The sequence below is a fragment of the Diadema setosum genome, chromosome 15 (assembly GCF_964275005.1).
Source record: "Diadema setosum chromosome 15, eeDiaSeto1, whole genome shotgun sequence".
NCBI classification, from domain to species: Eukaryota; Metazoa; Echinodermata; class Echinoidea; order Diadematoida; family Diadematidae; genus Diadema; species Diadema setosum.
Genome location: NC_092699.1, coordinates 33,775,426 through 33,836,897, shown reverse-complemented (window position 1 = coordinate 33,836,897; position 61,472 = coordinate 33,775,426). Strand labels below are relative to the sequence as shown.

The following is a 61,472-nucleotide window of genomic DNA, read 5'->3' as shown; positions in this document are numbered from 1 at the left end:
ATGTGTCTTATGAGCGAAAAGATCCTCATTAGACTTTCACGAAACAGTTCTCAGTCGATCTTTTGTCATCATTTTTCTTAATCAGGACAACCTTTTTGTTGCCTCTGGCCCGAAGGTAGGGGAGACCGGGTCTAGTTGTTACACGGGCAAGTTGTTACACTGTCATTTTCTCTATTATGATCAAAAGATGGCGTTATACAAGTAATATCAAATCAAAACGTATAGCCAACGATCTCTGCATGCGAAATCTGGCGTTGCCTGGACGTCACATGTAGAAGGTAGGTCCAAAAAACACTTTTTTACCTCTCCGAGTAAAATTTTGAAAAATTCGATTTTTCTTTATCACACCAAATCCATTCTTCTCCAGTAAGTGATGAGTATGTGGTTGAAAGAAGCGTGTTTTGGCTGTCTTTTGGTGAAAGTAGCAACACGTGATGTTTGATTGTTTATTGGCCACACGTGTGAAAAGTTTTTGAAAACGCACTGGGTCAAGTTGTTACAACAACTTGACCCGTCTGGAGAATCGAGTGGTGTAACAACTTACCCCATTGCACTTTCAATTGAATTTATGGTTATATATATATATATATATATATATATATATATATATACACACACACACACAAACACACACACACGCACCCAACACACTCATACACCCCAGCATAGGCTAACATGCACACCCAGACAGGTTAATATTAAAGACACCCAGTCGCGAGGATACATGGACATATTTCAGCCGCGGGCGGCAGCACGTAAACTCGCTTCCGAAGTTGCTACGAAGCGAAATTGTGTGCGTGCGCAAGACATCCCTAAAGCAATGTATCGCGCTATAGTATCTCGATTGCTCGCTTGATTGATCTGAGCGCGGGACAGTACGTTTTGTGTAATGTGAATTGAATGTATGGTATACTGTATGTACTGCGTGGTGTTCGCATGAGCTAGCTAGCTGCCTATACTTCGTACGACTATGCCTTCTGTTCATCGCATCGTCGATCGTCGTCACTCGTCAACTATACTGTAATCTATTAATCGTCAGATCAGATCAGACTAGTGAGTGCAGACCACAGATAGGGTGGCCATCATGGACGATGACACATCGTAATGGGTAGCGGATATTACCGCCGAGTTGTCTATTTTGAACGCGGACGATTGGGTCGGAGACCCTGCTGTATCATGTATGGTAGCCCTACTACATATCGACCACCCTTATTGAAACCAACCGCGTATAATTCGCGCACTAAACACTTAGTACGCACTTCTCTGCGCGCAAAGCACATAAAAATGGATTGGCTTTGAATGTAGATGAGGATGGTGTGGGAAAATGCGATAATTCACTGTTCATTAATGGTTTTAATCAAGGACAAAATTTCGAATGAATATTTTCACCGAATCGTAATGACAGCACAATGTAATGTCTATGGAAGTTTCTAAAAGGCTTCTAAAAAGCTTCGTACAACGCGGTGTTCAATACAACTCGGTTTGCGTGCATTGTCAATTCAAAAACAGCGGTCGATCCTAATAACGTGATTTACCGCGGGGAGCTGAAACGAGGCCACGCAAGTTCGTCGGCGATATTTTTGCACTGAAACTTCGAATCAAAAAGAGAACAACGGCATTTGATAGAGCTGGATTTTCTCAGTCACGTAGGTCAAGTTTTTACGTGAATTTCAGTGTTAAATATTCTTATCAAGCAAATAAACATTAGGCGGTCGATTAGTAGTACACTTTTGGTAGGTCCAACCATACTTGCCCTGGCGTGTGTAAATTCAGGACGGGGAAGCGACTGTGCCCGTGCAGGGCCAACGGCCACAGTTGCACTGCACAGTGTACCTGTGGCCATGGAAGGGGGCCGTGCACCAACCGACATACCGTTTCATCATCTTCGGTAAATATGTCTAAAATCTATAAATCTAATCAATAGTAGGGCCTAAACTAGAATCTATTGTTAGATCTATCATCTAACCTAAGTTCCCCTGTTTAACGTTAGAGTTCTACCAGATCTATTGGGTTAGACTACATGTATGATGGAGCTTGCGATAGATCTATTCAATTATTTAAAATTTATTTCATAAATGAGAACTTAGAGAAGTTTTTCGCGGAATTATACACAGAAAAATAGGCCTACTTGTCGATCAAACGCAAAGCCAAAGGCCCTAAAGTTACTGATAGATTAGAAAAAGTCATTCCACTTCAATCATTGAATCATGTAGGTCTAATAGACTTCTAACGTTACTTACACATCATCTGGATCTGGATTCCTTGAAGTTGTTGACTTGGCCAGCTGGGGTTGCTTGATTGGCGTAAGCCGTGGCATTACAATTCCACCGTGCATGCCGTAATACGAATTTGCACATTCTAAATTCCTGCAAAACTGTTCATGCAACTCCATGTCCAGCAAGTGGAAAGCAAATTTTTCATCGGCACGCTGACGCTGAAGCTTCCCCCTCTGCCACTGGTCTCTTTGTACTTGTCCTAAGCATGCTAAGAACACGTCTCTCTGAGTTCTCCACTCGTCGATAGCGTCAAACAAGTAATTTAGATACGTTTCCTCGAGTTGGACGGCTGTTTGATCTCCATTGTGAGGTTTCATTACTAAACCAAAGCCAAGGCTAAGCCGAAACAGTACAGCACTTTTTATTGTAAACAGTACACGCATACCACACACATTATTGATATTGACATACCGGTACCGACGACTTTATATCAGCTTTGTTATGTTACGATCCGGCCCAACGTACTGTACGTATAACACAGCTGACGCAGCAGACTACAATGTGTATTGCACGATGAGATCAAAACAACCTGCCATATGGCCATATGCATTGCAACTTGCTATACATGAAGCTTAGAGTTTTAATATTTCTTCATCAAAGCATATTCATAAATACCAAATATTAAACAAGATAATATATGAATAATTTAGAATATTGTTATATGATATTTTCAGACATTTTAAAATACTATTGCTTAGATTGCTGAAATTGGCACCATAGTGCAAATAAACAGAGACTGGAGCCAGATACACGTACGTACGTACACCACACAGCTCTACTGTTGTGTCGCCGCGACCGGTAGGAGAGACTTTCATGCGCATGGCTGGTTGTGCGGTTTTGTGCGTGCACCCATTCGGCCCCATTCGGTAGGTATTCGGGCGTCCATGTTGAAATTACAGTGGACGGCTCGCACGGCTCTCGTGCCCCACTGGTTTTTCGCTGGTGCGCTGCGTAGCGTCGTGTTCGGCATTCGGTACATACGGGGGTACTATAACGGGGGGAGCAGCTTGTCGTGCTTTTCTACTGAGCTGCGAATCGCCTGCGACGACTGTATGCCTTTAAGAATTACCTAACACGTCAGATCTGCATTACCCGATTTGAGTTGACTTTCTACGGTGTAACAAAGTACCCCATGTGCTGTAACAACCTACCCCAAAATCGGGGAAAGTTGTTACAAAATTTTGTGTTTATTGATTACGTAATATCTTGTTTATATTATCTGGACTTCCAAAGTTTGTACTGTTTTTAAGTAAAGGAGGAAATAAGGTATCCTCAAAGCAAAAATGAAGCCGATTCCTCTTTTCGTTTTTTGTACAGACCTACAAATGTGAAAATTGTAACAACTAGACCCGGTCTCCCCTACTGCATTTACTTTGGCTACTGTCATGACTGTCCATCAACTTTCCACTTCCACTAGTCTGTCCAACATTCCATGTAAGGCCATCACGAAAAAAAAAAAAAAAACGGGGGGGGGGGGGACTCTATGGATTGCGTAGTTTCAGGCCCTGGTAAAGGGTGTATGTCAGGCTTGCTGGTCAAATTTCCTACCTTATATGTGACCCGCCATTCCCGAATAGCGTATAGCGAATAATGAATAGCGATTACCGTATACGTATACCGTATACTTCTATGTGAACCCAACCAAGAAGGGTCAAAGCTCTGCCTCGTTCTTGGTATAGACTCGGCCTACAGGTTTCCCCGTCCAAATTTGCACTTAGTGCATGAAAGACGATGTAGGTCATTCAATCTTGCCATAGTTTAACCAAAAATACAAACTAGTGAATAGTGAAATCACTTCTGAAATGCAGAGTATACCATTCTAAGAGGAATTCAAAGTTTATGAGATGAAAATTGGTTTTGGAATGGCTGAGACATCCAAAAACAAAGTAAAGAAAAAGCGGTCTAATAAAAGGTAGGTTACATCTTTTATTAGGATTGCTCCGTTTTGGATATCTCAGCCATTTCAGAACCAATTTTAACCAAATAAATGCTGAATCCCTTTTGGAATTACATGCTCTTTCACATTTCGAATAGTTTCTCAATATCTCAATATCTCACCTGGAAAATGTTGATAAATTGAAGTTAGGTCTCAACCAAAACTATGATCCCTTTAAATATAGTGATTTACAGCTACAAGTATCCATTTTCTTAGCAACGAATAGAAACTATGGTATATGTTTTTTCGGGGATTTAGAATAAAAAAGAGAAAGATATTTTGACATTGTTCATGACATCTTGTTAATGGGAAGAAACACCAAAATTGCTCTGTAGACAACACGTTTTGTATTGAAGATCTCCGTGGCTTCATACTAGTACTTGATTTTTTTTTTTTTTTTTTTTTTTTTTTTTTTTGCTCGAGACGCCAATGCGTCCAACTTTGGTACACGTGTATGCATGGATTATGCATTATACACAGAAAGTATCTTTTGTGTATTTATTTTGTGACACAATGAGATACTTTATGATATTATTTACACGAATCTAGTGCGAGTGAGCCCCACATAATCGCACACTTCGGCCATTTGTTGCAGTGAATACTAGCCACTTGCGCGCGCATGTGTGTGCGTGCGTGTGTTGTTACGACCAAAATCACTCTGAGAATGATCGCACAAAAGAAACAATCAACTAATGTTCAGGCGGTTTATTAACAGTGATATTGTGGGTACAGACTCGTAGTCGGCTTTCACATCAGTACAATAATGATCAATAGAAACAATTACAAATCGGTAATAGAATCACTTACATATTAGGTTATCAAGTAGTCCTTTGAAAATGTTCAGATACGATGTTCGATGCACCGATGAATGATCCTTGACGCACCGATGAATGATTCCTCCGACGTAACTCCGAAGGCACAGGTTGCATTAATCCACAGTATAAATCCGGGGTAAAATCCACGATAGGTCCACAGCGAAACATGCAAAATCCAAATGTTATGACGACCACGTCCAGTTGATGCGTTGAATGATGATTCACTTTATAATGTCCAGCAAGGAATCCAGCCCGTCACAGCTTTGCCGTAATAATGTCCGTTGACACTAAAATATGGAGTCTATCTCCAATGTAGGCAAATTAATTCTCTGCAGGCAAAATGTCTCCCAGGCCTTATCTCCACAAACACAGTTTGTATAGCAGGTCAGCAGGTAACACAGGACTGACTATAACAAGTCGCTTCAGAGCCAGAAGTGAGGTAACTCTCAGAGCAGAGGTGTTGGGTACTCTGCCTACCTCAGAATTTCTCCGGCTTATATACTATCCATTCACCCCTTTCTAGTACATTCTGTAATTTTCTCCAACCTGGGGCCACATACCTGAACATACTAGCAAGTCCAAGTTCCAGGAATCCTGGATGACTCACTGCCTAATATGTGCATAACTATCATTGCCAAAATTAACTACCAATCACATTGGGTTACAAGGGCAGTGCCTCACTCAACCAGCACTTCCTAGAATATTCTGGAATGGGTTAAATCATTCTAGATTGAGTGAGCTATAATGTATTTCCTGTCACATGCATACATGTACTGTAGCTACATTGTATACCACATAGAAAATTCTCCACTGATCTGGTCAGCCTGTATGTACTATATCTATATCATATAGAATGTTCTCCATTAATCTGGTCCACCTGTGTACATACCCATTAAAACAACCATGCACACAGCCTTGATACATGTACATAACTACTTGTGTGTACATTTGTGACAGTGTATGTGTGTGTGTGTTTGTTTTATGGGAAGTCAGTGGAGGAATGTATTTAAGAAAAACTTTTTTTTAATCTTTGATTCAGTTTTTATTTTCCACATATTAAAAAACAAACATACACATACAAATACAAGTCATATTGAGGAAAAAGCGCACTACTTGGGACAATCAAGGTAGTTTGTGTTCCCTGTATTTCATCTGATATCTACATCTCCGAATAAGAAACATGCCTTTCCTCATCCTCGTGTCCTCCACCTCCTATTATTCAACATAAAGCATAATCAATTTCAATACTCTCTGGATAGCTAACTACATTGTATGAGAGTGTTCTCCAGTAAACATATCTTTCCACTTTCTCTCAAACTTACTTGCCTATTCTGAATTGCAACTATTAGGGATCTTTTAGGTTTTTTTCTTTTTGGATGAAATTGGAAAGAGATATATTTTCATACAAGTGAAAAGTTGATTGCAATTCAGAAAACATAAGATAACTTACCGCACAATGTATAACTAAGTTGAAAAGGACGTATATGAAGAAGTGCAAGGATTTGAACATAATATGCATTTCACATGTACCTGATATGAGGTGAAGGTCTCAGAGAAACGAGCAGTACTATTTTGTATGACTATTGCTGGTCACGCTACCATGATCATTTTGCATAAGAGATATTACCTCTATTGTCGTATTGAGTGATTGAGTTACGATTCCAGAATGGCTTCTGATCATTGGAATGTGCAGTGGAATGTCTACTTTAGAAATTCAGTGCAGGAAAAGTGTAGAAAAAAATCTTATTGTTTATTGTTGGAGACATGTATCTCTTTGAAATTGTGAAGAATGAGATAGAGTTGAAAAGGTCAGGCATTAAAAAAGTCTAACATGCAGTCATCATAGCATGATGCTGTGGTGACGTAGTTATTCCCGCTCTCCTGCTTCCTCACATTATTTTGCCAATCATCATGAGTTCTTTGACAGCCCTTCACATCATTACTTTCAGTTCTCATTTAATCTGTGAATACTCTTTTTTTTTTTTGCCAGCTGCTGCCACACGACGGTTTTACTTCGAGAAAGGAGGTAAACATTGGTACTGCATAGGCAAACAACTAGATTGTAGGCTCAGGTTTGTTCGCTGGCAACAATCGAGCAGTGCAGCTGCTCAAGACCCAAGTATTCAACAAAGAAAAAAATGCAAGTAAACATGCGCGGTGCAAGTATATACTACTAAACAATGCTGTCTTAATCAGTTTTGTAAAGATGATATCAATAAACATTTCTAAGACATCGTTCTAGTATTTCGTCCCTATATATACACTAGGTGTTTTATGTCTCTTTCGAGTGGTGTCGGAGATGATGAGCGTCACGTTTTTTTTTTTGTTGTTGTTTTTTTTTTTTTTTTGGTTTGATTAGTTATGGACGGAGTCTGGAACATTTGTGGAAAACAAAGAACGCTCGTTAGATGAACATTTGTACATTAAAATGCCTATACTGTAATTTTACAGTTACATTTACCACAGATGATAAAAAAGTAATGATCTTGGACTGTAACCATGCCGAAAACAAAACAATGTTTGTTTGTTTTATGTAAGTTAGACAGTCTGAATTCCAACGCAGTGCTTTAGGGTGTTTCAGACATTTGGCTTCTTTTGTTGTGAGGTTTATTATTGCATATGATTATTACACCATACTTTAGAATGATGTATAACTCAATTCAAACGGACTCCCCTAACCTATCTAAATACTGGAAAGAAAGCACACACTCTGGAAAAGTGTGAACTGAGAAAAGAGGCTCTGAAGTACAGGGTCTATTCAAGCGCTTAATCCTTACCAAGCCGTGCTAGCTGTGCGGTGAAAGGGACAAAACACAGGATGTAAACCTCCGGAGCAATAACAATGAAGAGATTATTAGATCAAGCTGAAATTGAGTATGTTCTATCAACACATTATGTTCATGATTAATACCAACTTTCAAAGCAGTAGCTTTATCCTTTCACAAGTTATTAGACTTGAAAGTAAAGAGTGTGCAAAGGATTTTAAGAAATGAAAAGGGGCCTCTAAGACATACCTGATCATTCTACTCTCCCTCAAAAAAGGGTTGTAGAAAATCTGCTGAAAACACACTTTCCCATTCGTGTTATTATCCCAAACTAAAAAATAGTGTAGAAGAAGGATAGTTCTTCCAGAAAATATGAAAAACTCAAGATTGACTCTGTTGACCCATTTGACCTTTTTTGAGTCCTGACGTAAAATCAGTGGGTGCGACTTTTTGTTCGTTTTGTGATGCACGGTCACATATTAGAAATCAGTAAAAATCATATCATTTCTTTTAACCACTATAAATGCAATAATGCTATCCAGAATCATGGTAAAATCTAATGGAGATTTTTATGTCATATCATATATAATTGAATTGACTGATTAACTGATGGATGATTGATTTTATTTCAGATTCCAGCAGAATAAGTTTCGATTTGACTACAAGGTATTCATTCAATACATTAAGAACATTAAGAATAACTTAATCGCAACTGTCAACATAAATCCAGCATGCATACAGTGTTTAAAGAACATGAATAAAAGAAGAGCTCAAAGATATTATGTACCATTTGAAGATGAAATAAAAACCCAAATTTAGTGCTTCAAAAAAAAAAATCTAAAATGTTAGGGATAGAAATGACCGATGTAAAAAATAATGTTAATCAGTATAATCAATGTTAAATGTCGTTAAATATACAAAATGTGAACAAGTATTACATAATAAAGTAGAATCAACCATCTACCAGTTGTCTACAGTATGGTTTATTGAGAAAATAGTGATATTTTCTTACATTTTTAGGCTTTATTGCGAAATTTTAACATTGTAGGATGTTTTGTGATACAACTGACCTACACATAATTATGCATAAAATGTGATAACTCAAACATCTTTAAATCACTGCTACAAATGGCAAACAGTATACCTTTAAAAGCAAATGAGTTTAGCAGTGAGTCATCTTTATAATCATGTCATCGTAATGTCAAAATAATAGAAAATAAAATTTCGCAACAAGGGAAATCTTTACTCATGTATATGTAGCTACATTTTCTATTACATTCAAGTCACATTCTTCATGCTCAATGTATAGGTGAGGCTATAAAAAGTGCCGAAATATCACTATACAACAACGTGTCATCGGGGCTCTTGAAAGTTCCAACGGTAAAGTACTTCCGCCCTTCAACCCTTTCTAGCTTGATTTCAATGATGATTGTGGAGCTCAGAGGAATAGGTCTGCATTGCATTAAAAAGAAGAAAAGAGAAACACTTTCAGAATGAACAGCTTTCCTGGATGACAGCTTTGTTGCTAAATGGATCTTATTTTAAAGAGTTAATCTGTTCAGAACAATCTTATAACAGGGAGACATGATGAAAATGGGATCAGAAGTTGTCACCATGTTGTCGTTTTTTTTTTTTGTATTCATATTCCATATTTCATATTCATTTCTCATATTCCATTTGATTTCGAAATAAAATATGTTTAACACAACAGTCAATTTGAGATATAATCTCTAAAAATAATGTATAAGAACTAACATAAAGATGTGTAATATGGGGAACCACCTGTAAAGCAGAGCTTGTAGGATGTATACTATAGGTTCCAAAGTAATAATATAAGCGTTTAATACAACATGCTAATTACGAAAGATGACGAAACACACGCAAAATTCAATATGTCGATATTATCATAAAATCTACGGAGTGTGCAAAATAGCATATACGTAATATTCATGATAAAACTCAATTTATCAATGCTAAATAAAGTAGCAATTTTGATCAAGCAAATGTAGTCACCAGAGCGAGGAGACATCATTGCGAATAAGCACAGATAGAGTGATCACGGCAAGTAATTAAACAGAGAATCAAAAAAAGTATAATGGCTTTGGGATTTTGATTAAAGGAACTTAGAACTTGATGGCAACCGAACAGAATTTAACTCATTCCAGAAAGAGGGGCCTGTAGAAGTTTACCAAGAAATTAATCACAATTATCAGAGATTTTGTACGCCACTGTTGCTTTAACGGTGAACTTCATGAACTGCGACGTTCAGCAAAATTATTATTCACATCCACTAATGTCTGCTTAAATAACCGTTTGTTTGTTAGAAACACAAGTCATGGAGACCTTTCCATATTTGCATCGAATGTGTTTCATAAAATGGTGTATTCTTGGGATACGCCTGTTACTTGAAAACTGTTTCGAAAGAAGTGTGAAATAGAAATCAATATTTATATATTCACCATGTAAAAAGGAGGGGCTACTTATTGTTGTTGTTGTTTTTTGCACATGTGATTTTGCGTACAAGGATCTTTTCATGGACAACATTTTTCTTGTTCTCTTGATTGAAATTTTTTAAAAAAAAAGTATTCTCCAACTTTGCTAATGTATACAAATAATATTATGATTGTAAGTATGAGAGTTTAAGTAATTTCAATACTAAACATTAAAAGTATTATAAGGCTTACCGCCTGTAATTGATATTAATATTGGCTGCCAAACAGGGGATATTTAGGCCCTTTTGGAGCAGACACGCCACACAAATCTCCCCTCCTGTTCCTATTGCTCCTCCGTGGACAAATCTGCATAAGATAGAAAACGAAATAAAAAGGAATCAACAAAATAACTGAAGGAGAGTACACTGTGTAGTTTCATTAAACAAATACATTGCGGTCAGGCATTACAAAAAGATGTTGAAAATGATTCATATAGCCCGAAAAGAGAGTTTTTGAAAATGTGACAGTATCACGATCGAGAAGTTGAAATGTAATAAATATTGTTCCATATGGACTCCTAATTACAGTTAGTCGCATTGTCCATGAGAAGACTTTATTTGTATATATATATATATATATATATATATATTCCAGTCACTCCTCAACTACAAGGTAAGGCCTACATGAGTGACACTGACACTTCAAATCTATCCAATCAACCGCAAAGTAGCACTGTGGCATAGCGAAGAGTGCTCTGGATTTTATTTGAATCAAATATCTCCAAAGCTTCTCGATTGAATACATATCAGTACACCCTATAATACTGACGATGACATTTTGATAGGTTATCATTTGTTTTCCTCCTCCATTTATCTCCCTCTTAGCAGACATCTGGTAAACCTAATGTAAATGTGTAATGAAAGTGACAGGGTCGTCATGAAAAAGCATCGTCAACACAGTCGAGGCTATACCTTGTAATTAAAGGATCACCATAATCAATCAATGTCAATCGTCCCATATAATATATACTCACCCCTGCGGTCCCTCTGTTCTTTTTCCAAACTGCATTATAGTTATAGATTTCTGTTCCTCTTCGCTAAAGAAAACGACATATTCCAGGACTGCACCAACTTCCGGGTGGTTGAAAATGAACGGAGCCCCGCCCCTCTTCACTCCCACTGTGCTCCTAATCTCCGTCCATCCTTTCTGGCCCACTAGCTCCACAGTGTACTGTCCATACAAGTCTCTAGAAGCCTTTGTCCAGCCAGGCAGATCTTTTTCGGTGAAACCACGAACTTTGACTTCTCCTTGGGGCGGGGAGTTCTACAGGAAAGGAAGAAAGGACGGAAAAGGTCAGAGTTGAATGATGGACAAGAAAAAAACAAAGAAACAAACAAAGAAACAAACAAAAAAAAAACCACACACACAAACCAAATACAGACGGCCTAAAACACACTCACGGTATATCAAAGAAGTGGAGTGTGTCTCGGAGCTCCTCTTCAGACCAAGCAAATTTGAACAGGTCATTATGGTGCTTCCCCAACACCACCTTCCTGTCACTGCCAACAGGCCTCATGAAACGCCATTACCATTAATTTTTCTTTTATAATAGAATGGGCAAGGAACGTTTTCTCCACGTTTGGAATCATCTTCGGCTCTCAAGAGCCCCCTCCGACGGTGTGATGCCACTACTGAAGTGCTTTGCTAATAAGCCAGTTCGGAGTTAGCTCATGGGCACATTGGTACGAATGACCTTTCTTTTTTCTCAGTTGGTTAGGGGCACTTCACTCGTTTTCAGAGCGACATAATGCATAAGCTTTACGTAACAATTTATGGGATTCATCAATCCCGTTTAAACAAAGAATAAACTTGCGTCGACCAGATGAGCAGAATGATCTGTCAATTCACACTTGAGAAAGCATCCATTTCGTTATTTTGCATTGGATGTATTGACAATCTCTTTCTATTGATATTGCCAAATACCACTTTTGCTGTCAGGTGGATGTGCTGGCAAGCGGCATTTATAAGGATTACATGAATAATCATTACATGACAGATGCTTATCCCAGTAAATTTAAAAACCAACATGCCTGTTGGTCCGAATGACCTTGTTTCTGTTCATGCGCAAAGTGGAACTCCGAACTGGCTTATTGGTACCACCAGCCTAGCCCCCTGGAGCTTCTTCTTATACAGTCTTCCTCCACCTTGCTCGGCCCTCCCGATGATCTTCGTCACAATCAGGTGATCAGGGACCATTCTCACCTCCACAATGCCTGAAGCTGATGGTGTCGGGATTGATATCCCCAGCAACTTAGGGAAGCGCACCAGGGAAAGCCTGACACCTTGTATCCTTGTATTTTGCTTGTTTTGTTTGTTTGTCTGTATCACGTGTATTGTCTTGCAAATGCCGGATAAATAAATAATAACAACAACCTCCAATGTGGTTTCTGTCCTATCTGCCTATAGTATATACCGTCGGAAGGTTGAGTCAATTCTGGCACCTCGTTACGTTGTGATGCCGACTATATGGAAACCCTGATGGGACATTGCAAAACCCTTTTCTCACACATTTAAGTCTCACAAACAATCCCCAATCATTGTTTCATAATGTATTCACAGATAATTTACAATTATAATTTCATACACATTTCTCAATCCTTCGCTAATTTGAGCATATCATATGCATTGCAAATTATTCGGCTAGATTGCTACAGCGCATCCAGTCCCCATTGTTGACTTTGAATGGCCGACATCACTTTCCCCATAGTGAGAAACGGTTACAGTTCGTTATTCCGAAAGTTCGTCATTCCAAAGGTTCGTTATTTTTAAGGCTCGTTAGTCTGAAAATGAAATAAAGTTCCTTACTCCGAGGGTTTGATTGACCGAAAACGAAATAAGGTTCATATCATTCCGAAAGTATAGTCGTTTTAGTACGCATGCACTTTTTTTTTCTAAATTGTCAAAATAACAGACCTTTAATTTTCGGACTAACGAACATCTAGGTAGTGGGAATTAGCGTGTTTCAGAGCAAACAAACATTCAGAATTAAACGTTCGGAACGACGAACATCACCCCTGAGTTAAAGCCCTCCTGCACCCATTACACGCGTCGTGTCCGTCTCGAACAAACACAAAATGAGAATAGTTCGAAGGTAACTGGAAATAAACAGCATTATCTGAATTCCTGATGTACAGAGTGTTAATACTTGACTCTCTTGATTTCTGGTCTATTCAGATTCAGTTGATCTAAAACGTGACATTGAAGGCGGGTTAGACTGTAAAGTGGAGCATGGTTGAGTGAGTGCACAACACCGTATGTCTGTTCAGATCCACTGAACCTGAACATGAAAAATATGGCTATTTTCACACTGTACGATGTTGCACAGTTCAGTGCAAAGCATAGAAACACAGGACGGGTGCATTTCACAAATCAAAGTGGATTTGCATTTTCGAGGTCAAACAACACACACACACACACAAAAAAAAAAAAAAAAAAACCCTGAACAAGAACGACGGTAAGACAAAAGCACCAAAATGGAATTAGGCAGCTCCAGAAAACGCACCACAATTTTCAAAATTCAAAGGATGGCAATGATTATAAGGAAAAAAAGTAAGATGTACAAACGATGTACAAGCGAAGGTGGTAAAGGTTTTCGGGAAGATGGGAAATAGGACGACAAACACCCTGGAAAAAAATAGAGCAAAATATTTACGGTTACGGGTCTTTATTATTCATTATTCTCATCATTATTCTCTGGTAGGACTCGTGCATATCGCAAAAACGTAAAACCGCATGTAAGACCAATAGCAAGATTGAAGAAGGTATTAAAACCTGGTTAAATTCAAGATCCACTCCTATTGACTTGAAACTTTAGGATAGTACCATCATAACAATAAAAGTTTCGTTAAAATCGTAGTGGAATTGAGAAAGTCATTGACATTTTTATGAACACTGATCTGGTATAAGTTTCGTAATATACACCCTCGCGTTCAAATAAAATTCATTAAGCAGTCATAACGAGAAAAAAAAATCGTCATCTTATATTTCCAAGGAAATTTAAAGGTAGGGAATCCCATTTGCATGCCTTAAATGAAGAGTTGTATAAACACCGTGGTATGTTGAAGAGAGTATCATTTTAGAAACTCCCATAAAGTATTGAAAGTGGAAGGTAACATTTAGTACATTTTTATTGACCGTTAGATTTTGAATTGAATTTTTTTCGGGGCTCACCGTAAATTCCAGTACATTACTAGGCTACCTTTGCAGACCCATGCACTGCATGTGTGTCCATCATGTATATTTTGTGAATAAAGTTCATCAAAACTTACAAACATTTCTATATACATTCTTGCCACGCACTCTATATGTTATTACATCAGCTCTTATACTTTTAGATTTGTGTTTATAGATAAAAAAATACAGAAGACTGCAACAAAAAGGCTTAAGTGTGGCTGACACACAGAACTACTGAGTAGTTGAGTTTTGTGCATTATTCAAATTGTAGATAACTGTTGACTTCCAAATTTCTAAGCAGTGGCCTAAACAAGTCCACTGAGGTTCATATTTAATGTTTTGCTGCATTTTAGGAGTTCTGTAAAAGGTATCCCCTACCTTTAACTAACGAAATAGCTATGAGACATGGTGGCATCTCCGTTTCGTCCAACTGGCATAAATACAATTATGTGATTTTAAACTTTATCGCCATTTTAGCGAAGTTACGTTAAATTTCAAAATTCAAGGTACTTACCTATTTGTCCCATTAAATGAAACGTTTCCTTTTCTTTCTGTTATATTTCACTTTTCTGTAGTCCCAGGTTTGGGTTAAACACAGAGCAGTTTCATTTGAAATTAATTTACGTGGAAGTGCAGTTAGGCTTTTCTAGGATTCAAACAGGAACAAAGTGATTAACTTATAATAGAGAAATGTCAGACAGTGCAAAGTTAGCACGTTATAGCTTTAATATTTTAGTTATCAACTAGTGCTTATCTTATCAGTAGATAAGATCCATCGAAGATAATTATCTTCACAGAACCACTAATTCGCTAGAAAAAACAAACCCAATTAACGTTACTATAACTGTTTTTGAACTATACGATCGTATTGCGATCGTAGTTCAAAAACAGTTGGCATTACCCTAGAGCAGGATTTAACCAGACAGTAGTTATACTTATGAAGACCAATGAAGTCATCGACAGGTTACGTTCGCATTTAGTATAAATGAACAGTATTATAGTTAGAAACAGATCTAACGAAATATACCTCATAGCAATAGGGGGCCTGCTCAGTGTCAATCTTTATTGATTAAATCGAAATCTATTCCACAATTTAGATCTTAGCGTTCTTTATAAATCTAACGAAATATACCTCATAGCAGTCTGGCAATACTCCGTGTCAATCGATATTGATTAAATCGAACTCAATTTCACAATTTCAGATCTTAGCGTTCTTTATAAACCAACGTGCCTTCAAGGAAATTGATCGAGCAGTTGGAAAGAGAACAGCGCAGAGTCTCGTCAGTATCCTCGTGGAATGATGAGCTGCATTTACGGGAGTCAAATTTCTGCGGAGTGCCAGAGCGAATGACGCACTACCAGCCTGACCAGCTCGTCGAAAATATTGCATTTTGATCGAAGCCCCTCTAAATCCTCTCGGATGGAAAGCTGTAACATCCACTTTGAAAGCACCTCGCGGGGTGAGTGGCAAATCAATAGTGGTGCTGTTTTATAGTCAGTGACAATAATCTGCTCTGACCCGCGCATGCATGAGTAACCCATCCCATACGGGAACCTGGTGACTTGTGTATTTAGTCTATGGAGATTTCAGAATTCAGAATGGAATTGGTTAAATGATGACTTAGCCACAAGCGATCCATGTGCATGGCAAAATCTCTTTGGTTTAATCATATAATAATGGGTACAATATTCAGCATTTTTAGCAGTTGGATGTCGGCATTTTGCAGATTGCCCGACCTTTAAGAATTGTGTACCTGTATAATACACCAGCTGTCAGCAATGCACGGAGCAGTCACACAAAGGTTAATGGATATAATAGTGGTAAGGATATAGTAACAAAACAAGGCAAATTTTGTTTTCGACTAGTTTTTTTTTTCTCTCTCTCTCTCTCTTTGCTTCTCCCGTTTGTTCTCTTGTTGACTGTTATTCAAATTGTGAAGTTAGGGGGTGGGTGAATACTCGGGTTTGTGGGCTGACTTTTAGCAGATACTTTCGATGAACGAAAAATAAAAGAATAATCAAATCATTTCGTAGATTATCTATTTTTGATGGAACTCTCGTGTTTGAGCGACACGAGGCAAACGAATTTTACTGAAACTACAAGCACCGACAAGCATTGTAAATCAAAAAGTAGGCCTATAATAATTATGTTATGACTCTATGCTTGGAAGACAAACCAACAAAACGTTCAAATGCAGCATGCATGCCGCGGTACATTAAATCATAATTATATGATTACCAGGAGGACTTCTAAGTGTTGCGTTTATAGTAAGTGAAAAGAAACAGATTTATATGTTAATATATGAATTATTATAATTTCGAGGAATGGGGGTGGGTTGGAGATACCCCCTCCCTCTCCTTGTAATTGGCTCAAGTCTAGCTCTTCCAGCCCACCCGACCCCGCCGTCCCGCGCGCCCCCTGATGCAGAAAAAAGCCTTGCATGTCCATCAAAATCGGACATGGAAACTTCGTCCTAACTATTATAGCTTCACAAAATTGGCCTAAATCACCCTTTTTATTATACAAAACTTTATTCAAGTTATCTAGATTAGATTAGTGATTATGCTTCGCTTTTACGTTAGAAATTAGAAGGCCTAAATTGAATGCAGCTTTGAGTAGGTCTCACTTTGCTGTATTAACTGAAAAGGGTAATTCCACTAAGTCTGGGAAGAAAGAGTAAAATATAACAAGCACACACTGAATATTTGGCCGAAATCGGATGAAAAATAAGGAATTTGTGAAAATCTAAAGATTCCTAAAACTCTATTTCTTCACATCATTTCTTGATCAGTTCATAGATAATTATAGGTGACATAATGATGACTGAGCAGATGATGTCATCCTATCACTTCCATTGATCGTGTAAAAAAGAAATGACGAAAATTCTTTTGTTTTTTCTGTCATAAAGTGTAAAATATGGTATTCCTGGTTGAAGAACTTCAAGATAATGATCAGTCAGATATGTCAGGAATTGAGGCTATAGCACTTTCGCTTTAAAAAAAAAAAAAAGTGGGGAGTTCAAAATAAGAGTAGCCTTCGCGGGTATGGCAATAGACGTTATCATAGGCCTATAGTAAAGTTGTGAGGGAATGACATCACCATTACCAATTCAGTTCAATTTCAGTTTTATTTCATTTTTCGACAAAAACATATAAACATCACTTTTTTTGGTAACAGAAAATAAGGTGCGTAAACTGTGTAACATAAAAAGAATGTACAGTGTATAATGATTGTACCACCTTACAATAATAATACACTATCATAAAACTCGAGTTATTAAAAGTAACTAAACAGTATGCAAAATTAGAAAAATGAGGGACCCACTAAAAAGACAAAGCTTGTAGAATGTGGGCCCCTCAGAGGAAAAACATCAGTTGAGAGCTAAATAAAAGTCTGGAAGCCCACTAGAAAGAGAGATCAACAAAAACAGGCAGCTATACATACAAATAAACATGAAACGAGACTGGAGTAGGAGTAAGAGTACAACGGAGAGATGACTATGAGACGAGACAAAATGAGGCAAAGCTAACATAATAGAAAAGAACAGAACAGACAAAAACGTTCTACAGAGACAGCGATCTTGTAAGAAGTATGTCGAGAGAGTGCCGGGGAAAAAAGTGACGCAAAAAAGAACAGTGTATTTCGGAGAACAGGATATTTCGGAGAAATATCGTAACATAAGAAAGTACAATACAGGAGCTAAAGTATACTTAGCAATCAATACGTGAAAACGTAGGTTCTTAGAAAAGGAGTTATAACAGCTGGTTAATTCTGTTCAGTAGAATTATAAGATTGCAATAAGAAAAACTTTCAATTTCCTTTTGAATAAATATATAGAGGGGGCATTTTTAATATCGGGATGCATGGAATTCCAATAACTTGGGCCAGTATGCAAAAGGATTTTCACTCAGTATCCAACAAATTTTGGTGCGTGTTGCCCCAGACTAAAACTCCATAATTAAGGTAAGGCAATATCAATGAGGAGTATAACATAAGTACTGATTTTTTAGGTAAACACAGTTTTAGTCTATCAATAACGCCTATAGGCCTATATTACGTGAAATTATATTACAATAGAAAGTTTCTCATCTACAATAACGCCAAGGAATTTAAAATGTGAAACTCTGAAGATTGCATATATTAATAGTGACTGATAAACTAATGTTTCGTGAAAGATAACGGTAACTTCTTAATTTCATAATTAACTCAATTTTCTGTATAAAAAATGTGTTGTGCTTAGAAAATGGTACTCCTCAGACTTTCAACTTTCAACATCCTATATTATAGCTGGATCTTGTTCTCCACTGTCGAGAGGCATGACGTCAGAAATGCATCCAGCACAGCTGAATCACATGATAAGGTCACCTGACCTGGTAAACGATTAGAACCGTTCCTTACGAAATGTTCAGAGCGGAGTGCAACCAAGGAGGTACTAGCTATGCCTATGTAGTATTAGAGGTCTTCATGTCACGACATCCAAGGCCTGAAATCCTTGAACTAGTTGTCCTGCCTTCAATCAGAAATTGTTTGTGAAACATCACTGAGATCGATTTTCAAAAATATGTACTTCTGGTGAATTACCGACTTTATACACAGTGAGCGAGAGTCTATAAAGATTGAGCAGGCGACGCCGCGACGGGCATTCTGTTACAGGTGTCTACGTGTGCAGGTGCAGCATACAGGTTTGACCGAAAGATCAGTCTGTATCTGGCCGTCGGGGAATGTACCGCGGAGACTGCGTCTGGCTTCACGGATCCCTTCCGTAGGAGAGCGATAACGTGAAAAATGTAAAAGACTCCTCCGGACAGACGGATCTTTCTGTCTACATACAGGTGCACATTGCCAATTGGCATTGCAGTGCAGTGACCAGTGTAAGTCATGAAGTTGGCATGACATGTTGAAATTTGAATGTAAGTTGAACGAACGTTCACTTGAACCACCAAAAATCCGACCTAGTTAGATTCCAAAACCACTTTGGGTCTTTGTGTCGGTGAGCCGTGAACAATGGAAACCACAAAGCGTGTGTTTGCTCTATTCGTGCTGTCTACCCTAGCGTCCGTGCATTGTGAATCACCTCCAAACATCGTGTTCATTCTAGCAGACGACTATGGCTTCCATGATATCGGTTATCACGACAATAAGGTCATCAAAACACCGAATTTGGACGCACTGGCTGGTGCAGGCGTTAAGCTCGAGAATTACTACGTCCAGCCGATATGCACACCAACCAGAAGCCAGCTCATGAGTGGACGATATCAGGTAGGAAGGTGGTATCGACTATAGCCAGGCCTACTACAAGTACTGGTATTCCTGGTAATGGTAGAGTTACTCAATTAAAAACAAACAAACAAACAAAAAAAAAAGCAAAGAAAAAAGTACATCTATTATGATGCTAAAAAGGTAAAATCCATTAATATCGTAATCAGGAGGTTAAAAAAGAAGCTAATTACAGCAGCTATTAAGTTTTCCTACTTACAATCTTTATCCTTGAAACTAAAAATGTATGAAGGTATTTAATCAACATGTTGTCAAAATTGATGGTCGTTTTTGATCAATGATAAGCTTGTATGTTGTATGTTATGTTTTTTTATTTGAAATATGGTGTAGACTCTATTCAATTTTGGCTATAGGATCGGAATAAGTGGAATTGATTCTTCCACCAGATTCACACTGGTCTACAGCACGAGATCATATGGCCGCCTCAACCAAACTGTCTCCCAGTAGAAGACCCCACCCTGGCCAACAAGCTGCAGGAAGCGGGATACGCCACTCACGTGGTCGGAAAATGGCACCTGGGATTTTACAAGCGGGCGTGCTGGCCTACCAATCGAGGCTTCCATTCGGCATTTGGTAAAATGCGCTGTTGTCATTCATGACCAGAATATTTTAGTGCTGTCAGGAGATTATTTCCAGACAAATAGACCTCTAATTAATTTATAGATTTAAGGTGGGACCTGTGTATCAGGAAGGCAGTATTCATCGTTTATTAGGCCAAATTGAGTACCTTGTGTACCATGGTTGAAGAATGCGGGCAGTAGGCCTATGTTGTTTTAAAAGTCACATACAAATCTCAACACAGTTCCTTGGCAAGTGATTCTACAAGTTTTGTTTTTGATTTTGTTTTTTATTGTTGCACAAATGTGCCCCAAATAGTTGTATTTATATGTTTCTTGTTCTTGTTCAGATATTTGATCATTTGTATATTTTTGACTGCCCAGCTCAAAACCCACAAAATGTCGGCCAAAATGACCTTCTGCTTTTCTACATAGTATACAAGAGTAACATCTGAGCTTTAGATAAATAACTTGTTAAAATGAAAATCGGATCATCCTAACCCATTCAAAGAGTGACTGAAATTAGAGAGTTGAATGGTGCAGTTTGATAGAAAAGGGAGAAAAGAGGCTTTTTTCAAGATTAGCATCACTCAGGTGTGCTGTGCAGAAGTACATGTATCAATGAAAACATGTTCTATTCCCCAGTAAATGGAGTGCCTGTCTGAAAAAAAAAAAAGTGTGGCCCAGAAAAATTGCTAACATCTCTATTTCAGTTTTGTATTCAGCTGCCAAATTTTGACAGTAGGGAAAGAAAAGATTACCCTTCCAGGTAAAACAAATTAGAAAAGATTCCGTATGTCATCCCAGATGACATACATTAGTCTGTTATAGAGAATCCTAATCTGTGATTTATTGTGGGTCATGAGGTAGGAGGTCACATTTCTTCTTTGTCCTTCTGATGCCCTACTTTGTACTTTATACACACTGGTGATCTTTGAAAAAGGATCGAATAAGAGCAAGGAACTGTGTTGTGTCTGCAGAAGGTAGAATGGTAAAAGGTTTCAGTATTTCCAGTACAGCCAGCAGTGATTAATGACAGTTATGTTGATGATATCACGTCTCATGTTATTGAACCCTTCACTCAAATTGTACCAGAAAGTTTTATAATAGTCAGAAAGCTGTCATAACATTCTTTCATCTAGCCCATCTTCTGCAAGTTTGGAAATTGAGACGTTAAGTTCCAGTTTTGTAAGCTCTGTGATGTTGTTTTAATTTCCAACTTTAATCCAGGATATCTGACAGGAAGTGAAGATTACAATACCCACATGCGCCATGGTGGAGGCCCATTTAATTTCACACAGGGCTGGAAAGGCCTGGATCTCAGGGATAACCTCCAGCCAGCCAAGAATTATTCAGGGATCTACTCAACACATCTCTTTGCCATGCGAGCCCAAGATATTATCAAGCAGCATGATAAAAGTATGGTGAGTGCCCACCACTAAACGCCCCTTCTTCCATTTCTTAGATTAGTGTAATATGCTGTGATATTTTTAGATCATTACATTATCAGCTTGCTACATATCCATTGATTTGTTGGCGGTTGGCCTTTGTGCTGCTGAGTCCCAACTTATTTGTACCTTGCATAGGGCCCCACTCACAAGCCTTGCTTCTTTCGGGGTCCTAAAAAACCATGTAAATTTTTGTATCAGCGATTTGTGTTATCTTGTTATTTATGTGTGATTTTTGAATAGAATTGAATTGAATTGAATTGAATAATGCAACTGCAACTCTTTGTGGTACAGGTTATATGAATGGGCACTTTCTTTAGAATGCCAATTAAACACAGGAAGTCAAAGAAATATCTTGTGTATAGAATTTGTTTCATTGTCGTGCTCTTATTGAAGCCAAATCACATTTTCTTGCATTTTGTGTTTTTTTTTTTTCACTTCAGATTTCTGTGATGATGTGACTACTGTCTTTTGTTCAATCTCACAGCCACTGTTCCTGTACGTACCATTCCAAGCAGTCCATTCTCCTCTCGAGGTGCCAAAACAATATGAGCAACAGTATGCAAACATCACGGACAGAAATCGACGTGTTTATGCTGGAATGACAACTTGTATGGACGAGGCTGTCGGTAACATTACCAACACTCTAAAAGAGCAAGGCCTCTGGAACAATACAGTGCTTGTTTTCTCAACAGGTAAAGTACAAACTTTCTCACATTATTAGCTTGGTCTCTTGGATGACTTTTATGTATGGAGGGTCATATGTCTGGAATTAGAAAACAAAACTGAGTAAGCACTGAATGTGTGATTTGGGTGCAGTGGACTCCCATTATAATGAAGTCCTCTTGACTGGCAATTTTCTTTCGTTATATCAAAATTTGGTTAAAATCGAATGCAAATGAATAAACAATAAAAATACATTTAATGTTTTTTAATGTTGCAGATAAATTTTACTTCGTTGTAACCGGAATTTTGTTATCACCATGTTAGTTATAACAGGAGTGCACTGTATCCGAAATGAGGGGAAAAAGTAAGTATTCTTGCATCAGATCTTATTCATTCACTCTTCATAAAAAGTTATATATTTTGATGAAAGAATAAGTCATGATTGAGATAATATTTCACCTGCAAAATATAATGAACATACGTTAAAAACACTTCTTACATTTTCATCATATATTCAACTTTGACCTAGGCAGAAATTGACTTATCATATCATGTATGATTTTTATGTTGATGCTTTGTTTCAACAGTCTTTATGCGAGAGATAGCAACCAAAGTCGGGCCAATTTTGACATTTTCATTTTAAACTTTTGTAAACTCTGTCTTTAATATGGAAAAACTAACAATAAATTTTGAAGTTTACGTTAGAAAGATGTATATCACCAATGTTTCTGGGACATGGCAGGGCAACACAAAACATCTGGTTCAAGGGATAAATGACTTATTTCTTGTCATTTCAACAGACAATGGAGGCCAGGTCTTTGAGGGTGGGAACAACTACCCCCTGCGCGGGTGGAAGGGTTCGCTGTGGGATGGGGGAATGCATGGTGTAGGCTTTGTGTCCAGTCCCTTACTGCCAGCCAACGTGAGAGGCAACATCAGCAGGGAGTTGATCCATGTGAGTGACTGGTTTCCAACCCTAGTCGAAGGACTGGCAGGGCACAGCTTGAACGGCACAAAGCTGGATGGATACAACATGTGGGACACTATTAGGTAATAACATCCAGGACTTTTTTTTTAATCAGTTACTAGGTTACCACTGTTTTGTTGTTGTTTTTTGTTTTATTTTGTTTTGTTCCTTTGTTACGCAGTGGTAGGGAAAAAAAAAAGATTGGAATTAGGAGGACAAAGATTTTAAAGGTGGAATATATCATTTTGTGACCCTGCATCACAAAACCAACAAATAGTCGCCAGACATGGATTTTAAAGGGTAGATTCTGAACAAGCAGACTTTCAGCTTTAAAATGGATTCCCCAAACCTACCTAAATACTGGAAAGAAAGCACACACTCTGGAAAAGGGTGAACTGAGAGAAGTGGCTCTGAAGTACAGGGTCTATTCAAGCGCTTAATCTTTACCAAGCCGTGCTTGGTAAAGAAGCCGTGTTTGGTAAAGATGTTAACCACCACAGCAACATTAAAGAAGGGATCATCAAATTGAGCATGTTCTTCTAACACATTCTGTCCATGACTAGTGCTAACTTTCAAAGCAGCAGTGTTATTCTTTCAAAAGTTATTAGACTTTAAAGCGAAGAGTGTGTTAAGGATTTCAAGCAATGAAAAGTGGCCTCTAAGACATACCTGATCATTCTACTATCCCCCCAAAAAGGGTTGTAGAAAAACTGCTGAAAACACACTTTCCCATTCACATTAAGATCCCAAACTAAAGAACAAACAAGGCTGGTAATGTAGAACAATAGCTCTTTCAGAACCATTTCACCTTTCTCAAGTGCTCATCTCAAAACAAGGGGTGCGACTTTTGTTTGTTTTGTGATGCACGGTCACATTTGTGGCCCGCTACAACGAAAGGATCCGAAAGTCGGGGAGGACAATTTTCTGAAAATTGACATTATTCCCTTACTCTTCTACTTTAATTTGATATTGCACAACTAATAAAAGTACTCGGTTGCGGACATATCAATGATTTTATTAGCACATGTCAAGTGGTGGAGGAAATCAAAGTTTCGAGAAAAACGTCTTGAAAGATATCCTTCCGACGCTATTATGGTCAAGGGGAGGCAAGACAATTTTCACTGCTTGACAATAGAAGGTATGCTCCTTGCAACCTCCGCAATGTTCATTCAAGCTTAGTGCCAGCGGTCTACGCACGACCAATCACTAATCAGGATGTCATGCACTGACCAATAAGTTCACTCCCTCATTGCTAGGGGCGGAGTCTAGCTGCGGCGCTAAATCGCGTCGGACATGTTTCTGGTACGTTGAAATTCGGAAAATCATGGCTCAGAAAAACGCTGATTGTTTGCCTTTTCTTTAATCATTTAGCTTCGAAATATCGGCAGATGATAGACTAGACATTACAGTACAGAATTATGCCAAAAACAGAAATCCGATTGTTTTGACCAATTTTGATGATGTGACTTCAAACTCAATTTTTTTTGGCTCAGCCGTCAGCGACTTTAGGATCCTTTTGTTGTAGCCGGTCTCATTTATGCACCATAAAGCTTCATCCTGTCAGGGAATCCCGTCCAAGGGATTGGGGTGAGCACTGTAGATGCAGCTCCAAACCTACGATCTAGGGTGCTAATAATTGTGTTGCAAATTGCTTCAAACTCCATTACAAAGTACTTGAGTGAAAGCAATATTATGAATACCTCCCTCCCCCCCCCCCAAAAAAAAAAAAAAAATAGATAAATAAATAAAAATCAAACAAACAAAACAACAAAACAAATGAGGAAAAACAAGTATCTATGCATTTAAGTCAAATCTGGTAGGACCCTTGAAAGTAGTTCTACTCAATCAAAATTTGGTTTAGAAAATACATATTGTATAGTACTAGTAGATTTTTTGCAGTTTGTCAAACAAACGTATTCAACTAATAGGCATAGTGCAAGTTATGTGACTTCCACTTCTGCAGAGTTAGCTGATAATAAGTTAATGAAAGAAACAAAACAGAACTTTCATGACTATTAGGCTATGTGATAATATCAACATGAATTCTAGTCATTTGTTGTTTTTTATGACAGAAACACTTTGATTGATTCAAATTGATGTTTGAACATGCTGCCTTTAGTGTAGGATATGTTCAAATGTTACATGATGTTTTGAATATGACTTGGTATGGTTTGCCCTCATTCTCTAGAAATGATGATGGAATCAATATGCAAAGAAATTAACACTCTTCTTGGACCTTGACGTGTTACCCCCCCCCCCCCCCCCACAAAAAAAAAAAAAAAAAAAAAAATGATTTGAATGACAATTTTCTTATTCTTTTGTTCATGTTTCCCTTACGATCAATCCTTTATTGAATCAACAGTAAGGGTCTCCCCTCACCCAGGGTTGAGCTGGTGCACAACATTGACCCCATGCAAGACCCGCCGGAAATGTGCAATTACACAAGCTCAAAGTTCAACACGTCCATCAGGGCAGCAATCCGATACAAAGATTGGAAACTAATCACTGGATCTCCAGGTATGTAGGAATACCGCAACTGTTGGCTGTGTGTCATCAGATATGAAATAAGTGTGGTGGAACACGAGAAACTTAAAGTTGCGACTGTGCACATGTACAGACACAAACTTGCATCATTAACTCTTTATGTGCCACGTTCGCACGTCCGACTCGGTCGACGGCGTGCCAACTTCGCATATTCTGCTCAACAAACAAAACCGCTTAAACCGATCGATAAATCGCTAATCCCGCGGTACGATGAAAGCGTTTCTCGCGCTTTTGTTCCTCTCACATACGGCTTGCATTCTATGTGTTGATTGACTATCAAGCGGTGTTAACAACTAGATTTGCGTGTACATTCTAAGTTTCTGTCACGGTTTTATGTGCAAAAGTCGTGCCTTTACAGTGATGTAGCAACTAGTCATTCAAAAGAAAAATTGGAAATAAATTTGTCATACAATTTATATCGAAGTAAAGTATGGCATTCCTCTTTAACTTTGCTCAATATTGTGTCTACCGTAACAGAAATTTATAGAAGTTATACAAACTGGAAAAACCGAATTCTTTCTCGAAGCATGGCTACCTTCGTGTCTCAGAATAATGTGGCACACAGTGGGTTTCCACCATGGCACATAAAGAGTTAACACTACTGGTGCTTGTACATTGTATGTAATATGCATATGTTGTGTGTGTCATTGTAAGTATCATTCATACTGTATCGTATGTCCCAAAATAAATTGCAAGGGTACCCTCTGCAGTGATAACTTTAAAAATGCAATCTGTCTATTATATTTACACATTAATATGTAGTTCCAAGAGCATCCAAGTGCTGAACTTGGAAAAGTGCTAAACTTTGAAGAATCAGACTCATGACATGCTTTACGACAATCCACATTTCTCTGTGACTGCTTAACCAAACTGAATGGGGTTTTCTGCAAAATAGAGCTAAGATGTACCCTGAAGTATTTGTAGCATTTAGACAGTTTAATCATATTGCATGTTATCAATGCAAAAATCCGATTTTAATTATTTTTTGGGACATACTGTTTTGTATTGTATTGTATTGCATTGTATTGTATTGTATTTATATTATTTTGTATTTTATCATATACGATATCATATCTTACATATCATATCTTGTCATTACTGTGACCAACTGTAAAGAGAGGACAGTGAACAGTAACTATATAGAAACGGGTCACTATTGAAGGGCAGGATTACTGTGCATGTGCCATCTGTTTCAGACTATAGTGTTTGTCAAGTAAATATGAGGACTCTCAGGTAATGACTGCACAAAGTTTGAGTAGCATTAACGCACTATAATTACCTCGCTCTGCTCCTGTTTTATGCCGAGCCAGTATTGGTTGTTGTAATAAAGTGCTTTCAGCAAATGCTTTGTGTCTTGAAAGTTTAGAGATGACAATGAACAAAGAGCCAGAGACTGTGTAGTGAATGTGTACTGTTGTTTCATGTTCATCAGCAGGTATTTTGTAATTGTACTCTTTGCATTTAATCAAACATATTCATTTCCACTTTGATTGGTTCTAGTGTAAACAGTGACAAAATTTTGCCATTGTTTGCATGATTCTCACGATCATGAGGCAAAATAAAGTGCAGAATCTATATTACCTAGGGCAAGTCCTTTCAGTACGTCAGCTGTGATGTTAGTGTTTTGTTTACTTTGATATCAGGTGTTCTGTAATTTCAACTTAAGCATACACATATTTTTTTCATGAGTGAAAGCCCCTTCATTGCAGATCATTAATTTTCTGAGATTGCATTTGTTATAGTTAAAGGACAAGTTCACCTTCATAAACATTAAGGATTGAGAGAATGCAGCAATATTAGTAGAACACATCAGTGAAAGTTTGAGGAAAATTTGACAGTCGATGCAAAAGTTATGAATTTTTAAAATTTTTGTGTTGGAACTGCTGGACAAGGAGACTAATACAGCTTGTGATGTCATATGAGTACAACAGTATAAAGAAAATGTAGAGAAAATTCAACATATTTGCATTTTTTTCGCATAATAAAAGAGCATTTGGCTTGCCTCTTTCTAAAGGTATACTGGGGAATAATATTACCCGTAACATATGTTGGTAACAAGTCAAGGGAATGTATACTTTTTTCAAAAGATGAAATTATAATTCTTTGTGAAATTCTCTTTATATTTCCCTTATATTGTTGTACGCATGTGACATCATACACTGCAGTAGTCTTATCATCCAGCGGTGTACTGCACAAAAACTTTAAAAATTCATAACTTTTGAACAGATTGTCTGATTTTCCTCAAACTTTCAATGATGTGTTCTACTAATATTGCTACATTTTCTCAATCCTTATGTTTATGAAGGTCCTTTAATGATGAATCCTTACATTTCTTCCAGAATATTCCCTTTTTATTTGCACTTTGTGAAATCAGGATCATGGAGTATAGTAATTGACAGAGAATTATGTGGATTCATGATTCAATCATGTCTAGATTAGAGTTTGCCTTTTTGCATGGTGCTACTAAATTCACAAAAATTAAACTCCACAGAATTATTATGGCATGTAGAGTATTCCATTCACCTGGACATAATTATGCAATTCATTGTCACACTTGACCTCTTGAACTCAGTTTTCTCAAATTAGTATGTGGCTTTGTAGGAGAAGCCTTGGGCAAGTTTCTGACTGTCTGGAACAATTTTTGAATTAAAAATCTGAATACATCCGAGCAAACAGGTCAATTCTTCAGATTCGGGTAGCATTATCAACTCAATTTTATTTTTTGAGAGGATTTCCTTGATTCATTTTTTTTTTTTTTAATGCGTGTGTTAATCCGCTTTTCTTCCACTTTTCTTCTTTAACAAGAAGAGTTAAGTAGTTACAAATTTCATTTGGAATATGAAACAGCCACTTCAGGAATTCTTATATTTGCAGCACAGTCAAACCTGCCTTAGCGGGCACCTGCCTATGCGGGCACCTGTCTATAGCGGCCACTGAAAAATCCCCCCAAGAGAAAAGCCCTGTTAAAGACCCTGTGTAAAGCGGCCACCTGTCTAACGCGGCCAGCGGCCACAGATTTTGTTTCCCGCGGTAAATTTTAACCTGTCTATAGTGGCCACAGAGCAGGTAATTCATGCAAGACATTCATCACTTATTCAGTCATAGTAATGCACTAGTGTTATGCTTTCTTCACGACTGTACACATGCTACTGTGCAAGAATTTCATAAACACTGGCATTGTTCAATGCATGAAACACATTGTGTGCATATGTACACATGTACAAATGTACATAAAATACTTATCGATGTATCCAACGATGATACATGTACATGTATAGGCAATGCACATAAAGTTGGATTACCTGTCTATAACGGTCACTTTTTCCGTTTCCCTTGGATGGCCGCTACTTAGGCAGGTTTGACTGTACCAAGAATCTTCAAATTGAAAGTTGAAGAATGAAAAAAAAGGGAAAGAATCATGATTTTTATTAATTCTTTGAGGGCATTTGGGTTTAAAGATTTAGGCAGATGTCAGATGTGTCAAGAAACTGAAATGTATATAGTATGCTACCATCTTATCCTGACCTACCTGACATTTTGATAGGTAGGCTGGTTCTGAATTAAATATAGAGTTTTGAGAGGCATGCACCTGAAAGTAAAGCAAAAGCGTTACACTTGTACTCTCTGTCCTCACCTGTTGTAGGAAATGGGAGTTGGATACCCCCAGCAGAGTCGGGCTTGACACCCGTCGTCCCGGATACTCCAAAGGGAAAATGCGTCTGGCTCTTCAACATCAAAAACGACCCTTACGAATACTTTGATGTCTCCGACGAGCAGGGAGACGTTGTAAACTTCCTCCTCGGAAGGCTGCAGCATTACCAGGATGGTGCCGTGCCGGTGCGATTTCCAGATGGCGACCCCAATGCCAACCCCGCCCTGCACGATAATGTCTGGGACAGCTGGAAGTGACCTCACTTTCGTCATTGAGGTAGAGGTGTCATTGAGGTTGACATGACATTGAGGAAGATATGTGTTATAGGTAGACATCATTTTGAGACAGAGTATGTCAGCCACACCTGTCATATTCTGTTTGTCATTATTTTTAAGTCTCCACCATGACTGGCAAAATTACAGATAGTTTTTCTACAGGTCACTCTTGTTTTCACCCATTGATGCGAGTCAATACGTTATTAGTTAACATATGACCTGTTAAAGACTGAGTACTTATTCTTTTAACTTCACTCCCTCTTGTATCTGTCGATGGAAAATTAACATACTTGAACAGTGCTTAAGTAGCTTTTCGAGGATTATTATTTCTTTTTCATTAAAATTAATAAGTTTTCACCTTGCCTGCAAAGCAGAACTTAGACTTGGGCATCACTATTCGGTAGGCGGCTGTGGTGGTGTCATGAAAAGTTTGATGTACAAGGTTAAATGTCAAAGATCAATGAACTATCCATGACAAGTACTGTATGCACTTGCAATATTGTTGTTTACTAACTCACAGCACAGGTACATGTACATCATCAAGTTTGGTTATGGGTGAAGTCAGACAAGGACAAATGTCTGAAGTTCCATAAACTTTCCCAATGCGCTCAAAATGCTCGAGCTCAATGAAATTACATTGAAAGTAGCACTTGCTCTGGCTATTGATTTGCTGTTGACCAAGTTCGGGTCTAACCCTGTGAAATTGAAAATCTCAATGCGTACATTGTACGGCTATCCTGTGTCAATTTTGGGATAGTGTAATGCCAACTTAAAAAAAGGGAGAAAAAGGATCATTTGTAAATATATGCTACTGTTCTTAAGTTCCAGAACTTCAGAAGTCATTTTGAAATTTCACATATTATTATACAAATTATTTATAAAGACCAGGGAGGTAACTATCAAAGCAGAAATGTGCAAATACTTTATGGCTTCTTCTTGTCCTTCTTCATATCGTATGACATGTACATGTGCGTAGTTAAAGTGGTAAATCCAGGCTGCCAAGCCAGGATAGGGCATCATCTGCTGTGTCTTTCATTCCCTCGAGGCCACCTGGACAGCATCTGAACTGGGCTGTCTGGCAAAGGATGTAACAGTCACAGGTTGGGCTGTCTATTAACTTCCATCGATTTAGGTGATGGGCTGTCCTGGCATTGGTTGTGCATATCCTATCAAGAGACACCTATTGCTACCTCAGAAGGTCAAATCCAGGTGATTTGATGTGTAAATGGTAATATGGATCCTAATCAAATGATTGGATTAGAGCAATCATGCATACAGTCTTGCATTTTTGCCTAACATGTCAAGCGGGCAGAAGTTTTGTTTGCTGATGGCGACCACTCAGAGTTGCGCTTGATGTATCGCGCTCAAGGACATCACAGTTTCATACCTTGGCAGCGTTACTCAATTAGTTACAGATCTGTTTTCACTCAATCACTTATTTACCATAAAGAATCGTTAGGTTAGTGTTCAGTGCATGTGTTTGAAACGCTTTCTTCAGAGATCTTGGTTTTCGAGTAAGCTCTACATGTAGCTAACTGGTATTAATCCATAAAGGTACATGAAAATCAACATTGACCAATCTTGTAAATCCAGTGATGCACAGGTTTGAGTTTGCGATGTTAGTCGAGATGCGTCTCACTCATTGATCATGGGTTTCACAATGTTGTGCACCTCATACATATTATAACACCATTGTCAATACCCTTTCAAGAGTACTGCATCTCCACTAACACACCCATACCTGAGCAGTATTGTATGCTATTGCCAGTGTAACTCGGGGAGGTGTGGTACAAATTTCACATGTTTTACCCACAAGCAACAAAACTTATATGTTTGGTTTGTGTAAAGATGATGATAAAGATTTAAATTTCCTTCCTGGCCTGTGTTAGCTGCTATCGATCAAAACTCAGGGCAAGTCCCTTCTTGTAGCACTCAGAAATTTGATTTGTTATCCAGGCTTGCATAACTTTACACACATACATTGTACATATTCATACACACACACACAAATACTCACACACACACATATTCATACTCACACACATCAGTTTAAAATGATATATGTTGTGGGCATGTATGAATTCAAATGCTTTTGCAGCTGTTAAAGCTGTGTTTAAACCCCGCCGCACACTATACGACTCACGACTATACGACCTTAGGATCATAAGACCCAGTTGTACGACCTACAGTACCAAAGCACACTATACGACCTGACCTTACGAGTAGGTTTACAACTGTTCTGTCTTTGTTTACCAATGAATATTAAAGTGCGTGCGCACTGCGTGAGCTTGCATTTTACTGTATCTTGATTGGCTGAAGGCCCACAACCGGTTGTGGAAATTCAACATGTCAAATCTCTACAACTGACCCTAAGACCCAGTCGCACGACTGGAAAATGGTCGCAACGTATAGTATGCGGCGGACTCCGGATTATGTACAAGCCTTTCCACATGAAAGTTACAGAGAAAGGGAGAAAGACACAACGTATTTCCAGGAATGTGGTCCATTAATGTTCTCTGTGACAAATCATGTGGAATGGAATAGTTAGATACTGAAATAAGTGACTTTAGGCTGTAGACTTAAGGCCTAGTGGTCAGATTGTGAGAAGAGCTAATGTTTTATTAGATGTTTTAAAGCCAAGACAACAAGCTCATATTTTGCTGTATGAGCCTACTCAATACCAGATTATACCAAGGTGCAGAAATTGGCATCGTAGAAATCTGAAATCTGAATCACTTGTAATTGTCCATGCATTCCAAAAAAATAATGTACGATTCAGCTGGAGGCATTTAATCAAATTATGTGCAATGATAATTGAGCTGCACATGTCTCTTGTGTGCAGCCCATTTTAAGTAACACATTGTAACAAATGATGCCTTACCGGTGAGACCAAGAAGACATTGATCGTAAGAATTTCAATTTGTGTAGGTTTTTTCTTTTTTAGTACTTTCTGTCACAATATAGCAATGCTTTGATAGTAAAAATTATATTTGATAGCAAATGCTGCAAGAGATGAATTGGTATACAATGTCAGTACAACAATATTAAACAAAAATGTATGTGTTTACAAGTATATATTTAATGTTTGTCTACAAAAGGCGCAAGATAGAAAAATGGCATTAGTACAACAAAATTTAACAAAAATGTACGTACGTTTTGAAGTAAAACACTTCATAGATGTTCAAAGATACGAAACCACACCTAACTCTTACACTGCGTGATTTTTTATGTTTTGTGGAATGAAACAATTGTAGTACTTTCCACAAGTGTTAAACACATATAAAGTGCCTGTAAAAGTCTTGATTTTGTGTGTGTTTATGAGTGCAGTAATCTTTATAGGGTAGTATGATAGAGGGCAATCATTCAAAATGGTTTCAATGTCAATGGCTGTACTGTAATCCCATTCAAAAACTTGTACTTATAAAATGAAGTTAATTTTGATACTACCATGCTCTGCTCATTTTGAAAGACCATGTCTTCCGCTTAAAGTCGACTGTCGCGAGATTTCTGTACTGTAGACACATTTCGACATATTTAACCTGATAAATTAAATGATCGTATCTGTAATTCCGTGTCATTGTTTTACATACAGAGCATGACAGTTGTTACAAACACTGAGGTTAGCTATCAAACAGCGGTATGATAGATTGTATATAGTGCTTTATTGAATGATAATAGCTACTCTGCGTAATCTGCTGCATGCTGCCTTAAGTGGGGTTCTCTTTGCGTCTTTGCAGAAAATTAATGATTGTAAAACTTTTATTTTGATGCAACTCAGAGTGAATGAAAAACGAGCAATGTGATCCACCAAGGTGTTTAAACGCGGTTTATAAAATCAGTCATGATGCAATTTACAATTCAATAACTTCCCCATACATAGGATGAAATTCTTACTACTCCCTTTGATACGCAATTGCATTATATGGTACTCTACTTTACTATTAAAGGCCAACAAAAATAATAATTAGATAGCGCATGTATTCACATGGTCACTACTCCCACACACAAGGCGCCGAAAACATCCAATCCGCGTTCGAGCCTAGCAACGAGTGTACGCCGATGGACCCGATTGGGTACGCATCGGTTTCTTGCCATTCCAATGTAGGAGTACTTTCGCCGATCATTCCAACGCGGATCAAACCTGCAGTGAACGTAATCCAGAGCCCGATGTATTCAGAAGGGCTGCAAAAGGTCGTAAATACCGTCGCTGTTGCGCACTGATTGCAAGAAGGACTGCGGATCATCGAGAGGATGTTGCCCGAGGCACAAAGGACTGTTGATGCAGAAATGTAGCAGAAAGAATTCGAGCTCAAAGTTTTGCTAGAAAAATACTGGTTATTAAGCTACGTCTCACAGGATGAATATGAAAATGTCTTCAGAGGAGATGTGGATTATCGGCATGATACTTTATAGGAAGATGTTTGGTTGACAAACGGTTGAAGGGAAAGTACCACAACTGGAGATGCTTTTCTCTATTTACATGTAGGCCCTAAGCTGTACTCTGGTACAGATTTACTCAAGAAAGCGCTAAAAATAGGACTGGTAAACGAAACCGTTTTTCCTCTGTACCGTGCTCTATATTCGATATAACGTGCAAGAATGTATTTACTCGTCATACAAGTATTGTACCACATTGTTCTTGTTTATGCCCCAGTCACATAGACATCCTAGATCACCCCGGACATGATCCGGGGAGAGATCCGTGTTAATACCTTGGACATCCGCGTATGTCCGTGTAGATCCGGGGACATCCGGGAGACCAACACGGCAACATTTTTGAGGTCAAAAACATCCAGCGTCATCCGGGGTTTGCCGTGTTGGCAAAGCAATCCGGGATGGTCCGTGTGGCTGCCGTGTAGCTGCCGTGTTGATCCGTGTAGATGCCGTGTTCGTCCGTGTACAGGCCGCGCTCATCCGGCCGTGTTAATATGTGTAGATCCTTGAGGATCCGTATTTATAATTATGTGCCTGGGGCCTTACGGAAAGATATGAGATACACCATAGGTCCTAGGCATCATTGTATGCCCTATGGAAATCAGCTTAACTTACTAATATCGATTGCGCCTACATCGGAGCCATTCAAAGGTGAAAGGTAGACGATTGAATCTCTCGCAGATCGGAGGAAAAACTCAACGCGTTCGTTCCCGGTATTCGTCCGCACGGCGGTAGTCCAGCCTTCCGTCCAACCGTCTCCTCTGGTCGACGTGTGTACCGAGCATACTGCATTCACGTGAACGAAAATAACAGATCATGCAGTATTATTAACAAAAACTTACAGATGTATATCTATGCTGACATTATACTATCTGTAATTTGTATATTTATATCCATTCACCACTCATGGGATGAATTAAAGAATATGATATAATCCGTGATGAGGTTAACAATATACGACACGTCATTTTGTAAACAGTTTACATCTGTACATGTATATTTATAGCTGCAAGTTCATAGACTTCTATACTATTTCTACTACTTCTGCTACTACTACTACTACTAATTCGAGGGCATGTAGGCCCCTATTAGCTTTACCCTATCAATACCATCTCGGCTTCCATAAACGAAGTTGCATCCCCAAAATTTGTCCGCCTAGCAAGTCTGTCTTTACTTTAATACGTGAAAATTAGATACAATGTAATGACTCACAGCATTCGTGACGAACTTCCAAATAATTGTGCGTGGCCTGGCATGGCGGCTCAAAATTGTCGCTGGATATCAACAAGGAACAGGCAGGTCGTCCTTCGCAAGTTGCCTTCACGACCGACAACGTGTTCGAAGCCTGACAGTTGGTGCCGGAAATTTGAGGCTCGCCACACACCTTCGCTCCTGAGGGTCTTCCGTAGCTTGCCTCCACAATGTGGACGGCGGCTGTTCCGCAGTCGAGTTCGAGGGCATGCTGTTCGCAAGCCACTGTTTGAAAAATCTCTGTGACAAGTGCGTGCATGTGATTGAGTCGTTGTGACAGAGATATCAATATGGCTTCCAGGTAAGAAGACAAGACACGTACAAATTCAGTCGTAGAATAACTGCCCATTTTAATAACTATACCTGTCACATTAAAGCCCAGTCAGCCTCAAGAAAGAAGCAACGCACACACCTTGGCAAGCACCCACACTCACCATCACGCGCTCACACTGTCATGAACATGTTTTAGTTATCAAATTACTTATACTGCTTCAACCCGTCCACTTCCTCATGATGATGTACAATGATATAAATACTCTTACTATAATAGATGCATATCGGCAACATATAAGGCATGAAAGCAATTTCTAATACTAGCAGGCTGTTCTGCTATGACGACAATCGGTCCAATATTGCAGTGATGCATTCCATGACCTCGGATTTTATGTGTAAGATCTAATATCCACACATCATCGAATAATGTAAAACACCTCATAATAAGATATTGCAATATTACAATCATGTCTTTCTCTTGACTTGCATTACACAATTCACTGTCGTAGACACATCCGAGTGAGTAATCGAGTAAGAACCGTCACATTGTTCATCAATACCTATGTGCTGCAAACGTCAAACACAAAGATCAACATAGGGGGCTGCGTATAGTCCTTTCATGCTTTCGTCACAAGATGTGAAATGATCGCAAACTTATGCTCAATCATGAAAACTAATCTAAAGACCACAAAGATAGACCCAAGGAATGGGGTCATTCACCTCTCTTTTCACAGTGCTTGCCCGCGAACCATTGCAGACACGTGCAGTTGTACCCGTCCGTGCCATCCACACAGCGACCTTTGTTAAGACAAGGTTCACTGTGACATTCGTCAATATCTGGCAAAGAGAAATAGTCGTTGATAGCAATATTGTCACCAACTGGTCCTACAAGGCGACACTTTACAAATTTATCGTAAACAAGGATGATACATGATCATTATGTTATATATACATTTTAGATTATTGTGCGACAGCATTCTCTAGTACTGCTGATCAATTCTCGGGGAAAAAACCACGTTAGAATTAAATGAAGTAAACACAGGGAAGGGTGATATAATGAGCTCTATCCCTTCTCATTAATCAGTAGTCACGGTTTCCTTGCTTTGTTTTGCCTGCCGTCGGTTATTATATTTTTCTTCCTTCATGTCATGTCATTACCCATTATCTGGTAGTCAAATGTATAATTAATGGAGTTTACTGCAGTGCTATCACTTAAATTAAGGTGTCAGCCTTTCTAGTGTTGGTAGATGATCGTGCGATATGAATTTAACCCGCCCTATCAATACCAAAACAAACGTTAACATTTAAAGGATGGTATATTTTAACAACTTTCTGCGACATACTTAAAAACCACTTAACGAATTTTTACAGAGCATACAATAATCTTCTGAGAGGAATTCAAAGTTTATTTGATGAAAATTAGTTTCGAAATGGCTTAGATATTCAAAAACAAGGTAAAACAAAGTGACCCTAATTAAAGATGGGTCCCACCGTTTATTAGGATCACTTTGGTTTGGAAATCTCAGTCATTTTAAGACAGAATTTAATCAAATAAACTTTGAAAATCCTCTTAAGGTTTGCTCTTTCGTATTTCATAAAGGTTTTATTCTTATCTCAAAATAATCGTCATCAAAAAATGGTCGAATTCTTATGCCCCCATCTCAACCGACACTATACCATCCCTTTAAGGTACCGTCTTGAGTGAAGAAAGGGGGAGAGAGAAGAGAGAGCGTGCGTTGGCTGTGGGAGAGGCGGGGTAGGATGATAATGATAATGATGATGAAGAGGAGGAGGAAGAAGGAGAGATGGAGAGTGCATACCTATTTCACAGTGGGCACCGGTAAACCCGGGCAGGCAGTAACACTTGTTGTTCTCAACCCCGTACTCACAAGTTCCTCCGTTAACACAAGGTGTTCGTGGACACTCTGAAATGTCTTTGGACAGCCAGAAAGAATACATACAGTGGATTCCCGTTATAACGAAATTTTCCCGTTATAACGAAGTCCTCGGGACCGGCAGTTTTCTTTTGATATATAGAAATTTGTTATAACCGAACAAATAAACGGTAAAAATACATAGAGTGATATGGATAATGGGATGACCTTAATTTTTACATCGTTGTAACCGGAATTTCGTTATACACATACCGTGCATCGTTATAATGGGTGTGCACTGTATCATGTTTATCGTCAATTTCATTCACGCAACGAAACCAAACAAAATACAATGAATTAAATGGAATGAACTGATTATTTATTAGATGAAACTGGTCTGTTATGTGAAATGACTATACAGTATATATTTATCCCTCACTGAAATAACAGTAGCAAGCCTATACCTTGATAAATTTGATAACTAAATCATTCAAAGAGTACATGTACTGATAATATGTTTGAGCAATATCCAAGGAGTACATTTTTGTCAAACAAACGTGCACATGATAAAGGGATGAGGACAAAATAAATGGCTAACATCATTCGTTATGTGACCGTCAACTGCTAGATAGATTAATTATCTTCAATATACATCATTGAAGAAAATGACTAATCGTCGCAATTACTTTTCTTTGTTTGTATAATTTCTACATCCTGTGAATGTTGATGCATATTTGATAAAACGTCATGGTTAGAAGCGCATCGGAATAAAATGAAAACCCTTCGTTTCCCGTGGTATGTTTTTATTTTCGTACAATAAAAAAGTTATCAGTTTCAAATACAAGTGAGACAAGATGTTTTGCAGTGAAAAAAAAAATAGGAAAGAATATAATGTTGCCGGCAGCCCGCTATCAGAAGACAGAGTTTCTTCTTCTTCTTCTGTAATTTTTTTTCTTCTTCTTTTTCTTCTTCTCTTCGTCTGTTCGTGATCCTCGTTCTGATTTATTCACACCGTTGGGAAGGAAAATCCAAGTCGTATTTCGGTCTTAATTATATTGTTAATAAGTTCACTCCTATAGTATATATCTATCTATTTAGATATTTATCTCTGTAGTTGACGCGAACATGACTTGATGGATGATAATCTCTATACCTGGTTTCATGCATGCCCAAAATTCCTGCGACTTTGGGACGTGCGGAGACGAAAAGACAGAGAGAGACGGCGGAGGGGCGACGTGACGCAGAAATAGTTGGACCTCGGACTTTGTCGTCTCGTCCCACGCTGACCCACACACGATATCAGCTTCACCGGCAAGAACGGCTGGTAGAAAGGTCGCGCTACCTGTAACATTAAAATTATTGTGACGCAATAAGACTGTGTGCGAGACATTCAAGATCGAGTGTTGCTGGCTCCTCCATTTTCTTTCTTAGAATTTCATTTTTTTTTTACCTCTACCTCTCTCTCTCTCTCTCTCTCTCTCTATATATATATATATATATATATATATATATATCTAACCCTCTACTCTCCCGCCCCAGCTCACCACCCTGGGCTGGGGCTACCAGCGGCAGGGGATGGCTGGGCTCGCGCCCGGTCTGTAAGACGCGAGGGGATTTGGTTAGTGCACTCGGATTTATAGACACACCTGCCACATCATCAGCAATATTAATTAAATTTATTTAAAAACAAAAATTAAACAACCGTTACATCAAATTCATAAATTTACTTTGGTATTTATTTAAGGGGAAAATCTCCTCTTATTAATCACTTTAAACCCACAGTTGCTGGGCAATTCAACATTCTGATACAATATAACCAAGCATGCGCATAATTCAATCTCGGTTATTTTTACTTACATGGCCTCGGGTGCAAGTGCAAAAAAAGGGGGGGGGGGTTAATAGGGAGAGGGAAATTGTCCGCGGAATACTGCAGTTGTTATGGAAGCCCTTCCTTCTCTCAGTCCTAGTCGCCGACGTTACCCGGAGCTCCGTCGATGGCTGCCGTCGTCACTTCGGCCCGAATCGCGTTCGTCGCACCTGCGGCTGGTCTCCGGCTGCGCCTCACTTCCTTCTGGTTCTCCTCAAAACATTAGTGGGCCTCGGGGGTGGGGTTTGTGCACAAGTTACAATCTTTTTTTTTCCGCTTGTTACATGGCAACTCTTCGGACAGTGGCACGGACGGCGTTCCCCACGTCAGAAGTAAAGTTCGGCCCACGGCTCTCTCTCCATTAACAACGTTCAACGTTCACCAACGTTCAAAAATTTGATGCCAACGGGCTACATCTTCACTAAGATTCAATCTATCTGGCAAAGTTCTCTCCACATTGTGTCCGGAAATCTCTCTCTAAGTGTGTACCAAATTCTCCTGAAATCTCTCGATGAAAAATCTCTCGATAAAATCTGTCTTCTGAAATCTGTCTTCTGAAATCTGTCTTCTGAAATCTGAAATCTCAAAATCTCAAAATCTGTCTTCTCCCCACAATACATGCCCTTTTAAACTAACCCTTAAATCCCTCCTACAATTCCATTATCCAATCATTTTAATTAATTTCCCACACCTAGATTATTGACAACCCTCTTTCGACCAATCCGCTTACCTGTCCCCGACTTGACCCTCTCCTCTCACCTGCGTAACCTACCTGCGTCTCGAACCCAACCTGACACTCTCCCTTCCTCCTAATATTTATAAAACAAAACCCAGCTTCGCTATGAGCCCTTTAACTTACTCCTCCAGCAGGATTCCCGATTTAACTCACACTACCACAATATTCTCGTTAAACACCTCAACTCCTTATCAAACATATACTCCTAACATCCTGCCAGTCGTATCTATTTCTTTGTCCTTTAAAAAATCACCTGATGTCTATCAAATGTCCTTCTTCTTTATTCCCTTTGTCTGGTTCCCTACACTGTCCTGCCATGCCCTAAGCCCGCTGTCTGAACCTTATTCCTTCCCTTTTATTCCCTTTATTCTTTCACCCTGTGCTTTGCCCTATCTACTTCATGACCCTCTAATTTCTTATCAGTCCCTTTATAATGCCCATCCTATTCGGGAGCCCCCCATTTTTCAGCTCGTTACATATATATATATATATATTGTTTTTCTTGTTCATGTATTATGTCATCCAGTGTAATATTATTCTCACCTTGTTCTTTGCTTTTTAATGAGAATTTGGAAATTAATGAAATGAAATGAAATGAAATGAAATGAAATGAAATGAAATGAAATGCCATGATGGGAATTTGGTATGGACCAACGTACGAGAGAAGGACATGTGTACATTCTTAACTCATCTGCCATCGCTATTATGCTGTGGAAATGTATGAAGCATTTGAAATATTCCAAAAAAAAAAACAAAATAAATGCTGCTCACTGCGATTTCAAGAAAATTTAGTATTGTCTGTTTGATGTTGACACTATTTAGTTAAGAAAAAAGAAAAAAAAAACCTACTGTGTGCCCCCCTAATAATCAGCCTAACTACGGGATTTGTATGTGACAGGTGACGTACAAATTATGCAAATTGACAAGTTAGTGGAGTAGTATTAGGGGAAACAGTCATGACAAGACTAACAATGACAACAATGACAACAACAAGACTAAAAACGAACAGTTTTCAAGGTTGTATAAATGAAACAATAGTGGTCAGAACAAAAAAAAAACTTTTTTTTTTGCTTCGTATAGTAACAATGAGATGGCAGAAATTCACACCATTGCTTTCTCATTTTTTCTTTATCCTCCTTGGTACTATAAACATTGCAAGTTCAAAATACATTTTTTGAGTGAAGTATTAAACCACACAGCGTAACTTACTAGCGAGTAGCAAGGTACAGATCATCCATACTTGTTGGGCCATTGCAGCGATGTCCAGTTTTCGCGCTTCAGAAGACCTACCGTTCATGAAGTGAATTGAATTGACATCTCATGATTATGCGAAATTTATAAATTACAATCTGTGTCACAAGTTGAGGGAAAAAAGTATAGAAGGTGGAGCCATCGACTGCTTTAATGGATGAGGTCGTGTTGATAGCAGCAACAGACGTTAAAGAGCAACAGTTTACATTTTGACATTTCTTCTCTACGCTATAAGTGCGTAATATTACGCACCTGACGTATAAATAACACTTTCCCCTATAAAACGGCCGTGATTAGGCAGAACTATACATATCTCGATTTTGACCTTTTTTTTTGTTTTATTGGCTTATTAAGTTTTTCAGAACATCATGCTTAATATGTTAAGATATGATGTTAACTCTTTGTCATTCAAAAAAAAAAATATCTCAAATATCAAGGTTTTGGGGTAAAAATGACGTCATTGAGCTGGCAGAACTACGTAACTTGAGATACGTAGCCCGGAAAGTGATCAGCGGACTAAGAATAAGTAGTAAGTTGCCTCAAAGCGGGGAATACCACTGGATGCCAATATGCAAAATCAAAGAAATGTAATGAAAATCCTTTCCAAAAGTAACAGAAGATGACAAATACAAATAATGTATAAACCTAATCACTATGATTGTGTAGTATGGAGGGAGAAATACTTGTACACGAAATTCTGTTATAATAAATATGATGCAAATTACGATCATGATATGGGTTGTTTATAAAAGCAAGCAAATGAGAACACACAACCAAAATGTTCAAATATGCAAAGAAAAAAAGACTTATCACTTAGGATTTAGCTAGGTTCTCATTATTTTGTACAACAATATGTGTACTTGGAAATAAAACAAACTACAGGACCACTGGTGTAGAAATGTCGCTATGCGACTAGTATGCCTCCGCCATAATGCATGATTCTCCTAATAGGTCTATAGCACATGTGGACAATGTGTGATTACATTTTCACTAAATTGGCAAAATATTAAAATGACACTTTGTCACAAATGTGTTGAATGTTCATCTTCTCCTTGACCTAGCTTTAATATTAATTGGATGAATAGGAGAGCATGTATTTGGGGATTCAAGGACTTTAACTTGACTTTGACCCATTCATATGTTTATGCATTGAGTAATTTTCAAGGTATGGAGAAAAAGTGCAATTTCTGTATTGAATAGTAAATTGTTACCATTTTCATCTGGCATTTGACCCTAAAATTCATAAGATAATCACTGTCAGGCAGAACATGCATAAATATGAAGTAAGTTTCAAGATAACTTGAGCCACTTCCGAGATATGGAGGAAAAAGTTAGTTCAGCGCTTTCACTTGATCTTTGACCTTTTGACCTTTGAGGCAAAAAAAAGAAAAGAAAAAAAAAAGAAACTTTCCAGAGAATCTCTGTTAGGTTATAAATGCATACACCAAGTGTAAAAGAAAAATAATCTTGTTGGCATTGCATAAATATAAGGGAAATAGTAAAATTTTGAAGTGTTGCCCTTGACCTTTGACCCCATGAACCCTAAATTCTCTAGATAATCACTGCCAGTCAGTACATATATATATATATATATATACTATGTTCCATGAAGATACCTTAAACAATTTCCAAGTAAGGAGAAAAAAGTGAAGTTTTGATATTTTTACTTGATCTTTTGACATTTGACCTCATAACCCCAAACTTTCACCAGAGAATCTTAATTGGGTAATACATGTATACACTAAGTTTCAAGAAAATATCTTCAAGCGTTGCATAGATATGGTGGAAATAGTCAAATTTTACGTATTTGACCTTGACCTTTGACCTTGAACATGTGCACCCAAAAGTTGATAGGCACAACTTCACCCCCTAATACACATACATGCCAAGTTTCATTAGGATACCTCAAAATGTTTTTTTAGTTACGCTGTCCACAAAATTCATTACGGACGGACAACCCGAAAACATAATGCCTCCGGCACCACTTCGTGGCGGAGGCATAAAAACCAACCCCAATTCAGCCCTTTATGTTCTCTCATTCAAGCCGCTTGCATGAGGCCACAATCAATGTTTGTCAGCTAGTTGTTAGGATGTAAATTCTTATACGTTATAAAAATTTTATATTAAATTACAAGCTTCGAAAAGATATCCTTACCACACGATGTCTCGCTGGAAGCAGACAGACGGGTACCTATGATAGCAATGGCTGGAAATAATCAACAACTTTATGGCCCTCCTATCTAAGTTAAGGGGTCTACTCAGAATCAATAATAATATAATGTGATAGCTAGAACAATATCTATAAATGACAAAGTGAATTAAGGTAATGTATATTATGCATTACCTTTATTACCTTTATTCACTTAGTCATTCATTGATATTGTTCTAGCTATCACATTCATATTTGTTTACTTTTTTAATCATAGTCTTTCTTTATAAAAATTAGGACCTATGTAATTATTGATACATTGCTATAGGGAAAAAAGGATATCGTATTTTCACTCACGTTTTCCTGGTAACTTCTGGAACACTGTACACACTCTAAAGTATGCAAAATAATGCCTTAAGGAGTGAATTAAATGAAGGGCCAGTCAGCCGGTAATGCGTTTTGCCAGTCACTCTTTACCCTTGTGCTGCAAAACGTCCTTCGTCGAGGGACAAAGGACAGCAGAGTCTCAACAAACACAGCTAAAACAGGCTGTAAAACATTACTGAATGTTCATGGGCTCCTGTGTTTTCTACATGATTTATATGATTCTACGGAGGCAGTGATGAATTGGAAAACATTATTCAATGTACACGTTGTGATGTCATCTGAATAGCCACTGTGGCAGAGGTATACAAAGCGCCTTTACAATTTATTGGCCTGCTAGCTCCTTTTTCATGAGACATTAGTCATATTAATTTGTACATCTGTGTATTAGGCTCTAAAGATTGTAGGGGTAAAGTACTCTCTGTTCATGCATAATCGTTCATTGTTATTAGAGAATTATCATAAGCATAAATATAATAGATGTAGAATTATATGCATATGGTATTATAATATATATATATATATATATATATATATATATATATATGTTGCGAATGTACGTATTGGCTCCAATATACTGAAGAATCAAGAAATAAACTAGTAATGCATTATTTCGCCAATAAAGAATGAGTTTATTGTACTCAAATTTTCGGTGGCCTCCACCTTCTTCAGGAGTCTGGGGAGACTCCCCTATATATATATATATATATATATATATATATATATATATATCATACATATCTATTCATTTATTCATCCTCTCAACAAGTTGTTTGGATTTATTTATTTGTTTATTTTATTTTTTTTTTTTACAAACGATTGCAAACACGAAACCAAATTATTTGTTCACAGCTTTCGTTTATTTATGTCTGTAAGAAGGGATGAGGCATTACAGTGTTTTGTCTATATATCTGTCTATTCTGTTCTGTATATGAACGACTTTAAACTTTATTTAAAGTTTACGTTTACGTTTGAAGGTACACACTATTATAGGACGTCATTAATGTCCAAATCACGGCATACTGAGTCCTGTCTACTGACCAACTTGCTAAAACTGAGCACAACAAGCGATATTTTTCGATTGTCCTCTTGTTAAAAAAACGATACAAAATAATCATGTTTGCCAAACGGTACTGCCCTTGCCACCAACACGCCACTAATTACCTTGAGAAATATTTAGAGAGAAATTTGCATTTTCACTTTCTTTGTAACATTGCAGCACGACCAACGAACGGCACATCCAAACACAACATACTAGCAATCTTTCATATTGCAGACGAATATTGTGGCTCTTGTGTATAAACCCAAATGCAAACCTCAGCTTATCTTCGTCAGGTTCATATCGATAAGTATACTGAAGTGTTGCAAATTGTCCTCGCATTCATAATCAGACCACAGTACTGTCCAAACACAGTGATTGCTTGAATGAAAAGTAAATGTTTTAGTGTATACGATGAGAATACTGGGCTGTAAGCAGCCAATTTAAATTATGGGAAGAATACAAGGTTCTCCCCCTATAATTGCAAACATCTGCGAGTTTGTTATCAAGATGGTACACCAATTATTCTAGTTCTAGTTTTGCAAACATCTGCGAGTTTGTTATCAAGATGGTACACCAATTATTCTAGTTCTAGTTTTCTCAGATGGGGGCGCCAGTGCCTCCTTGACGCTATAAATGCTGGATTTTTTTTTCTGTTACTTCCTTCAATATTCAAGATAACGCTTTGAATACAAAATCACTATTGTTATTGGCATACCTGACATTAAATTTAATTTATTGCACGATTGAGCAGGCCTTTGTAAATACATTGTGTATTCTCAAGACTGAGATCAGAAATCTATTTATTTTCAAGCTTTTTAATACAAGAATAAAGAGTTTTAACAAGTTCCACATTCCGCTTGTCATCGCTAGCAATAGTCGGCGCCAAGTAACTGCTGACGAAGGAGAAGCCAAGCTGCGATTTGGGATCGGCGTACGCAATTTGCCCCCCAGCTCCAGCGTGGCCAAATACAGTACAACCATCCTGAAACTAAAAACAACAGATAAACATGTGACAATATGAATATGAATGAAAAACAAAGTGTGCATCATCTACGCATATATATAATGACACATAAATTGCACTCATACACACACTCACACACACACACACACACATATATACATATATATATATATATATATATATGTGTGTATATATATGTATATAATGCGAATTCACGTATTGGCTCCAATATAGCGAAGAATCAAGAAATAAACTAGTAATGCATTATTTCGCCAATAAGAATGAGTTGTTCAATAAACTCATATATATTTATAATGATGTATACATTATACAAATACAAGTGTTTAAAATTATATAAGAACGAAAGTATTTCTCCATTTCTCTATTACAATAACTGTCATCGTCAATACCGTCATATACAATAACATCACTCATATATTATTACTTCAAGTTACAGAGAAGTGTACAAAATTCAGGTGTGCAAGTGGCACTGCGAAGAAGTACGCTCTTTTTTTAGTTTTTGAGCGCGAGCTGCGTGTTACGGAATACAATCATACATTCAGCTACACTTACGTTGTATATATTGCCGACAGCGAATCCAAGATTGAAGTTGATGTGAAACCCTAATGTGAGGTCTAAAGTTGGTGTTCCACCGTTCACGAAATCGTGCATTCTCTCTGGTGAGAGCAGGGTGCGATTTGTGGCTGGATCTGTACCGCCTACTGCGAGTATTCCGTAAAACTTCAAGAATGAAAGAGAACGTAAAACATTATTAAATCTTTTGACAGAGCCAAGTTTTAAATGTTTGTCCCAAGTTACATCAACCTGAAGTGTTTCCAATTCTATGCACGTTTTGTTCACAAACTGAGATGACAAAAGATTGCCTTAGCAACCACAAAACTTGCTGAAGGCTTGCCCTGTATGCCTATAGCTACAACTGGTGAATGATTAGTGACTACATCTACATCTTGTCTTAAAATCTCAAATGGAGGGAGCAGGCAAATAAAATGGTCCGTCATTACTCATTTATAATTACGGCAGGAAACGGCTTATCAGAGGTTTTAAAGCAATTACCGCATTAATTGTCATTGATTCTTATGAGAAAATGAAAAAATACCACATTTCATGGGTAAAGACAATGGGATCTTTTTGGAGAAAACGTTTCACTCATATGGTATAATGTTAATTCTGTCCTCTTAATGGTCATGAAGACAACAACTATTTGCTGTGACTTTATAATGGCCCACCGATAATACTCTAGAATCAGATGAATCAATTTAATCATGACGAGTTGAAGTTTCCGCAAAGATCATTTACAATTATAGTTTTTGAAGCGTTGACCAAGCACACACAAAGAACTTGCCATAGTAATTACAGTCAATAATCTCTGTATGAGGTCATAAATTCATTCTCTGGTAAGGTTCAGGGGTAATAGTGTTTGAAAAAGATTAATGACGTGTTACCTTCGCGAGAGATTCAGCTCGACCGAAGCCAGTGCAGGAAGGAATCTCCAGGGCCCGATTTTCAGGATTATTAAATATTTTTGCCTGTGACACATGGTAAGAAAAAACAAACAAAACAAATGTTATCAAATATTATTATATTTATAATTATTATTATGATATTATTAAAACATGTATTATTCATAGTCATATGTTTTTAGAATGTTACAGTAAACAGATCGTACTAAAATATCACAGTTATTAAAGTATATGTTCAAAGAAGTCTAGCCATTTATTTTACTTTAAACAGCGCTTAAGCAATTTTAAAATCACTGAATTTTTTAAGTTTTGAGGTCTTCAGAAAACAACGATAAAAAATATGGCAACTTAATAATAGAACATACATATTTCCTTGATCATTAGATGAACGTGTATACGTTTGGAAAGATGCAGAAGTGTATGGAAAGATTAATCACATGTTGTAGAGGGAAATGATGTGGAGAGCAAAGGGTTTCAAAAGATAATTTTAGCTGAAAAGTAGATCATGTCATTAAATGAGAGGACAATAGTTGCGCTATTACGATTTTTCCTCCATCTCATGAATATAGTAATTCGAATCTCCAAGAATGACATATAACATGGATTGAAATTTATCTTGAAAGGCTGGTCTTAGCAGATAATAATTGATTCCTCCACTTTCTAAATATCATTAGGTATTTAAAGGCTCTGCTTGGTATAATTATTTCCATTTGCCTGTATGCTTTGATATCATGTAACTGTGTTTCATCAGAATGCATTGTATTAAACAGGGCTGAACTGAATTGAATTGAATTGAATTGAATTGAATTGATTTGAATCGAATTGGATTGATTTGCAATAGTTGTACTCAGAACGAAATAACTGATTTATTACATTCGGCAAATTATTGCCAACAATGTAATACGTGTCCTATACAATCGGACACTTATCAAGTGTCAGATTGTTTTAACCTGTTAACAATTGCGATGAGTGTCATCCAAATTAATGGAGGTATTGCAATGAAAAGAAGGAGTTCACGTACACTAAAAACAATTTTAAAATCAACACTCATATAAAACACACATAATTATTACAAACACACGCGCTACCGAAGGAGTGGATTACTAGTATCACATAATTAGTTGGGCTTAATTTGATACAACGGTAATGAATTTTTACCTGACCAGCTTCGCCAGTGTTTTGCAAGGCTCGCTTCAGCAAGTCGCTCCTTATCGTGTGTAAGGCCATTTTTCGAGTCTTGGGACTGGCTAGCCCTGTCCACATTTGGATTAAGGGCGAAGTGTCGGAGACTCGAAGCCGAGCTGTGCGGTAATTCTCCTCGAGAGGGAGACCGATGTAGAAATCGATTCCTGTATAGTGAACGAATTCAAACAGAGGGCGTGGGGGGGGGGGGGGGTAGGTGCGGTGAGGAAGGAAGGGGAAAGGGGAAGGAGAGGACGGGTGAGATGAAGAGGAAGGGGGTTCGTATAGACAGTGAGGGGAGAGAAAATTTTCAAATTATAACGTTTATGGCTTCGCGAGTGATCATGCACAATAAATGTGAGGAAACTTTATAACACCAAGCAATCATGAGCAGCTCAAACACACCAGGTAATTATGTTTTATTCATTTCCTTTTGGGGGGGGGGGCATGCAGGGGTGGGCGAGGGGGTTTCACACCGTTGGGTTGTTGAATCTTGGTAATGTTGCTGTTTTCCGTTTTTCATTGTACCCTTAAAATCTAAAGGCATACTGTTTATCATTGGTAGCATTGAATAAAAAGCATTCGACTTAGATGCATAAGTGGATATCAATTGTTTCACAGACCATCCTACCATATAAAAAATTCCAACAAAGCCTAACATAATTATAGGGAGATGTATATTTGATTTGATTTGATTTGATTTGATTTGATTTGATTTGATTTGATTTATTTCTGCTTAATTCATCAGATATACATCAGATATGATTATGTACATGTCATTTATGACAAACAGTATGTCGACACATGGTTTTTAGTACATTATACAAGACAAATACAAACAGCTTATGGAACTTAAAACAGAAGGGTCTCCAAAATAAGCCGAGGCATGACGGTATGGAGACTATGCTTACCTAGTGTACCTACTCTGGATAGAATAGGGAATAGAGAAAGAGAGAAATAAGGAAGGGTAGGGGGAAAGGGAAAGTTACAGACGATGCGTACCACTCCAACTACTTTACAATAATTGTAATGGTAATAAATTCAATATGATAATGACATTAAAGTTAACACGTTCAGTTGCCTTTGCCGGAGTAATGACCGAATATGCAATATGAACATTGCGATGAAAATAATTTTCATTGCGATGAAAATTAATTTCATTATAACTATTGTTCACATTTTTATTTAACAATACTTAAAATTGATTATATAAACGTTTCTACATTGGTTGTTTCTATCCCTAACTGATATTCAGAACTTTTCTAAAGCACTATAACAGTTGAGTTTTTGTTTCATCTGCAAAAGGTAAATAATGCCTTTATTGCGATAATTGTTGTTATGTTATAACAAAAAAAAATGTACTAACCAAAAGGTATGGCAACCTCATCTCTAAAGAATTCTCCCATCGTCCGGTGTTTAGAATCTACTCGTCGTAGTAATTCGTTTGTGAGAGGTCCGTAGCTGAAGAGGTGGTATCCCTGCGTCTTTCCGTCCACTTCCCAAAGTGGTTCGGCTTCGGCCATCAGCTGGCCAGATTTTGCCACATCGCGTAGAGTCTCCAGCGTAAAGCCAGGTGGAGCCGAAAGAACCAACCCGGCCTATCGAGAATTTGATGGAAAAAAAAATAAAGAACACAAATATCGCAACTCCTTTATCAACCATCATTAAAAAAACTGAAGAATCTTTCATCAGCGTGTAGTGATGTTATGCTCTGCTACATGTCAAAGCAGATTTTTTTTTTTTTTTTTTAATAGAAAAGGAGTACATACAAGGAAATATTTCCTCATAAACCAACTGGTACACGAAGTAGTAACTCGGTATGTTATAATAGTATGGTATAGCTGACTTCAGAACCAATCTTGACAACGACTTGTAATAGCCAGCGAACAGTATCGACTTGGCACATTGTGTCATGTTTAATCAACCCTTTGCAGGCCACATTACTGTAACTGTTAATTGGTACGTGTGTGAAATTTGTACACATGAGATTCATAGGCACATGAAGGGGTTAAGAGAGAAGACCGACCTTATGGCCGAGTAGCTGCCGAACTGTTATATTATCCTTTCCCTTCTGTGCAAACTCCGGCCAGTAGGTGGCTACCGTTTGGTCATAGTCCAGCAGGCCCCGGTCCACAAGAATGGCCAAGCAAACTGCGGCAACCCCTGTGTTTGAATTAAAAAAAAAAAAGAAAAAGAAAATCTGCTGAAGCTTTTTCGTTTATTTTATGACGCAGTAAATACCTTTTCATCGGGGTTGATTTCTTTTGCTTTGTTTTTTTTTTTCCGTGATAAAACACGATCACACACAACGACTTTATATCAGAAGCTTGAATAAAAACTTTGATCTTTTGTGAGTATATTAAAATCCAAATATGATATTATCGGGCTCAGTGAAACTTGGTGGAAGGAGACATCACCCTCTTCGCTGCTTACTATAGACGGTTTTAAACTCATAACAAATAATAGAACATGGAAGAAAGGTGGGGGAGTCGGATTTTATGTGTCACAGAATTTAGACTGTGTCTTCTTAGAAAAATACAGCGTGATGTCAGATACATTTGAGAGTGTATTTATCGAGGTCAAAACTCCAAACAAAGGTAATATAATTGGGGAGATTTATCGACCCCCAAGCTCAAACCCTGCTGAATTTTTAGAGTTATTCTGCGGCCTTATCTCGAACACTTATTTTGACAGTAATACATGTTTTGTCATGGGTGATTTTAATCTCAATCTCCTTAATTACAGTGATAATCCCTTATGCGCAGATTTTCTTAATCTTAATATGTTGTCGAAATCATTTATTCCCATTATAAGGAAACCGACTCGAATAACTGATGATATATCTACTCTTATTGACAACATTTTTGTAAATGATTTATTTTCTGACATTACATCTGGCATAATAGTTTCTGACGTCACTGATCATTTCCCAATTTACGCCCTTGTGTCCAGTTTTATGACTGCTAATGTTTCTCACACCCACAACCCAGGTATTCGTGTAATGTCTGAATCCAACCTTAATAAACTTAGGGCGAAATTAAGTTCAGAGGATTGGTCCACCGTATACAGTCAAAGCGACATTGATTTAGCCTTTGAAAATTTTATGAATATTTTAATTGCTAATTATGATTCTTGTGTTCCTCTCCGAAGACCTCACCATTCTAATTATACAAAAGTACCACGACAACCATGGGTTACAAAATCTCTTCTCAGGTCCATTAACGGCAAGAATAAATTTTTTCATTAGTATCGTAAAGATCCATCCCCTTTAAACAAATTAAGATATGTTCGTTATCGGAATATACTGACATCCATAATACGTATGGCCAAGCGGAATTATTTTTCCCGACAGTTTGTTAAATATAAATCTGATGTGAAGAGTACGTGGAAGGTGATTAATGAGGTGCTCAAACATAGAAATAATACTGATCCTCCTAAATATATTTCAGTGGACGGCCGACAGATTAACGACCCGGTAATTATGGCGGAATCTTTCAATGATTATTTTGCAACTCTTGGTCCACATCTTGCTAGTGAAATCCCAAAATCATCAACTGAATTCTATAGATACTTAGGTATAGGAATTCTCAATCAATATTTTTTGAACCTATTGCTGAAGAAGAAATTATAGATATTATTAAGAATTTGAACGATAAAAAAAGTTCAGGATATGATGGAATTACAAATTTTCTTTTAAAAAATGTTTTAAACGAAATCATTACTCCTCTTACATACATTTTCAATCAATCCTTATGTAATGGCAAAGTCCCCAATAAGATGAAGTTGTCCCTATCTTTAAGAAGGGACAGAAAGATTTGGTGAATAATTACCGACCAATTTCTTTGTTGACTTCAATCTCTAAAATTCTTGAAAGGGTGGTTTACACACGATTATTAAAATTTCTCACAAATCATAACATTCTGTCGGATTCTCAGTTTGGTTTTAGAAAACATTACAACACAACCCATGCTTTACTAACTTTTATAGACAAGGTAGCTCATGCTATAGATAGTTTTGAACATATATACAATTGGAGTTTTTCTTGATTTTTCTAAAGCTTTCGACAAGATAGATCATGAAATCTTGTTTTATAAATTGTGTCACTATGGAATCCGCGGTACCCCCTTAGAATGGTTTAAGAGTTATTTAATAGAAAGAAAGCAATTTGTTAATATCAATAGCCATGATTCGCAATTAAAGCCTATTTCATGTGGAGTCCCGCAGGGCTCCCTCTTGGACCCACTTTTATTTATCGTATACATAAACGATCCTCCAAAATCATCGCAAAATTTGTCATTCATTTGTTTCGCCGATGGTACACAAGCTTGTTTTTTTCACTTCGAGACCCTAATGCATTAATAAATTTGATGAATACTGAGCTCAGGTCCGTGCAATCCTGGATTTATGCGAACAAATTATCCTTGAACTTAGAAAAAACTCATTATATGGTATTTAGTAATTCTTTGAATGTTGTTCCATATGATATCAAAATAAATGATTTATGTTTAAAGCAGGTTAATAACACAAAGTTTTTAGGGCTTTGGATTGACCAAGAATTATCCTGGAAAACTCATGTTAATTTTGTAAGTAAAATGTTTGCCTAGAAATATTGGGATTTTGAATAAGCTCAAACATTTTTTTCCTGTTCATATTTTGCAGAGTACATATTCTTGTTTAATATCTCCACACTTCAATTATGGAATTTTGGCGTGGGGAAATGCAATTCACTCATTACTAGATTCCCTTCTCCGTATTCAAAAGCGTGCAATAAGAATCATAAACCACGCCGGATATTTTGCCCATACCAATTGTTTTTCCATCAAAACAGAACTGAAAATTTCAAACCTATTTTATTATAATCTCGGAATTTTCATGTATAAACTAACAACTAATGAATTACCATCTGTTTTTATCCACGTGTTCAAAAGGAATCGTTCTATCCACTGTTATCCCACTCGCCAGAGTGACGCCTATCACCTTCCCCGTACTCGCACTATTTTTGCAAAGAAGACAATTATATTTACTGGACCCAGATATTGGAATGATCTCCCACTAGATATTACTTCTTCCTTATCTTTATTCACCTTCAAACGCAAATTAAAACAGTTATTACTTAGTGGATACACACTACCAAGCTTTTAGCAACCTTTTTATGCTCCCAGTCTTTTGTCCTTGTCCGCAGCACCAAGTTATTCAAGTGATTTCATGGTACCGATACATCTTTTAATAATATAGCATTTTTGTTATTCAAACACTGCGAGATTTGTATGCAGTCTGGTTTGTGCGATATCTATGTGGTTCATTAGTTTATTGCTCATCGATTTTTTGTACTGGTGTAATTTTAGTTGGTCAAGACAAACATATCCGTTCTCCGTGTAAAATTATATGCCTATGAACTCGGGAACCTACAGTTTTACAAGCTTTAAAGCTTTTATGTAGGCCCCATCATATTTCTTATACTTACTGGTGACATTTTCATACGATATGACCATGTACATTTGTGTCAAGTATATTTTCTTTTTCTTTTTCTTTTACAATCAAAAGACATGATTGTATATATTTTGTACTCTTGTTTTGTTGTCAATAATTTTGTAATGTCATTATTGAGAAAATGGATATATGAAATAAATTTGAACTGAATTTGAATTTGAACTGAATATATGGTCGTACTTGTAGTGAATTACTTGATGCATTTGTCAGAGCTAAATGTATTAGACAGCAAGCAAACAATAACTTGATAAAGTAAAACACTTGATAAAGTAATACACACATGTAGATTACAAAGTGTGCTTATGTGACTGTACACTAACTTTTATCATAATATTATGGAGTACGTCACAGGGGGACCGCAGGGGGACCCGCAGTCGCCTGCCAAACATCGTAGTTATGGTACGATTTTACTCATCAGAGTAGTAACCTCACATAACTTGTATCAAGACCTAATTCCTGCTTCTGCTCAATCAATATTTGAATATTCAAGCGGGTACTCCGCACAGGACATGATAATGCACTTAATCATTTCGTCCAAGCTATACCTGGGTGATCGTTTCGTCACACCTGCCTGGAGGAAAGCGCACCTTTTGTGGAGGAAAATGTCATGGTAACCGTATTCTGCTTCCAATTTTGCTGGCTCTCGACGTCTGCATAACCGCCCCAGATGTCCACCACCTTTTCCCCGCGGTAGTACGCAGCGAAGGCTAGCCACCTGTTCGTGAGTCCAGGCCGTTTTCAAAATTGGCCCTGTTCAAACGATCGTGAAAATTAGGCTCCAAATCAACCATAATCAATCAGATCCACAAGCTTCGCTTATATTTAAAAACTATACATGAAACGATTTCAAGAAAGGTAGGCAGCAATAAAACGACAGCTAAGCTCCGCGAGTAGCGAGTTCGATCAGCCAGTAGACTGTGTACATCACAATAACGTAGGCCTAAACAGGCTTGCACATGATGGTATGTATTCCCCTGTATGGGAATGCAGTGGACTCCATAGTTGAAACTATCGTTTTTATTTTCTAGTTCTTCAAACCGCATGCTTCCACAACTTTGACAATGAACAATTCTTAAGTAAGAAGAATCAAACAGTGGTAATAATTGTAACACTGTGTTGTACTGATGAAAGTCTGCATTTTGATGGACACCAATTCAATAATAAACACGGTAAACGACCTACGAGTTCGTTTATTATTAACCGATGGGGTGTTTCCCAAAAAATTACGGTCTATCATAAAAGTTAAGATCAACTTAAGTCATGGTCATGCCACTGGTTTCCCTGTTCCATTTTTTTTTTCCGGCCTTTCAGGATCCGCTATATGAATTGTTATCAAAATCTACAGTAAATTTTCTTTGCCACTTACTAGTATCTTATATTGTATATTTAATAGCTGCATTCTTCGCAGTTTAGTTTCCAAAATAATCATTTTCATGGGGTAGTGAGACTGATACTATGAAGACACGCACATCATATACCACGGCTTTATAGTTGCATCTTAACTTTTAAGATTGACGTCTTTGTGAAACACCCCCTGGCCCCTGGAAAAGGGAAATACGATTGTTGGAAAGATCAACTCGATACCTTTGGAACTAGATTATCCCTATGCATCACGTACAGCGATGGCCTACTATATAGGACCTTCAGATAATAGCTATGCAATGACAATGTGCATGCAGAATTCATGCCATCATCAGGCGCACTCGGAATAGTATGATCCCCAGGAATGATACCGCATGTATACTGAACTCTAAGCTAGAATGATGTGGATGATACTGGCTGTATTAACCATCGGTTTATATGACATAACGATAAGCTGCGTCCACTCTGCAGCCAGTCGCAGCAGGTTGTACTTCGTCTGTACATTGCCTGGTAATTCAAAAGCCCGTACCAACATACCATCTAGAACTGACACTCTTGAATACTTTGTCGTATTAACGGAAAGGTTATATACTGGAGAAAAATCAGTAAACAGTAAAAACTTTGACTTTAGAAAATGTCAATTTTATGGTAAAAAAGAAAGAATTGCTGACTGTGGTTGACAAAAGGAAATTTCTATCAACTCTGGAACTTGAACATGTAGGTCTTACTTATAGCAGGCATACAAGGAACACTACCGAAGGCAGTTTCGTGCAAATCAGGGAGGTGAGTCTCACCTCCCTGTGCAAATGAATGAAGCGTGTACAGTCACATTTTCATGGTTAGATTAATTATTAAGGGGTGAAGTACACACGCATAATATAGTGCATGCATTGCAAACCATCAGAGCGGAGCATACAACTGTTGCACAGAGAATACAGCACCGAACCTGAATGTTCTGGCGACTTCCTCAAAGCCAGGGGCCACGAACCCGTCTGTAACAATTGGCGGCTGCGTTCTCCAGAGGACTGGAAGGTACGTGATGCACAAGGCCACCATCAGCACGAGGAACGCGTCGCTGAACTTCGACATGTTCTGCTCATTACAGCGGTCGCATGAAGTCAATGTTCATATCCCATGCGTTTGAGACCCTCGTATTCGTAGGAAGTATAAGGCTCACTTCTATAGTGCACGCACCGTAATTTTTGAACTAAACTGCAGGACGCTGTTTCTTGTAGGCAACACTCTAGCTTCATATACCTACGTACACAAGCCGTAAAGAAGATTTAGGGAAACCGGGTATAAGTTCCCAGAACCCGAGGTTGATTACAGCACAGACTTTGTAGCCTATGCAAATGTTTGTTTAATTCAACAATCAAGACGTTACGAAGACAACCTGTGAAGTGTTGAGATATAGCTGGACATATCAAAGGATCGACTTGACTCTAACTAATCTGGCCCATGTGTAGGTGCCTATTGATAATCAGTAAGTTACGTTGAGAGATGCCTGCATATCCAGGGCCCACCAACTAATGAACTTACGGCAGAGATAACACAGCACCAACATCTAAGATTTTGTAACACGATAATTATAGATGTAGACCTATGTTGTATTCTCTCTCTCTCTCTCTCTCTCTCTCTCTCTATATATATATATATATATATACATACATGTATGTATATATATAATAGCTTATATAGCCAATATATACTGTATAGGCCTATAAATGCATTGCTTACTCCACACAACCAACCACAAGAGACATCATCCGATATCATGGAATCCGGAATAACGTGATTTTTATTTAGTTGGAAATTAAACTTTTTTTTTAAAGCAATATCTTTTATGTTGCCTCATGTCCGAACTTCAGTACATAAAACACTTGGCATCAGAAGTTTTAATCATCTGTCTTATCGAAACATCTTCCTATGTATTGTAGTCCTGTGTGTGTGCGTGTGTGTGTGTGTGTGTGTGTGTGTGTTGGGAGATATTTTGGAAGAAGTGTTGAATGAAGACTTTTTATAATAACGGGCATCTGTCAATTTTACCCAAAAAAAAGGGTAATTGCGTTTAATAGAGAAAAGGGAGGGAAAATATATTAGGCATGTTCAAAATCGGTGCGCCTGTAGGACTAACATTTCACAAAGTAGATTATAAAATTATATCAAAGGTATTGGTAAAAAGAATATGAGAGGTGCTAGTATTAAGATTAACAACATATTATTACATTACATCAATTAGCTAAATATGCTTATTAGGCTAATCAAAGATAATTGCCCTAGGTTGAGAAGTGGCAACCAAGTTTATAGTTTACTGCATTGTTTTCCCCATTTAAAACACGAATCGATAAAAACCTTGTACATACCAAATTTTTCAGGTCATATAAAATTAATGGCATATCATTACACCTAATGAACTATTGCACACTGTACATACATAGTATGCTAATCATCTTATTCTGCTTATTATGATATTTAAGACAGGTACAAACCGGTGTTATAAATGGATTCCCGGTCATAAAAAACCTTTGAAAAGTCGTAGTTTACATGTGTTTTCAGGCTTTCTGCTGTGAAATATCAATAAACGTCATATGAGCTCATTAGCTGAATATGCTTATCAGAGACTAATACATTAATGATTGTGTCAGTTTTCCAAGGTATCAACGAAGCTCAGTTTCTTCGGTACCCCTCTTAAATATGAATCAAGAACAACAACAAAATGTGTGCTTTTAAACAACATTTTCAGGTCATACACATGGTATATATTACCATCTACTTCACTATTGTACATAAGCAAATTAGCTCATTATGCTAATACGATATTCAAGCCACTTATATCATTTGAAATTTATTAGAAATTGGTGTTATGAATTAATTCCTCGTCACAGAAAGGCCTTCAAAGTTATTTTCCCCATGTTTTCAGGCTTTCTGTATTACAATTAGCAATATTACATACAGTGTATCGGGCTTCTAAATAAAGTTGTCTGAAGGTTTCCAAGGTGGCAACCAAGCTAAATTTACTTCAGTATCCTTCACGAATCAACAATAAAGAAAACACCCTGTTCTATAACAACTTTTCCGGGTCTTAAAATTTTCTACGGGACTACATACTAATAAAAATTGATTTATCTTTCATCTTTTACAGCAGTTCTTAATTGGCTAATGACAGAGGTTGAACAAATATTTTTTTATGGGAAAGACAGAATTAAAAGAAATAATGTCAAGATTACAAGAATGGAGGAGTTGGATAGAAATTATAAATTGTTTGTTTAGGCACAACGGATAGTTCGGTTGAAACGTCTGTTATATGGAAATAAAAATATGAGCTGGTAGATATAATTTGATCAATGCTGAAGGGCAGTTTGAGGTAGATTTTTTTCCACTTTGTGATTATGAATTATCTGGATTGAATTTAAGAAAATCTACAGTTTTATATTAATATTTGCAAACGTTGGTCGAGATAAGTGGGTGTAGAGACATGGATTTGGAATCTAAAAACCAGACTTTTTTTGTAATAGAAATATATAATTATTTGAAAGGGTGCAATAATGTTCTTTAATCAAAACTTGTATGAAAAGGAAGATAGATTTATATAATTGATCACATATTGGATAAACGTAATGTTAAGCCACCCCAATATTTTTTTTTTTTTGTAATCTGGGTATGAATAGCATTGATTTGTTAACACTTATCGATATTTATGATATAATACAGGACGATTTTTGCTGAAGATATATTTGCAAAAATTGTATGAATTGAAGATAAAAGATGATCATAATGATTTTGCGTGTGGTAAAAAAAAAAGGAAACCAAGATCTACAGCTCTTCATAGTAAACACCAGAGAATTTCAATTCAAGTTATTACATTGCGTGATCTACACCAAATAGCAACTTTTCAAATTTGCTTGTGGACCCTGGGCAAACAAGAACATCATGGGGCTTAATGTATATGCAGGTTCGTCTCATGGGCCTTTTTTGCCAAGTGTCGGACTCTTATCGTGAACCTTGTTTGCCTACTGTTGGACTCATGGGCCTTATGTGCCTAATGTCCAGCTCATGGACTGTATGACTCGTGGACTGTAAGACTCATGGACTCATTTTTTCAATGTCAAGGTCGTGGGCCGTATGACACTTTGCTGTCGGGCTCGAGGGATTACCCCACCATCGATAGGTTGGTCCTCTATGTAGGTTTTACTATTCCTTGCTATCGCTTACGCGGAGGAAAAATTGCACGATATCAGTAAATGGCTATGGATTTGGTATATAAAGCCATAATCAAATATGAAATCTAACAACGCCACAGAGATGATCCACAAGGATGTATTTGTACTGAGTATGGATCAACTAAAAAAATGCAACAATCACAAAATTACATTTTTTGAATACATATGCTAGATTTATACATGCTCCCTAATGCGGCATATTATGTATCATATAATATCTACTCATACTTTCACGACATCATCAAAATGATGATACTCAGTATGATTGGCACACAAATCAAACGCTTTTGATAACGCTAGTTAGTAGAATTGCTGTAAAAATACAAAGGCACCTATTCAATTACGCACCAGCTATTACCTTTAAGAGTGTAATTTTCTCGTGCTTTGTTATTGTTTTGTTTTGTTAGTGATACACATCACGTGATTTTAGTCAATGAAGATCAGGTTTAAGCCCACGTGCATCCATACTTTACATACATATTCCTCTAAATGTTCATTTGGGTAATTTTCAAGAGAAATTTTCAGTTGAAATATTCCACCTTAGATGATAGCAGACTACTATTAGTTAATAGACTGCAGGCTTACACTATTTAAATTTTATAGTTCAGGGGGCGTTTCATCAACGAGTTCGTGGGAGGTTTTCACCGACAAATTTGCTATCAGCCAATCAGACGCAAGGATTTCAGTAGCTTTTAACAGTTGTCAGTGTAAATCACTGACAAAAAGTTTCATGAAACGGTCCCCTGATGACATCAAATATTTCAGAGAGCTGTCAACGTGAGGTATCTCTGTTGCCCTTATTGAGTTTTAGCGCAGTGTGCTCTCACGAAAACCATGCCGGTGAAAGAATAAAGCCGCGTTCAGTTACCACATTTTATTAATACACGTTACCACCACACCATAAATAGTCTATTTTACACACTCGAGTCGTCAACCTGTAGTCACGATAAATAAAACAATTTTACAAACTCCAAACACCACATTAATGGTAATGATATTACATGACACATACTCGAATATCTCTAAGCAAGGAAAGTCGACAATTTTACCTAAAGTAACTTACAAATACTGAATGCACTAGAAATGTCGCTTTGGCGACTGGTATGCCTCCGCCATGACGCATGATTTTCCGAATAGGTCTAAATAGTACATGTGGACAATGTGTGATTACATTTTCACAAAATTGGCAAAATATCGAAATGACAAGTTTGTCACAAATGTGTTGAATGTTCACCTTCCTTGACCTAGGTTTAACTGGATGAATAGGAGAGCATGTATCTAGGGATTTAAGTTCTTTAACTTGACTTTGACCAATTCATACATGTAGGCACTGAGTAATTCTAAAGGTACAGGTGTGGAGAAAAAGTGCAATTTCTGAATTGAATAGTAAATTGTTACCATTTTTATCTGGCCCTTGACCATAACATTCATAAGATAATAACTTTCAGGTAGAACATGCATAATATGTACTAAGTTGCAAGATAACTTGAGCCACTTCCGAGATATGGAGGAAATATTAGTTCAGCACTTTCACTTGATCTTTGACCTTTTGACCTTTGAGGCAAAAAAAGAAGAAAAAAAAAACTTTTGAAGTGTTGCACTTGACCTTTGACCCCTGACCTTTGACCCCGACCTTTGACCCCATGAACCCTACATTCTCTAGATAAT

The 61,472-nt window shown here is 37.6% G+C and overlaps 1 protein-coding gene and 1 pseudogene across 1 annotated transcript; one reads left to right on the top strand and one right to left on the bottom strand.

Annotated features, from left to right (window-relative positions):
* Window positions 1-19,426: 19,426 nt before the first annotated feature.
* Window positions 19,427-29,975, top strand: LOC140238454 (arylsulfatase B-like). The gene is made up of 7 exons (XM_072318357.1): window positions 19,427-19,717; window positions 20,122-20,308; window positions 21,523-21,716; window positions 22,228-22,435; window positions 23,207-23,456; window positions 25,736-25,890; window positions 29,561-29,975. Exons 1-7 carry the CDS (start codon window positions 19,463-19,465, stop codon window positions 29,824-29,826), a joined length of 1,515 nt encoding a protein of 504 aa, XP_072174458.1. The 5' UTR covers window positions 19,427-19,462; the 3' UTR covers window positions 29,827-29,975.
* A 9,664-nt stretch (window positions 29,976-39,639) lies between these two features.
* On the bottom strand, window positions 39,640-56,673 carry LOC140238703 (beta-lactamase domain-containing protein 2-like; annotated as a pseudogene).
* Window positions 56,674-61,472: the final 4,799 nt, after the last annotated feature.

Bases quoted from the DNA above. Each gene is read 5' to 3' on its own strand.
- LOC140238454 (XM_072318357.1), top strand. From the start codon at position 19,463: ATGGAAACCACAAAGCGTGTGTTTGCTCTATTCGTGCTGTCTACCCTA. The intron at 19,718-20,121 runs GTAGGAAGGTGG...TTCTTCCACCAG, and splicing joins TCATGAGTGGACGATATCAG to ATTCACACTGGTCTACAGCA. The intron at 22,436-23,206 runs GTAAAGTACAAA...TCATTTCAACAG, and splicing joins AGTGCTTGTTTTCTCAACAG to ACAATGGAGGCCAGGTCTTT.